Source organism: Clytia hemisphaerica, unplaced genomic scaffold (genome assembly GCF_902728285.1).
Source record: "Clytia hemisphaerica strain Z4C2 unplaced genomic scaffold, Clytia hemisphaerica genome assembly, whole genome shotgun sequence".
Taxonomy (NCBI): domain Eukaryota; kingdom Metazoa; phylum Cnidaria; class Hydrozoa; order Leptothecata; family Clytiidae; genus Clytia; species Clytia hemisphaerica.
Window position 1 is genome coordinate 220622 of NW_027103835.1, and position 72089 is coordinate 292710.

Here is a 72089-nt window from a genome sequence, read left to right on the forward strand (position 1 = left end):
TGTTACCAAAAGTGTAAACCCGCAGTTTTCGAGTAAATCGAGTTTTAAAATAACGTAATCGGGTCAATCGAGTACTATCGATTTTTTTTTCATTTCTGACGTAAAGAAGTAATTAAACTCGAATTTTTTTTCTCGTACACCGTCTAGATGCATTATACATTTTCTTTTTCTATGTAATAATATATTTTCTAACAAATATGGCTTAAAAATATCAGAAATTCGATCAAAAATCGATTGAATCGGTTTTTTTCATTATTGAGAATGTAATTTTTCATAAAATGAACTACAGAACAATCAGAACAATGTAAAATATATAGAACCAAAACTAAATTGAAGAGAGAGAGCCATTTTAAAGCTTATGTTTCATTGATTTTGGGAATGCAAAGTTCAGAGGTTACTCGATAAAAGTAAGAAAAACGGATAAAAAGTTAAAACAATTGATGAGTACGGTTATTTTGAAATCTGTAGTATAATAGGTCTCTTAAAATATAATGCAGTCATTTATCAAAAAAAAACGTGAAGGGTTATAATGAAAAATATAAACTAACCTACATGCATAAGATTCTACACAGTCGAATTGCTTGTTTATCTTCTCTTGTATGTCGTGCTCGTACCGCTAACGTAAAAATGATACCAATAAATGCACGAATCCAGTCGTATGAATACAGCTATGTCCCCTCAACAATTAGGTTGTGGAATGCCTTACCAACCCATATCGTCAATGAAGAGGACCCTGATAAATTTAGCCGTAGCATTTCAAACTACGAATTCTAACTTGTGGAATTTTTTATTTCTATTTGATTTTTACTTTTTTCTATCCTGAGCTAGTCCTTTTTGTCTCTTCCGTTTTTACTCTTCGTGTCTTGTGTCCCATGCTTTGTCTTCTGTTTGAACAAATTTTGTGCCGTGTTTTCTTTTTTACTTAGCACCGCTGACCTCGTCACCCTCGTGGAATCATCGACATGGATAATTTTAATATTTCAACTTAATATTTTTATCTTACATTTTGATATGAAAATATTTATTTTAAAAGTTTTTAATTTCCAAATTAAAAATATTTTTCCTATAATTCCTACAATTTTCTACTTATCTTGGCATGTCATCGTCTCGTCCCAGCTCACTCTTACACTTTGATATTTGAGACTACACCTACTCTTGTGCTTTCCACATTTATCAGCGTCTTAGAACATCTTGCGCTAATGTTTTTAACTCTTTACTTTATTTTATCCTTTATGTTTAAAATCACGAAAATGTACGTAATGTATTATGTGATAATTCAATAGAACTAGAACTAGACCATTGCAACCAAATTCAAATCAACGAGAATTGACTTCATTGGAGATCGCTATCCGTATATTAGTATCAAGGGGGCTGAGAGAGAAAAGAGAGCTGTTGGTGATGGCCAAGTCTTTGCATCGTTACAGAAAACCAGAAAGTTCCTTGCGACTGGAAGAAATTTCTTTCAGTTGGCATAAACAAGGAAAATCTGTTGTCAATTCTGTCAAAACAATGGAGAATTATGAAGCCTGATGACTTCCCTGATGACATTAAGTTTTTCGTCTCGGAATCGTCCACCTGTTTCTCAGTCATGAAAATCCACGAAAATCCAATCGAAAACATCGAAACTCTTAGCTGTGACCATGAAGAAGCCGATACACGTCTTTTGTTACATGCGAAACATGCCGCCGATGAGGGGTACACAAATGCCCTTATCAGAACAACGGATACTGACGTCGTCGTCATGTTGGTTGGCCTGGAGAACCAAATTGCACATCACTTGTCCGTCGAGACAGGAAATGGGAATCGGCGGAGGATTGTTGATATCAACGAAGTAGCATCATCGTTACCACCCGGTGCCTCCCAAGCTCTTATTGGTTTCCAATACTTAGAAGTGCTAGGTGAACAATCCAATTCATTTTTTTTTCATTATTTAAAACCAAGTTTGTTCTAAGATTATGATAGACATTTTTCAATGCCTTGTTTTCAATTTATAGTTTACGTAAAAATAATATTGATAATGTATTATTGCCTCTACAGGATGCGACACCACAAGCTTATTCTTTGGGAAGGGTGAATCGAAGTGTTGGAATCTAATGGTGAATAACGTTCAGTTCGTCAACGCGATATCAAAGCTCGGAGATTCGTGGGATATCCCAGATAATGTCGCGCATGTAATTGAGCATTACGTGTGCAAGCTGTTTGGTTCAACTGCAACAAACGTCGCCGATGCACGCGTGGAATTGTTCAAGCTCGGAAAATTCTCAGAAGAATTTCTGCCGCTTACACCAGAGGCACTTCGACATCATCTCCTTCGAGCAAACTACCAATCGATGATTTGGAAGAGTGCTCTAAAATCAACCATCAATGCCCCCTGATGGCCATGGTTGGAGATTGGACGGTGGTAAATGGAGCATCGACTGGAACGTCATATCGATTTCTGATTTGACGTCTATCACTTCTTGCGGTTGTAAAAGTGGCTGCAAAACAAATATCTGCAAATGTAAGAAAAACGGTTTGCAGTGCACCAACACCTGCAAGTGCATAAGTTGTAAGAATGCACTAGAAGAGGCAGTCGATGAGGCAGAAGAAGAATCAGATGACGAAAGTTATGATGACGCGTTGAACGACGTAGACTGGGATGACGAAAGTGACATCGACTTTACGTTGAATTTATAATGCTTTTTCTTTGTACCAGTAATATTTCAGTTTAGTTTCAAGCCGTCTTTGCTGGAGGGTCTTAAGGTTAAGATTACGAATCATGGTGGTTGGACTACTGGAATATCTCCAATCATTACATATAAATCTGGATGCTTTGCGTTGGACCATTTCTAATTGGTTGATGTTTGCTGAAGTATGAGGATCCCAGACAACTGATGCGTATTCAAGAATCGGCCTCACATAGGTACGATAAGCTGGGAGCTTGATTACTTGGTTACATGTACGCAGGTTACGCTGGAGGAAGCATCTGATTTGGTTGGCTTTTTTCGAGGTGTACTTTCATCACTGACGTCAAACATCAAACATAGCTTTTTCACTCTCACCGATCACCCATGTAAAGAAATTAAAGAGTCTATGCGGTAAGGTGTCTTTTATTTTTCCTGGAACAAAATGTTGTTGTGTTGGTGGCCATGTATATTTGGTTTTGTGACTTTTGACAATGTCTCTCAGATAAAATGCTGCTATGTAAATTCTCGGTCTTTGAGATAGTCGTGCTGGTCATATCCTACATAAATGAAAACAAAACAAAAATTCTACACATTGCAGTTTCTGTACAATTATTTAAGTTTAAAAAGCAAGGCGCCAGTGCTTTGAAGGAAAATTCATTCAAAACAAAGTGAAACCATGAGAAGTAATTTTAGAAAAGAATATTAATATCAATCTCCTAATTAAAAAAAAACAGTAAGTCACAAAATTTGAAACTGGAAGAAATGGTACCTTCAAATTCATCTTCAGTGAGCTCAGTCTCTGTCAATTCAGTTTCTGTCAATTCGGATTCTGTTTCGTTTTCCACATCCATCGCATTAGCAGGTTGAAACAAACATCTTGTGTAAAGTTTATAGCATGGTATATGACATTTTGCCTCCAAGCAAACCATATCCTTGGTTCCAATTTTGTTAAGCATGTCACTAGGGGGTAAAACATTGATATTTGAATTGATAAATACAATATGATTGTTTTAATGTTATGGAAATGAATGACACAATTCCTTTCAGAACGTGGCATTCTATAACCTACTCAATCTACAAACTTGTACCATTAAAAAGCTCATATTTTCAATCTAAATGAAATGAATATAATTATGGTTTCTACTAAATTAAACATTTAGTTTGATTAATTAATTAATTTAATTAAAAACTTATCATGAATTAGCAATAACACACCAAGCAGAACTCAATTTCACAACATGTTTCAAGCCATATTTACAAAACTTTCCTCTCTAAAACTTCCCCGCCATTTTCTCAAAAAATTTCATAACCACTATCGTTTTCTAGACCAAAACAAAGGACTCTATTTTACCGAACGCTATAACAGTTCAAACGTCGGACGCTATCTTTTGTCCTGCAAAATATATCATGTTGAAATTGTTTACAATCCCGTCCGAAACGCTTATCAGCATGGCGGAGTAAGCTGTGAGAGACGAGTGATTTTTCCTTTAAAAATCACTCAAAAACTGCGGGTTTTCAAGCTTGGTAACATTGAAAATCGGAATCAGCACCCTTAAATTGACCAAGAAAGATTATTCACCGACATTTTGAAAAAAAGTGAAACGTTTTGAGGTACCTGGCCATGGTCTATATCGAGTTGTCGGCCTTCTTTTCCGGCTTTAAATTTTGTTCCGTAGTGTGGATTTGCAGATCTATTAACACGTTTACCGGTGCATATTATTTTAAGGGAGGTTATTACTTTTGCCTTTTTCAGTTCAATGAGGAGGCGACAGAAATTTGCTGGCACTCTCCCAATTGTGCACCCGTTGATCATTCTTTTGACCAAGATTGCCCACTTATCAAAAAGATTTTCGGGCTCTCTTTTAATCTTTAACTTCTCGCCTTTATTTAGCCTGTTAGACGAAAACCGCTTTTTTATCGCGATTTAACGTCTGTTACTTTTTGCCGCGGAATCGAATGTTTTTGGACGGGAAAGTCCGTCCAAGATTTTCTCTTCGGCGCGGCGTATTTTGCCGTGACTTTGGACAAAATGCACTCCATCGCATGTGCCTTTTTCTGATTTTTAAGAAGTCATTGCATTGCTTCGAGCGGTAAAGTTCAAATAGATTTTCGAACTTTCGAATTTTGTGATTCGAATGTTGAAAATTGTTATTGAGCGATTTTGTTTGTTTTGAAAAGTGAATGGCTCTTTCTTGAAAAGAAACGAAAAAGCAGCAGTATGGGTATGAGCTGAATCTGCGGAAGGAGGAGAAAGAAGATGGAAATTTTATTATTGCATCAAGAACAGCAGAGTTGTTGGGTTATTTCCATAACAGGATTGTAGAAGCCGAGAGATTAAACTGTTAACATGGTGAATGAAAATTATCAAATCATTTCTTTTGCTTTGGGTTGGATCCTAGCCATAACAGTGCTGATGATGATATACGAACTTGGTTTGGGCTTTTAGTATGCTTTGGGATGGCAACGAACATCTTTTGGATATGACTTGAAACCTAGAAGAATTTATCCCTCGCTTATTCCAGTGGAAAGAAGAACTGTTTGTTTGTTATTGTTTTTATTGGCTGTTCGACGTGGTTTGTGATCGCTTATTTGAAAATGTGACATAAATTGAATTGTAGAATGTAAATTGACATTATGATTGAAAGTAAACTGAAACTTGATTGTATTCGATTCGAAAGAATTTAATGAATATTGCTGGGTGTGGAAATGATTTTCTTCAGTTCTTAGCACCAGTGACCATTCATTGGCAAATCTTGACATATCAAAACTTGACACTATTTTTTTGATTTTGATTTAAACTTATGCGCTGAAATTGATACAATGACAGATTTTTTATATTTTTATGTGAAAAGTTGTGTTCTGTATAATTAGAGTTTAAAGGTTTACTACCAATTAATTTTGAGTGAAGATTAAAAACTTTCAAATTTCTAAACTTTGGAAACTAGATAGCCAGTAAAATTTGGAGGTTTTGCTTCGAACTGTGGGAGGAATCTACCTAAATTTTATTATTTTTGTCTGACTTTCCTTTTAAGATTTTACAGTCATGGTCATAATTTTATGGCTAGTGTTGAGAGTTTTCTTTGATTTTGGTTGTTTCTCTGCAAGGAAGAAAACCTTTTGAAGCAGGGGCTGGCAGGGGGTTTCCTTTTTTATTAAATTAAGAGCCTGTTGACAATACCATTAATTGGAGCTGCTTGGAGACTTTTTTGCTTCTATAGTTCTTTCGTTATAAAGGGGTGTATCAAAATATTCTCGTTTTGAAAAACAAGCATTTTTAGCTCACGAAAACTTTACCCCCGATCCCGAGGATTCTTATGTTTTGATTTTATGCACAGAGCTCTAAAATTAAGACTAGATTTGACATCGACGCACGACCTCTCCACCAAGTAATGCTATTCGGTCGTCCATTCCAGTCTTGCTTTCGAGTTCCGTGTTTTTCCCGCCTTTATGCGACGTCACCCTCCACCACAGTGCGATAACTTTCGACAAACGCTTCAAAGTGTAACTGACCATAAAACAAAGAAAAAATTTGGTTTGTGGGAAGGTACTGGCTAGCCTTTATTCGGCATGACGCAGAACTTATGGTAGGCCGTAACAACCCAATCAACGGTGATAAGTTTCTCCATTTTAATTTACCTGTTTGATGGTGGTGCAGCGAGAAGGGCAAGTGAAACGAAAACGCCAATCTGAAATGTAGGAAAAATGAAGGTCTTTGAATATACTTGAATTTTTAAGGCTTGAAAACACTACGTAAGTACCTTACGTTGAATTCCCGTGGAAAAAGATTGCGGACCTTTTTAACGTGGCCTTAATTGAGGCCCCCCAGCGGTTGGCGTGATGGCGTGATGGAGGATTTTTCATGGCGTGATGGCGTGAAATTTTGAAAAAAACGGCGTGATGGCGTGAAAATGAAGTGCCGGCGTGATCGTGAAATCGAGGTTTTTTAGGCGTGATGGTGTGAAATTTGCAGTTCAGCGTGATCGTGAAAGTTTATTATTTGAATCGTAATTCTATGTCCATTTTAGCCAATTTAGAGGGTTTAAATTTCAAAATTTTCTTGGTCGGCCCCAGCTATGGTGGGGCCTCCTATAGCTCTCATTTTAAAACATAAAAGAAACGGTGCAAACAGTTTTAAACATCTGCCATTTATCCTTGTAACATCCCATTGTCTTTAGCAGTTGCTAGCTAGTCTTCAAAATAAAAAAGTCGAATGCTATGAGAGGCTCAAAATTTAAAAGTTGTCCCGTTAGCGCAAACCATGGTTGCGTTTCCTCCGTAACTAACATTTTCCTCGCTTTCTTAGATGCTTATTCTTAGAAGCATCAAAGACATCGGGTCCTTTATTTCAGGAAAATATATATTTAAAGCAAAGGCTTAAACAGAAAGAAGCAACAGGTTTATTATGAGGTGTAATTTTGAGCAGATTGGCAGTGATCAAAGGAATCCTTTGATGTTTAAACCATATTTTGGAAAAAAGAGAGTTAACGATGGCGATTGTAGCCATACTAAATTGAAAATTTCTCCCGTCGGCACAAACCATGGTTGCGCCTCCTCGTTCCCAATTTGAAAACTATTCACGCTAATTCACAATTAATGCCCATGGGTCCCGTCAACAGGGGGCCAGAGGGGGCATGGCCCCTCATGTTTTACCAAAAAACTTTGTACTTTTAAAAGATTTCCATTATTTTTACATGAATTATTTTTCAAATTAAATTGAAATGGGTCCTAAAATAGTACTAAAATTTTCTGTTGCCCAACCATGGTGGGCTTTGTCAATTTGCTCAAATATACCTCAGCCCTAAAAACCAGGGCCCTTTGATGTGACCCGCCAGTTGTCAAACTACTTTTCATATGCATAAGTCAAGATTACGCCATTTTTCCTATCGGAAACACCCGAAAAAAACTTGAATTTGACCCCTGTGATATATTCTTGACTTACGCGAATGAGAATGTTAAAAAACTGATTGACAATCAAACACATACCTATTTATAGGCAAAAATTAAGTTTTTATAGCGGCATTTTATCCATACCAATGGGTCTAAACGTGGTCTAAAAAAAACTGAATCAATCCAGAGAATATGAGCGTGAAAACTAAATTTTCTAGGTGTAATGGCGTGAAATCGAAAAAAAATTGGCGTGATCGTGAAAATCAAATTTTTCAGGCGTGATGGTGTGAATTTGAAAAAAAATTGGCGTGATGGCGTGAATTTGGGGTCCGCTGGGGGGGGGGGGGCCTCTTAATTTGAAAGTAAACTTTAACGCTGGTCCTTTATCACGTCAGCGATGAAAAAAACGCAAATAAGATAAAGGGCCTAATGTAATCAATGTCTCACCTATTATCAAACTATTGCCAATTGACACTAAAATGCGATTCACGTGCAAGTTAGTCCAGGTCGACGCCCGTCCTAGAAAGAAGGAAAATAGTGTAGCGTTTTAGAGTTAATGCTGCAAGCAAAATTGTAGACGATGTTATAGTCCGTTACAGTGATATTAAATACGGGAGAGTTTCGAAGAAACAACTCTACCGACTAAACTAAATTTTCTTCGACTTTGGGCTTTTTTCTTAGATAGTGATTCTTCTTAGACTATAACATAGTCTAGCAAAAGTGCCACTGATATGAAACAAAGCGAAACAAAGAGTCAGGATTGGAAAAAACTCCAAAAATTACCCTGACTTCCGAGTGGGTGGCTTCGACACGGCTCCGGCTCGAACGACGGTGATGATAACGTGTAAGTAACGCACGGTGAGTAGAAAAGAGTATGAAACAGAACAATAAAAAATATGTAAAAAATGTAAAAAACTTTGATTTTCTTCGGCAGTAATTTGGCAATTCCGGAGGCAATTCTTTTCTCGATCGAAATGTTTTTGGAATGAGTCACCACTTTTTGTTTGCACACCTCCTATGGATATGTTCTAAAATTAACTTTTGAAGTTATTCAATACGAATGTTTTGATTCATTCGAATGTTTTGACTCAAATTCGAATGTTTCGAAATTTCCCGCGTTTGGAATGTTTTGATCGCAATGTAGAGTTCTCTTTTTCATTTTTTGTGTTTGTTTCGGTCGCAGACTGGACGTCAAATTTCGAAGCTGACTGCATCAACTTTTTTATCAATATTTCACACGAAGGAAACTGTATCGAGCTGATTTTTACAGAACTGCTTCCTGACATACGCGTTGTTTCTTACGAAGCTTTTTTGTCCACAGGTAGCCATTTTTTTTTTTTTTGAAAAAACCGGGCTTTTCGTGTGCTTCCGTGCAAAGTTGGATCTTTCGGATTCTACTCGTTCTTTTCTAGAACTTTTTTTACACATTACGGGCAATAGGTCAAGGCAGATAACTACCAAAAGAAATTCTCCAGAGGTTTGTTTTTGTATGACTTTTCAGGGTTCAAAGATGTTCGGTCGCCAATTAGACCGGTCACCAACTGGGCTCTTATACCAAAGGAATAGGAACCATTAAATTCCATCCAAATCCAAAAATTTTCCAAGGCTGCAACAAAATTTTATACACGTGGACAGGCTAAATAAATATATGGATATTTTTTGTAGTTGAAAATTAATTCAAGAAATTTTTGAAAAAAAGCATAAAACACAATTTCAAGTAATTTTGTTCTAACATTAAGGAGATTCATGGTAAGTTGGTACAGTGATTGTATTGATGAGTCGATTCGAAATCGCAAAGTCAACGCTTGCTTGCTTTATGTCTCTACCACTCCAGTAAATCACGTGGTGCTTCTCGACTACGTTTCCTGTTCGTTCACGCCTCACTTCAATCAGGGCGCAGATGTGGATGTGTACTGATTCAAGTTCTCTTGAAATGATTGCGGTAGCTCTTTCAGGTCGACACGAATTTGGGTTATCATTAACCTCCAAGCAGCTCTTCGTGCTCCACGCATTCCACGCATGCGTTTCAATGGGAATGGTTCTGCAAGAAGACCTGCGAAGGTTCTCGGGTTTTCTTTGATGACCGACACTCTGAAATGTCATAGTACTTTTCACGATTCAATCGCGGCATTCGCATAAAATTTATCGATTTGCTCGGGCGTCTTTGGATGCGTGGGCTAAAAAAACCGATTCTACTGCGACCGTGGCTTTCTTGCTCCGAACCAAATCCAAGATGGTACCTGAAATTCACGTCTTGGCTCTTGGTCAATGTTTTGATTTTTATGGATTTTGAGACTTATGAAGGAAAATTCAATGTTTCAAGTGTTGTTTATTCATTTTTGTGTAGCTCTGACATACACCCACAGAAGTGGCTGCTCATACTTATTGACCTAAAAGTTCTCTTATGTAATGATTACTTCTCTCTTGCTATCTGCTTGATTATTAGGAGGAATGAAGCATTTTATCAGATTAATAACTTAACGTGTGCGAAATGTTTCTCAGGCATTCAACCGACAAAAAAATGATTCAAACACCAAGAGGTTGACTAGTTTAGGCTCTATTTGTATTGTTGGATATTTGGATACTCTATTTGGATAAGATATTGGTGAAATTTTATGTTTGTTGAGCTTTTTTAAACGGTTTCGGTGATCAGTTTTTGGGTTGCATACTTTTTGCAATCAGACTTCAAAAACCTTTCACGAGAACTGTTTAATAGATTTGGAAGATAAACAAATACCAACTCTAAGTTCTGAAAAGTATTTTTGGCTTGAAAAGGTCAAAGGTTTTAAAACTCCAAATTAAATCATACTATTTATGATTTTGTAGCCATGATATGTTTAGGTGCACAAAAGGCATTCCAGCAGCAAAACAGATAGTATTTTTGACAGGTGAAGATTCAGATTGTTCTATGTATGATTGCCTGTTATCATCTGAAAAAATTCTTGGGAAATATTCAATATTTCAAAAGATACAGAGGTTTTTGCTACTAAGTTCTTACAAAAAGTTGTTTCCTATAAAATGATAAATAAATCTTGAAAACTGCGGGCCAATCGGATACCGGTATCTGCTCACGTGTCATAGTTTTTCCCAGACCCCGCCGAACGCGGTTTTGTAAAATTCCGCTGAATAAACTTTTCAGATCATCATATGCCTTAGCAATGGTGATCGGTTATGAGATTAGGTTATCATTGGGGGTTCGAACGTTCCAAGCGACGGTTTCCACCACCACTGCACGATTTATCAACATTATCATTACTCAATATCATCATCATTCGCTAGTAAGGCTGCCCCTCGGAAGACGACACTGCTTGGGGTAAGAGCCAAGTCCCTTTACAGGAAACACTCACGACAAGCGGCAAAGCAGAGATGAGAAGGCTGAGAGGGAAACCTGTTGCGAGGTGGCAGAGTTGAAATCGTGTTGATTAACAAAACTGCCGGTTGCCAGAAGCAATGTCGGATTGACATACACAACTGCCAGGTCCCAAAGATGACGCCGAGTTGACGGACGAACATATTTGCCGATGTCGTACCCTGACAAGGGGGGTTACAGGTGGAATAACACAGGCCCAGCTGTGAACACATAGGCTAGTGGAGGGAAGGAGTCACCTTACTTCTCCATTCGCCCTAGCCACTGTCCCTACACGTATACAACATATGTAACATACATATAACATTAAAAGGATGACTAATAATACATGTGTGATGTAGGTGTAATAAATAATACAAGTATTATAGGTCCGTGTTAACAGATTATCAGGATTAACAGAACGTGAATTCAAAGTTAGAATTAGTGAACACAAAACAACATTTGGTAACAAAAAGTATATTATCGTCTTACGTTTGGGAATTGAAAGAAAAGAACTTGAACCCCACTTTGAAATGGTCGATAGTAAAACAAATTAGCAGCTACAATAACTTTTCAAAATCATGCCAGCTTTGCCTTTACGAAAAGTATGTGATTTTAAATCACCCGTCCCAAGACGAACTTTCGAACAAACGTTCCGAATTAGTGTCGAAGTGCCGAACATGAATAAATCTTTACTAGCCAATTATAAATCTAAAGATTAATTTAATTGTCATTATTCCCTTAGGTATCAAATCACATTTCTAATTCAAATTTTCATAAATCAATCTTATTGCCCCCGCAGGAGCGTAGCGACGAGGAGGCACTCATAGTTTCACGCATAGATATTGGACTGGAATCTCGAAATTTTGTTGTTTTTTTGTGTTTTGTCGCCCAAGCATCCCCGTAGTTAATCTCTTCCGTAAATGCTCGGTTTTCATATTACGTTATATGGTATTATCATTATTACATATCACAATTTTAGTTTTGATTTAGGTTTGAAAAGCTGAAGCGAGTGTTATAAATGCAAATCAAAACAGTGTATGATAGAACACGAATTACAATATTACTTGTGCAAATCAAAACAAACAAAATGGCAGACTGGTTATGATGATGATGAGCTGATTCATTGACTAGAAAAAGTGTTTTGTATGTCAAATTTAGTTTCTTGTCTTTAAAACTGAATACTAACTACTGTAATTTAGTCAGAAGTTCACTTCAGCAATGATTTAAATTATTTTTCCAGAATCTTTAAAGAAATTTGCTTAAGTTTTCAAATGTACATTTGATATTTTTGTTCAAACTCTAATTTATTTTTGTCTGTCATTTTATTGATAACTTCCTTTATTGTTTATAGGGCTTCTTGAGCTTTAAATACCATCATATGGTCGTAACTCGAGAAAGTCCTTCTTAACTTAGTAAAACAACCGGCAAAGTACAAAAAAGATGAATGTACGCATATGTAAAGTTGAATCCAAACGTGGTTGATTTTTTCTTTTGGTCTTCAAAATAATTTACCTCACTTAGAGTGTTTTTACGTCTTTTCAGTGTGGTAAATCTTTTTCAAAAACCTGAAAAAAGTTTGTTTACTCGTTAAACTTTACATGCACACGTTAAGGCATTTAACGGTGGTTAGACTAGGTACACAGACAGTCATACAGAAACACCATAAAGGGAAAGTATATCGCTAGCTATAAACTCAAAAAGTCTAGCTTCCTGAAGGCGCGTCTCTTCATTGTCTGCGCTGCGATCAGCTTGGAGAAAAGATTGCATCATGAAAAAGGACTATGCCCTTGAAAAGAAATTTAGGCGCATTTTAACTTTTCTCGACTGTACGTCTGAATGAACCACAATGGCATTCCTTTACTTTTCTTTTGACCAACAACATAGAAGATTTTGCTTGAGAAGTGCAGTCACAGCGTACGCTAGTGGACCCCGGGCCTTAACTAGGATAAGTGAGTTTCTACTTCACCCAACTTAAGATGGCGCAGAACTTTTTGATAAATTTTATACGCAGTATCCTCTTGACTATTGTTTATTAGGCAAAGTAGCAACAGAGAAATGTTGAAATATAGCAGCCCATGAAAAAAAAACAAGCTATTTCTGATTGGTTACCTTGTGGATTTATTCACTGCGTATGTCCATATATTTTGCCTACAATCTAAGATGTCTGCGACATTATTAGAAAAGGTCTATTTAGTGAATAGTAATCATGACATATATCGTTATAAGAAAGAAACTAGGAGAAAAAACAAACAAACAGGAGATGTAAAAATCAGTAAGATAATGGTACCATAAACTTTTTAAATATATTTTTGAGAGGCTTTTCCAGCTTTTCCTTAAATTTTATTAAGTTATCAAGCTGCATGAATTTTTCAAGTATGTATTTTTTTATAATGGAATATATTTTTTTTTCAAGCAAACGCCTCAATCAATCAATAAATAAATCAATCAATCAATCAATCAATCAATAATTAAATCAATCAATTATTCCTGATTATTTTTTAATGTTTAATCTTTTAAAGCATTAAAGCTTTATAAGTACATGACATGATCTTTATGTGGGGGCATTTAGTGAAAGCTATGACTAGTAAGTAAGAAGTACATGATGTCCCGAAAGAAAGTATCGAGTCGTACCACTTCTATAGAAAGAAAATTCTTGCGTGTGTTTCACTAAATTTGCAATGTTTTTCCAAGTTTCTCTCTATGTCATATTAATTGTCATGGGACATCTTTTATGAATAACTTTTATTTTGTTGGTATATATTTTCTTACATTTTGTTAAACACACGCAACCGCCTTCTACTCAGTATCATGTTCGAACTCAAAACTTTTTTTCGGGACACCCTGTATGTAGTTTTTCAACAAATTAGTTCAACAAATTCGTAAAAGATGAAACTGACAGTACTAAATTGATTCTTGTTTACTTTTTTCTTAAAATTAAGTCGATTTACATTTTTTTGGTCATTCTAAAATAAACATTTGCTTAGCCTGGATATAATATCCAGGCTGTAAACTATTTCACAGTTTAGTTTTTTATATTTTTATGTTCTGGTTTACAGCCTGGTCTCCCTAGAGCGATTTGCATTCTCTTTAAGAGAATGCAGTCCGCTTGCTTGCGCTCACTTCGCTAAAACCGTAAGGGCCAATCTACACAGCGCGGAGCAATTATAAAGCAAAAATAGGATAGTCCTCCAGTTGCTAGTGAAGATAGGGCTTTCTGTTACATGAAAACATGAAAAAGAAGAAAACAGAGGCAAGTTCATTTTCCAAGAAAACATGGTTGGTCATGATAATGCATGCAAACTTTTTTATGGACTTTGGTGTAATCTTTGGATGTTTTAAATAGTTTTAGATCTTGTAAGACTGCTTTTTATTAATTTCTGTTTTGCTGCCCTGGGTTGACTAGGAAACATGGGTTTGCACTTTCTTTCTCTAGGGAGACCAAGCTCTATAATTTTAGAACTTTGTATGTTGAGGTAATTTTTGTTTTTTCTAAAATTTTGAGCTTGGATATCCAGGCTAACATTTGCTTTGAAAGCTTTGGAATAAACATTTGTCAGGTTGAAGAAATTATCTAGTTACTTATCATTAATAAAGTCAATAGTTTCTCTACCCTACTTAGGGAAAGAATTTCGGGTAATTAAACGAATTGCCACACAAATTTTGCATTAATTTGAATTTTTAGTCATTTGCCAAAATTAATTCTCACTAAATTTAACAAAATACCTTTGCATGCTTTCCCCAAATTATATTCTCTAATAATTTATATTATTCGATCTCGTCTCTTTGCAGTGCAGTTTGGAGAATATAAAATGAGAGCCATCAGTAAATCGAGCTCCAATTTTTATTGAATAACCGTCCTCAACACGGTTAGCTTCAAATGAAATAATCAGAAACTCTAACAAAATTACTCACTTTCACTATTAAACTCTACATCACATTACAGTCTGATTCTCTTGTTTTTAATGAGCGTCAATACTCAATAGGGAATCTCATAAACTTAAGTACTATTTTTAGTTCAGTATAGTTTTTCCATAGAATTCAAATTATTCAGGGCATTCTTTTTAACAGAAACCATTTCTTAGTCAATTTTTCCCTTGGGTAGAGGGTCACACTGTTTCTTAACCAGTGGAGCTTAATTCTCACAGACGCCTCCTAAACGCCCATGAGCTTGAGATGGAACAGAGATGGGTGAAAATTGCACATCTACTGCAACTATGATTGCGGACTCCTTGATCTTGGGTGGTGCACCCGGCTTGATCTCGGGCTTTGCATCTTTGACATCTGTACCGCCATTGGGAGGATAATTCTCAGCTTGAGGTTTACGTCGGTACTCGTTCCCAGCCCCAACATGTTTCATACGTTTCGCATTGAAGTACTCTCTTGTGTTCTGCCGTGGCCGTAACAACATAACGTAACATTTTCTGCTGTACATCAAAAATAGGGTGACATAACAATTGATGGTTATGATAATGGCTCCTAAGAATTCCTTATCGCTATGTAGACGACGGAAATAGGAAATCGGGAAACTAACGCTGAAGGAAACCGACGTGATCAAGATAGTGTAGAACAACGACATTGCTTCATTCATGATGTCAGGTAGTTTACGGCAACGGTACGCTTGGACGGAGCACGTCAGCTGGAAGACGGTTAAGAGTAGAATCTGGATATACTGATGAATCAGAGTATTGCAATGGTTGAATCTGACCATAGATAGATCATCAGTGTACGAAACCATGTTTGGTGAAATTCGTAAGGAATTTATAGCTAGACTGCCATTGGTCAATATTAATAGTACAAAGACCGTAAAGATTTGGAGTATAATTGTTCGTTTAATTTCTGTTGCTTTCAGTTTGATTTTAGAAGCAAAAGCTTTGACAAGTTTCTGCGATTTAGTATAGAGACAGGAGACGTGTAGAGTGTAAAGGATGCTTAGAATCAAAATTCGTCCTATACATAATTCAATGTCGAGATGTGGTATTATATAAAGACATCCTGTGAAAAAGAAAATTGAAAAGATACTTCCAAGATGTAAGAACGATAGGAATTTGTCTGATGAACGCACTATCGGTGTATTGCGTTTCATCACAAACAAAATTAACATAAATATGGCTAGTACACAACCTAATCCTGACGTAGTACATAAAATCACGCGTTGTTCATCGTCAAACAGAAGTGGTTTGTTTGTATAAGGGTCAACGCAAGCTGTTCGTTTGCCGTTATCTATACTGAGGACACCAGTGCAAGGCGTGCAAGATCCATCACCCGTACCAAGTTTGATTGTATTTTCCGGACAAAGCTCACATCTTGTGCGATGCTCTTCGTCGAGTAATGTATTGGGGCTATTCACAAGACCGTACTTCGGCTGGAATCCAGGCAAACAATTTGTAGACGGACACTTGAGCTCAGCGAAGGAAGCATTCTTCCAGTACTGATGGGCTTTATCATTAGTATTGACTGAAACCTCTTCGAAAGTATATTCGAGAAGCGGTAAAGTATATTGGCGTTTTAAGATATTTGTACTTTCGCTGTAAACTTGCGGTAATAGACTATAAATCCTGTCTTCAGGATTGTGATTTAGTGCATCCCAACTTAAGATTCGTAAAAGACGGCGTACATAATCTAACATCATAACGCGTTGCTCATCTTGGGATTGCAATTCGTGGAGATGTTGTCGCCGTCTGTAGAACATCTCGAGTACGTTATAATTGTCACCATGTGGCGCATGCATATCAATGTCTTGAAAAATAACGGTTCTATTTTCAAGGGGTTTAATTTCGTTTTTGTATCTGAACAAAGAAGCAAGTCCATACAGGGTTGAATCTGTGTAAGAATCCCCAAAGAAAATAGCAACGGAATTATCGACTCCAGGTGACGTTAGAAGAGGCATGATTTTGTTGCTTAAGAAAATTGCAGGGAAATCCAAAAAATTTTCATCAATAAAATTTTTGCCATATTCAAGAAGTAAGTTAATGGTTTTCTTTTTAAGACAATATTTCTTCGTGTTCTTTAAGTGATCATACGTTCTCTGAAAATATTCTTCATACCGTGTTATGGGTTCATTGTTTTCGCTCGATGTTTGAACATTAACAAAAGTGACGTCATATAAACCGAATCGGCTTAAAAAATCCGTCACTTGTAGAGTGTAATCCGTTATCATGAAGGTCGGGTAACGTTCGTCACAGCTCTGCGGGATACACAATCGAGCAATGAGTGGATAAAGACTGCTGACAATGTCTTGTATGATTTTTATCATTTCTTCAGTCACGTGAGCGACTATAACTAAGATGTTTTGTTCGCGATAAATTGGAGATTGTGTTCTATTCAACAGGGACCCACTTTTCGACTCCTCGTCCTGAGTAGTATCACCTGTTTCATTACCCGTGACTGGTGGAAAGAAATATTTGTGATCCAGGAACATTTCTGTTAAAAGTTTGATCAAAGTTTCCGTGTTATTACAGACGCTATAAGGAATGAAAGTGTTAGATTTCATGTTACTCAGCTCTTCACGAATTTCACTGATCATACGTCGAGACTTCAAATTAAACTCGGCGTCGGTGTCAGAATTCGACTGACGTCCGTCTTCCGTTGAATTATCATGGCTGTCGTCGGGACATGCGGAAAAAAAGCCGATGATCAGAAATTGCTTTAAAATATGACCTTGTGTACTTTCTTGTACATACGATCTGCTCGTAACAAACATCAGCGATTGGGAAAATATAAGAATGAAAAACATCATTACCGCATACTGAACCATTGTCACCACCATTCAACAGTTCACGTTGATATTTGCGTTTACGTTAAAGTTACACGTAAGTTGACTTCACTCCTCTGATATCAAATCTTGGTGAGCGTTTTAGGGCCGTAGATAATGAATTGTTAGTTTCCTGGATAGAAGCTTAAAAGTTATCATGTGTACCAATTAGCAATCTTTAACAATTTTCAATGATAGCCATAGATTTGATTTCCAATCACAAACTGTCCGATGAAGGTCACATTATTCAAGAATTTTCTATTGCTAGAGTTCTGTAAAAATACAAAAGTGACGAAGGTAGAATGCTTTTATACCTCTGATGTCAGTCACTGAAACAAGCTTATGTGCTGTTTTCTTAGAAAGATTAAGGTATTGTTAGCATCACTATAAATATAACTATGTTATGAGTTATGGCTTCCGTATGGAATTATATGAAATAGACATTGATCTATATCCTTGCAGATTTCCAATTACTGTAAATATATAAACATTCTAAATCTCATTTCAAGCTAGTGCTCAAAGATTCTTACCAAAAAGATATTGAAAGATGTAGGATAAAGATTTTTAAATAAATCTTCTTTATAACATATTGGATCACATCTATTTTTTTCATCAGTGTGCGGAAATTTTGTGAAACTGTCAATCGCTGCAACTCGAGAGGTTCAACTTTCTCGTGATTGCCTTGGTATTTTTTATGATTTTTATGCACAATGATGTAAAATAGTAATGTTTGAAATCTGAGGGAGCCCAATATTCGGAAAAAAAATTCTTTTCTAGTTTTTCCTAAAGTATGTTTTACACAGTGATGCGAAATTGTAATCCTTAAAATTTCAAAATTGGTACTTTTCCCTCTTTCTTTAAATCCCAAACATGTTTAGATAGTTCCGTGGATTTTTCTTTAGATAGAAAAATAGAAAGATATTTTTTAAAAGAAAAAGTTTTAGACAAAATTGGCCCAAATTTTGGATTTGTGGAGTTTGTTACCCTGAGTATCAGAGGTTGAGTTTTCAAAGAATATATCAACCTCTGAAGACCAATAATAGAAATTTTATCGCGCATGTGTCAATCTAATCACTGTAGAAAGAATCAAAGATGAAGAACAAATATTACCATGTTAATGTCTAGCAGACTGTATCAGTGTGCAGTTTACTATTTACGAATTCCCTCAAAGTGTAATTGAAATGAGTTTCTTCCGAAAGAAATCTTTTACATGATCCCCAAATGTGTAACAGTAATTACGAAACTAAGGATTGTTTTTGCTTGTTTTTAAAACTTAGTATGGCTCCTTATCTCTAAAATATCGTGAAGCTAGTGTAAAACAAGCTTCGTCATGTTTTTCAAGCTTACGCATCTCTATGATGCTATGTTGTTATCTTTTCTTTTTCGTTCGAACATTTTCATCTCCATATCTATTTCAGGTAGGTCCATTCATCATGTTGCTTGTTTGTGTCAAAATAAGATTAAAAGTCTTGTTGCAAGGTTAAGAGACGAAAAAAACCTTCCTTTTATCTTTTTAAGTCATCAAAACTAGTAAGAAAAATATCAGCTTTGTATGAAGTGTGTAGTGCGTTAATCCTCTTTTGTTATCTTCGTTACTTCATATAATTTTAATGTTGTCTAAAGATCATCAGAGCTTTGAAATTCTAATACACTGAATGTCCTTAGGTGATAAACTAGATAAGCTATAATGCTTCAGGCGCTGTACTAATTAACTTCCACAATGAAATTTTTTCCTACCTTCTAAAGCAAAAATGCTTTGTATCTCATCAAAAAATTATTTCTTTAAGCTTTTTCTGAAAAAACATTTGTGTCTCTATGTCACTCAGTCTGTCTTTCACAAAGTTTTTAGGGCAGTCTGCAGACGAATTTCAAATTTTTGCTGAAATTGGGCCTTATTCCAATAGTCGAAAAATACTGAAGTTAGGCCCAGGGCGTTGCACACGTTAAAAATAGAAAAATTTGCTTACAAATTTACCTTTATGGTAAATTTTTTTAAATGTTGAAATGCTGGAATTTAAAAAGCAAAAAAAAAAAAATCGTCAATTTCGCATAAGGATTTCGCAATTTCCAATCATACAAATATAATTTTTATCCTTTAAGTGCATTTGTTTATTTTAGGTTCAACTCTCTGAGACAGTCCATGATCTTCCAAACAAATGGGAAACTGAAGTTGCAGAGTCAGGCTCAAACTTCAGTGTGGGTGAAAGACAATTACTGTGCTTAGCCCGTGCTCTGCTGAAACGAAACAAAATCTTGGTTATTGATGAGGCCAATGTCGACTTCGAGTAAGAGATCTATATATTCTGATTTGAGTAGAAGAAAACGAATTTTACGGATTTTTGGAAATTCCTGAAAATTTTCTTAGGATACAAACATCCTTCAAGGCTATTCCAAAAAAAAGTTTTTACAACCTATGTTGAAGAGGTCTTTTTTTGGAAAGGTGACCCCTGGCATTTTTGGATTTTCAACCTTATTTTATTAACCTAGATTTTTAAAGTCTCCCCCTGGTCTTGTTATTTTCAGACCCTTCCTGGAAATCACACATCCTCAACTGGGGTCCAGGCTATTTCTAGAATAATCGACTAATAATAATTTTATTTAACAATATTTTCCTCGCAATGTTCTGTTTTTAAAACCAATTCGTTGATTCAGGAAAGGATTCGTATGAAATTTCAAGATTGCACAGTATTAACCATCGCTCATCGATTAAACACGATTATTGATTCCGACTGGGTCATGGTAAGTAAAAAATGTGCTATGATGTTAAAACCAGAGTCAAAAAGAAAAGCGACTTAGAATACGTTTATCAGTGTAAATTCACCATCGGGAACACCTTGACACCTGGTGTTCCAGTGAATCGAAACCTCCGTCTTTGTTCCCTTCCCTCTGGACTCCAAGGGTCGTCCACGTGATCTGCTGGATGCTTTACATTATTAGCTCCTCTGCTACGACCTCTGCCATGACCTGCCTCTACCACGACCTCCTTCATCAAGCGCTCTTCCCACATGACCTTCTCCCTCAGGATCCTCCACTGGCTTTTGCAATCTTTCATTCTGATTTTCAGGTTCATCTTCACCAGAAAGGTTGGGGATTTCACCTTGATTCTGATAAACATTGTGTGCATCATCATCATCATCATCAACACCACGACCACGACCACGACCACGACCACGACCACGACCACGACCACGACCACGACCACGACCACGACCACGTCTGCCGCCACGTCCACCATCAACACCACGTCAAATACAAAGGTTACATCTTCCACCGCGTCCAGGAGATCGTCGACCTCTCGAACGCCCAAGGCCTACACGGTGGTATTCTGTTCTGATTGGAGTTGATTCATTGTTCATACTTGTTGGACTTGATGATGAATATCATTTTCAAAAAGTTCATTGTATTCTGCAAGCCCCACCAGGCGAAGATGGAGGGTTCAAGGCCGAGATTGAAAGGTTCCAAGTTGTGCTGAAAGTTTCATCAGGAAAATCAAAGTGCTCTGGGGGCTCTATAAAGGAAAGGGGAACCTCTTTTCAAAATTAGTTGGCTGTTTTTGTGTCAACCTTGAAAATGTATGTACGTCGCACGAGGGGAGTTGGTTTTAAACAGAAACTGCAGTATAAAATACTAAAAAAATCTTCTGATTCATCCTCGCTGAAAACTGAAAGAGTCCTCGAAATCAGGTGCTAAATCGTCTATAAAGTCATTAATTTCCTCAGCAGTTCGATACCGTCTTTCACGATACGCCATACCCTGAGTATCAGAGGTTGAGTTTTCAAAAAAATATCAACCTCTGAGGACCAAGTAAAGAAATTTTATCCCGGGGGGGTACTACCCTTGTCGACCGACGGGGGTGCTCCGCCGAGGTTCGAAAAATGGACCCTACGTGGGACTCGAAATTTGCGAAAAAAGTGACCCTGAATGGGACTGAAATTCCAAAATTTTCTACTTTTTCCCCAAATTTTCCAAAAATAGGCACCCTACGAGGGACGGACTTTTCTATTTTGGTGTTTTTGCGACCCTACCAGGGACTCGTGGAGGTTAAAAAAGGTGCCCTGACCAGCGGAGCATCCCTGTAACCCATTTTGCCCTAGTACCCACCGGGAATTTTATCGCCCATGTGTCAATCTAATCACTGTAGAAAGAATCAAAGATGATGAGCAAATATTACCATATTAATGTCTAGCAGACTTATATCAGTATACAGGTTTACAAAATTTATTTATATTCATTATCTTTTGATAAAACAAAGACAATAATTATAGTGTCGTAAAAACCGCTCTCATCCATAAATTTTGCAGGGTATCTTCCTACGCCTATTATGGTTGAAACGCCAGAAAATCATTTGCTTGGCCGATCACACGGTTGCTGGTTGGGATGCTGTCCAAGAATATTTGCTAGGTGATTTATTCGAGGTTGGAGAGGACGATGATAAGCGGAGGAAAGCTGAAGGAAGAGCCACCTCGAATTTGAAACGAAAGCACCAGCAGGATTTTTCCAACAAAAGAGAAAATACTCCAAAATTTCCGTGCTCACTTCGCTACATAATTTTTACAAAGATATTTACGTTTCATAGGGGGGGGGGCAAAATCAAAATGTTTTAAAATTGCCTCCTCAGTTTGCCGAATTTTAGTCGACCCACCACGCTACTGGCTAAGAGTTTATGAAATTGTGATATCGCTAACCTTACGCAACTTAAACCTTCCTTCTTCCCTCCCTATTGAATTCTAAGTACCAGTTTTCCCCCTAGGTAACTGTTATTCCCTAAAAACAATGATAACTTGAATAATTCACAACGTTTCCCAACCTCATAAAATATTAATACCAAAATGATAGAAATGAGGAAATGGTATTTTTTATAAGAACAATGCGGATCAAAAACAATAAAAACAATAAAATAGCAATGCTTCTGAATTGTTTTAACTTGCGGCAAGTTAAGGGTCAAAGTAGTACAAAACGGGAACTATGCACCTTAGTTTTTGCCTATATGTAAGGGCAGGATTATGGCGTTCTAAATCTAAGGATAGATTTAGAACGCCATGGGCAGGATGAAAACACACTTTTTAGGCTGAAAGGTGCAAAATAAATAAGAACAGCCAAACGTCTTGTGCTTTTTCTTATATTTAAGAAAATGTGTAGGTGAATAAGCAGAAACCAAGGAGAAAACCATGTGAAACACGAGATGTAAAATTTTCTTATTATTCTTTTTTGAAATTGGAAAATGTTTTACTATATTTCAAGATTTTCTTAGAAAGAACTAAATTGAAAGAGAAAGAGTTAAGCATGTCATTGAAGTTAAGTTGATTTTGGTTATAATAGTTTGGCTATAATATAAGACGTTATTTTGAGTTGGTCTGTACTTTGTAAGTTCTGTGTATTGGTAATACATAATACCTCCTTCTCACAGACCCGGTAGGATTTTTCAATCAGTGGGGGTGAAAATCACGAACATATTTTTTATGGTTGGGGATTTGGATTCTTTTGTTTTCAAGTCAGAAAATTCAGTGGGGATGGGAAAAAAGCATCATGTTTTTGTAGTGGGGATTGGTTTATTTGATTATTTTCAATGGGGACAAAAATTGGAGGATAATTTTCCGCCGGGGACGATATTTTGGACAAATTTCCCAGTGGGAAGGGTCGGGTCTGTGAGAAGGGTGCGTTACATACTGTATCGGTGACTCGGATCCTTTAGCCTAGACTGGTTAATTTATTTCGGGCATCAGCAAAGTCAACCCCTTTTTGACCAGGTGCGTTTTAATGGCTAATTGTGCTTCACAAAAGGGCAAGAAATTGGATAAAAGGTCTAAAAAACTTAATTTTGCTCTAAAATGTACACAGGATAAGGAAAATGAAAATAAGAGTCTCAATCCAGATTTCCGGTTCTTCTACCAACGTACTTTGTAATACGTACGAAACTATGTCCTACACCGTGACACACTTTGTAATACCTGAAACACTTTTTAATACATGGCATATGCACTGTGTAATACCTGACGCACTGTGTAATACATGGCATGCACTTTGTAATACCTGACACACTGTGTAATACATGGCATGCACTTTGTAATACCTGACGCACTTTGTAATACCTGACACACTGTGTAATACATGGCATGCACTTTGTAATACCTGACACACTGTGTAATTCATGGCATGCACTTTGTAATACCTGACGCACTTTGTAATACATGACACACTTTGTAATACATGACGCACTTTGTAATATTAGCTGACGCGCTTTATAATACTTAACTCACTATTTAATGAAAACTGATACACTTTGTAATACTTGTCCGTTCGCATTATGTAATAAAAATCAATATCAAGGAAATAAAGGAAAACTTTCCTTCCGAAATCTAACTCAGAATCTTTTTGAAGATTTCAAAACCGTTTAAACAATAAAAGCAAAGGTTTCATTAATAAATTGATGGATGTACTTTAAATTTTGCAACTCACACTTTAAATTTGCAATTCGCACTTTTAATTTGTAATTCGCGCTTTTCATGTATTATCCAACAATTTTCAACTCGCGATTTTATTTTCTTAAAAGTGCTACTCGTAAAAAGTAATTCGCAACTCGCATATCTGATATCAAATCGTTACTCACATAATGCAAATTCACAGTTAGGACACCCCCTTCTCAAAGACCCACTGACATTTTTCCAGCCAATGCGTACCGTGAAAAGCACAGGTCGAAATATATATCGACGCTGTGCTGATCAATCCAGATTCTGTTCCAATCAACAAAGAGAAAAGTAACCATGACGACCATCCAAGATCTTGGATGAAGTTCAAAGTTGATATTTTTATTCCCGTCGTTGAAAAAACAACTGTCATCAATGCTTTTTAAAAAGAGTCAGTGATAGAGAGTAATAACATAAAGTCTGTCTATTATTTCGATTCAATTAAAGTGACATTTCCATAATTAAAAAGTTTAGTAATATAACGCAAATGGCACTAGAGGGCTAATAATCAAACTGCAAGGGCAGAATTAATGACAATAACGAACGAAAACTTAACGCTATTACTATTATTGTTCATATCGGACATTCAAACAACGTTTTTTTCTAGCGTCAACCAAGTCTTTTCGCTTCAATGTAATCTCTTCAACAAATTTTTAGCACCTTGCGAGCGGGCCGCAAATGACAAAAAAGTGTTTTTTTCTGACGTTATTTTAGTCTCTTCGCTTCAATGCAACGACTTCAATCTAATTCCGAGCGGGCCGCGAATGACGTTATTCATGATATGCAACACTAGAGAGTCTTCTGAGAATTTCCGAAAAGTTCAACCCAATACGTCACTTAAACAATAGAAAAAGTGACGTATTGGGTTGAACTTTTTGAAAATTCTTGGAAGACTCTCCAGTGGTGCATATCATGAATTAGCGAGTCTATGTATTCATGATATGCACCATTGCAATCAGGGTCGGATACAGGAGGTAGGCTATCTTATTCATGGAGAGTAATTAGTTTCCATATAAGGTAATACGATATAATAAAGTGCACTCTCCTCCATTGGTTATAGCCTCCCTCTGTATCCGAGCCTGGTAATGTCTTCTGACATTACATCACGGACCCGATAGCTGATTGGTTGTAAGTGACGTAAAATCAGTCAATACGTCACTTTCAACCAATAAGCTGTTGGGTCCGTAGAAGACATTGCAATGGTGTATATCATGAATTTGTGCTTTTGAGGACGGTAAAGTGACTATAGCGATTTTGAATAACCCGCAGTTCTGCCCCGCAAAATCGAGGACGGTAAAAGTGTTGATTTACCGTCATCCTCAGTTGGTTAGGATCTACAAAATTAGAACCTTACCGTCTCCGTCGCAGAAAACACACATATATAAATTCGGTAGTGCCCTATACCGGGGCGGTAAATGATATTTCAGCCCTCTGAAGCCTGGTGCTTTAGTCATTGAGTTTAAAGTCCGAAGGGCTAGTGTTCAATCTCTAACCTTTCTCAGGCAAGAAAAAGTGAAGCTTTAAAAAGTGTGCCTTGTTTTTGACGACAGATTTAATCTAGCAATTCTTTTGTTTACAATTGATATTTTTTTCGAAATTTAGCGGTAAATTTTAGTTTCAATCTCTCATTTGTGTAAAAACCAGGCGAGCCGCTCAAGGCCGCACAACTTTGGTAGGATTTGTCAAATCCTACCAAGGAGATTGACTTCTAGCCCTTCGGGCTTATACTTCATTGGCTTTAGTTTCCTCAGTGCGGGTATGACAATTTGAGTCACAAAACCTTTCAATGCCGCCCGCCGATTGAACGTTTAGTAGCTTACTTAATGACCGCTATATGGATAATAATTACTGTTATAGATTTGGAGATCATGTAAAAAGTTTATTTTGAAAGAAACTCATTTCAATTAAAATTGGAGGTTTCTGGGGAATTCGTAAATAGTAAACTGCATACTAGTAAACTGTCTGCTGGACATTAATATGGTAATTCTTGCTCTTCATCTTTGATTTTTTCTACAGTGATTAGATTGACACATGCGCGATAAAATTTCTATTATTGGTCTTCAGAGGTTAATATTTTCGTTGAAAACTTAACCTCTGATACTCAGGGTAGCCAATGGGGGTTTAAAATAATGGAATGAAATTCGATGAAGATCGATATTCCCATGTTTCTTATAGTGGGAGATTTGAATTCCATTGTTTTCAAGTCCAATAATTTAACGGGGGTAGAAAAAAATAACATGCTATTTTTTACAGCAAGGATTCGTTTATTTCATTATTTCCAGCGGGCATTAATGATTTTTTCAATTAATAGAGATTTTCCTTTGTTTGTATCAGGTTGATTACAAAAAAATAGGGCTATTACAGCTCCATACTATATGTAGATATCGTCGTTCAGATGACTAAAGGTTCAATCTCAAAATAATTATCTTGGAAAATTGGAACTCTCGCAATTCTGTTCTGCCTTTGAGATTGGCCTTTTCGTCACATGACAACATTGACTAATTCCTCTACATGAAAGTGCAATTTCAATCTCAAAGATGACCACCACAGTAAATTTTAAAATTTTGTAAAGTACTAATTTTGAGATTTAATCTTTAGTCATGGAACGAAAATATAATTGACGGTAGTGTTGTGGATCGTGGGTTCAACCCCGGCTGACTCATACCCAAAGATTTCGTACATAGCACAAATAAATACTTGATGTTCAGCGATTAAGAGAAGGAACGAGGGTAAGTGAAGAAGCAATCCAGGTAGAAAGAGTGGCGCCATCCCCTAACTTCGGCTATCAAAAGAGGAACCTTCGGGTAGCCTCCTACTGTGATCATAGACTTGCTTACGTAATCAGCCTCTGTTTTGAATTCATAGTGAGTGACGAAATTTTTCAAAGCTATTTCTGGTATTAACTTCCTATTTCATTACAAAGTGCGTCCGCTCAAAACTTAGAGAAGACTTTTCTCTAAGTCTTTGGTCAGCTTTTTGTATTACAAAGTGTGGTAACAATTCTGTCTCAGTGACCCGTTCGCAATTTAAAACCCACCGGGGTGACTATGAAAGTTTCACCGGGTCTGATTTCGAGGTTAAAATCTCACTTGGGTGAGAATTTTCAACTGAATTTTCATCAGGCCAAGGACAATGGACAAAAGACTATGCTAAGCTTAGCAGATAAAATTTTTTGATCACTGTTAAATGGATTATATGTTGAGAATGGAAGAATAAAAAAGAAAAAAGACATTTACTTTACTAGGCTTATCTCCCAACAAAAAATCTGCAATTTTTGAAGAGCTAACCTACGTAGTGTAATTAATGACCGGGACATGAACGTAAATTTCCAAGATCTGCCTGGGGTGGAAAATTTCGATTGATTTAGACGAGGTTTGCTCATTATCCTACTAGGAATACAATTTTTGGCAATTCTATATCCACTGGGGCGCATCTGACATGGTCACTGAAACAGGGTTGTGAGTGGTGGCTCAATAGACCTTTTTATAAATTACGTCATGAACATCACTTGCCTCGTATTCAAACAATTTTCATGGTGATCATGGCCCTTGAGACATTGAATGATTTTTTTATGAATAGGAAGTAGTCGTAATAAAATCCGCTGGGAGTTGATCACTATGGCAATAATTTCAAAACGAGGCAAGTGATGTTCGTGACGTAATTTATGAAAAGGTCTATTATCACTAGGTATTTCAGTTTTATGAAAAAGTGATAATAAAGTGTGGTGCTTATTACAAAGTGCATAGTGCATATAGTTCGTTTTAGTTTTTTACTATCTTTTGACTAATTTCTTTCTTTTTTAGCTTGGTATTAAAAAATTCTCAAATATACACTTATGGTCATTACATTTTAATGGATATTTCTAAAATGCTAGTTAGATATAATTCATAGAAATGTTCTAAAATATGCAATATTTCCATGGAAGATATAGAGGTTTTTATTTCTTAATTTTTATGATACAGTTTTCCTACAAAAATCATTAAAACTACGGACCAATCAGACTCACTAATTTCTAGTGCGTAGTGCCTCATTCTCGTATGGGTTTGTAAGTAATAAGCTGGATAAACTTTTCAGATCATAATATGCCTTAGCAACATGCTGATCGGTTTTGAGATTATTTTTCATGATGAACTCAAATTTTATCGCTTCCTTTTTCCGTCTTCTACCCTTTTAAAACTTTCTATAGGAATCGAGAACAATTATTCCCAACCTGTTTCTATTTGTACTTTAGAACACCCCTGTCTCACAACCCCGCAGGGACTTTTTTGGGATAAAGATTCCCATTGAAATCCCAATGGGGATAGAAATTTTATTGTTCCAAGATTTAAAAATCCAGTGGGGATGGCTTCAGAGTGCAACTTTTTAAACTATAAATTTCGAGAAGGGATGAAATTAAAGTGAATTTCCCAGTGGGGGGAAATGCCAGGGTATTTTCCCACCGGGGACGAAATTTTTGACAAATTTTCCAGTGGTGCTGGGTTCCCAACGGGTTTGTGACACAGGGGTGTTTTAAACCTTGAACCCTTTCTCAGTAATTCGATTCCTAACCAAAAAATCAGCTATTCCAGAATCAGGGCTGTTCATAAATTATTCTTACTTTTTGGTGATTTTGGTCTTCATTGGGGTCATTCGAAAACCTGGCCTACCTCTCTGGCTCGACCATATGGCCTACCCTATGGCCTACCCTTATGGCCCACCTTAAAACTCTAAAAAATGAGTCGATTGTTATCATTCTGAAAATGTGAAAACAAATTCTAAGGCTGAAATAAAATAAACAAACAAAATAAATAAGTTTTGAGCCTTTATACACCTGGACCTGACATAGATTTCGCGCACTTTTGATTGCAAGTAATTTGATTTACACAAGGCAAAAAGCAGCATACTATGGTGAAAGCACCTAACTTCGTCAGTTTATGGATGTTAAGCATCGTCTGGCCCGAGAGCGCTTGGATGGGGGACCACGTGGGTATTTCCGGTTTCGTCAATTTTTCTCTGTCAAGAACCACTGGAACCTCTGTTGGGGCATGCGCACGTTTTTGGCCCGAAGGTGGGCCATAAGGTAGGCCATAGGGTAGGCCATATGACCGGGCTGCATAGATAGGCCAGGTTTTTGACTGACCTGTCTCATTGTTCTAAATGCTCACATTTTTCTAATTGTTGTTTTATAAAAAAGAGCTTTATTTTAAAAGGTACACTCATTTTAGACAGGATTTACAAGAATTTTTATGTTTTATTTTCATGTCTAGAGGATAAACAGTAACTTAACACGTTCACTACCAAGCCCTTTTCTAAAATTGAAAGTTTGACCTTTTGAAATTTAAACGGGTCCTGTGGCCTGAGCTTTGCTTTGAAGTGCCTTCAAACTGTATTCCTATCGACACAGAATTTCACGTTGATTATAAAAATGCAATGGAAAAGAGAACGAGAGTTTCTTTATTGAAATTTATGATCCTTTGAAGTAATACAGACGTATTTTGACCCCTCTCCCAACTGGCAAACAACGTTGTTTCAACGTTATATGGACGTTGTGAACGTTAAATAAACGTTGAAACAACGTTGCCTGCCAGCTGGGCTACTACGAGTTTACTCGTAGCCGGCAGCGAGCGTGTTAACTATTTTTCTTCTTCCCTTCTTTCGAAACTGGAGAAGATTAAGTATTTGGGAATCTTTCCAGGAAAGACAGTATCAATTTGATAAATCAAAGTATATTTTGACAATATTGCTTTCTTATGTTAGGGAGTGGTTCGGATCGTATTTTCTTGATGTTTTTTAGGTATGAATATGAGTATGAAGTTGTTCTATTATACGTGTTCTTTCTTAAAGAGATAATCAGATGGTTTGAGATATTTAGATTACAGAAACTTTCTGTGGTCCTTAGCAAAACCTCAAAGTATTTTTGTGTAACAATTTCCCAAAATCGAGATATCAAAATTTGAAATTTTACGTTGATACTCTATTGTTTTCATCCTAGAAGCCAAAAACGTGTAACTTAAATCTCTCGACTCTGGAAAATCGTTAGGCAAAATTATTTTGAGATTTTGCTCAGGATATTAGAAGGATCCCACAACCTGCCAAATATTACAAACCATTTGATTATCCTTTTAAAGTTATTCAGGGACATCTAACTCCTAAAGTTTGAGGCTCAGATCAATCCCAGCTGGCACACAACGTTGTTTCAACGTTCATTTAACGTTGTGTGCCAGCTGGGATTTTAAAAAACTTTGAAAAGAGGAGGTCGTTTGTATTATTCTGACATCAGATTATTGCTATACATGTTGTACAACAATCTATTGTGTTCAAGTAAGCTCTCTTTTTCTTTGTATATAAGCACTAATAAATCTTTGTCAAGGCTTGACTGTTCTTGTTTTTCGGACTTAATAAGACCCTTAATTCATATTTAATTCAATCTTACTTAATTGTTCTTACATTTCAGCCATTCGTGGCTCAGGATTGGTCTTATTTCGTGATTTTGAGCCTCTTGAAAAGAGGAGGTCGTTTGTATTATTCTGACATCAGATTATTGCTATACATGTTGTACAACAATCTATTGTGTAAATACAAATGTTATCTTGGTAAAAAACACGAGGGAGCCAAGGTTCTCTATTGATGAGGGTTATGATAGTGATGTTACTTTGATGATGGGAAATACAAAAGATTTTTGGGACTCAGATCGTAGACGCAAGACAAAGCAGAGAATTGAAGTTTGTAAAAACAATCTTCAGAAGGTTTTTAAAGGAATATATTTAAATATATCTAACGAATAACGATGATTCAATTAATTAAAAAGATGAAATCCTTTTACGGATTTAAACCCCAAGGATACTCTTTCAAAAGGAAAGCTGTATGATCTATCTTGACTGTTAGTCTAGGAGGTCAATGTTCTACCCCTACTTAGTACTGTGGTTTAGCTGGTATGTGAATGTATTTTCGCCTTCGTCAAATCATGCTATGTATAATTTTTTAAGACTCGGCTGTTCTTATCTATTTGCACGTTGAGCCTCAATTTAATATCACCCTGTTCTTATATAGATTAGTATCGAATTATTAAAGGCTGTGTACCGCCTTTTTTACTATTCGGCCCTCAATTTACCTCAATCTCATTTCATTTCAATTTTAGGCTCAGCATTGTTTCTAAATTGATTTTAATTTCGGCTTCTTTGAGCTTGGTTGTTCTTATGAAGTTGTTCTTATATATAAAAAAAGAGTGTATTGGGATCACCCTGACACTGTTGCGACGTAGCGAATACTCGTCATGTTTGACCATGCATTCTGTCATTTCCTTCTCATGTTGTTCAAGTATAGTTAATACCAAGTGGTCCAAAAAAAGTTTCCTTAAATTTCAAATGTAAACGTAGGACGCTCTCATCGTGATCAAATTTTGCATAGTGATTTTTTAACATACTCTAATTTGAATTTTCAAAATAATGTGTCAAAATCCACAAAAATTGGCGTGTGAGAAGATTCACGAAATCATCAACGATATCAGCTTATCTAGCGCGCGTTAACTTATTGATTGAATTCTTAATAACGTCAGTTTTTGACCTCTCTTTTTTAGAACACCTCATAGCTTTACAAAATATTAGTTTCTGAATTAAGTTAAAGTTTAGCCATTAGACATTAATATGGTAATATTTGCTCTTAAAGGGACCCCTCGCTTAAAAATGATAACAAGACACTCACTTCATAATCATATGAAAAGCAACTTCCCAAAGTATTAGCATGTAAAACTCTTTCTTCGCTCCATAATTACAAATTATAAATTTTGATGTTCACTCAACTTTCAGAAATTTCAACTGGCTTCTGAAGGCCTTCAAATTTTCTCGCGCTCTTGTCGCACCAAGTTGTTGACACAAATGCACCGGAAAGTTACAGTACGAGTGTAGAGGCCAGCTCTGGTTCGAACAGTCTAGAATCCGCGCTCTTCTCCTAAGAAAAACCCTTTGCTTGGAGTCGAGTTGCAGGTTTATGGAGAATCGATATCGGCTTCAGAACTCCCAATGAGCCCCGGTTGTGTTGGTTTCAGTCAGACGGAGACGCCATACTGTTTCCAGAGGAATTTTTCGATATCTCTACAGGAACTAGTAGTAAGTTTTATGTTCTTTGAATATGTTGTTAGGGGTTTTTGGACCAATATAGTTTCATTTCCTAAAGATCACAAACAAGCGAGGGGTCCCTTTAATCTTTGATTTTTTCTACAGTGATTAGATTGACACATGCACAATAAAATTTTTATTATTGGTCTTCAGAGGTTGAAATATTCTCACTCAACCTCTGATACTCAGGGTACTAAAGGGATATGTGAAAACATAACAATCTCAGGTCAGATGTATAATTTTCACGCACCTTCAGAGGTTTGCCGTGCGCGTAAGAAAATTACGAACAGCTGTTTTCAGGTTATTTTATCTCCGCTGCAGATTATATCATAGTCAGTATAAAAAACTTTGGTCTGGAAGCTTATAGTTTAAATTTTTTATTTGATTTTTCAAAAGATAAAAATTTGCTCTGTTTTTGATCACGTTACTAAGTATTCCTCTTGGGATTGGTTTAATCCCATGATCAAAAAGCGATCAAAACAAACTAATTTCTCACACGCAAGTTCAAGCAAGTAATAAACAATGGAAAGAAACAAAAAGGCTTCCGGACTGGGTTTTTTTATCCGGACTATGATTATATCGAGACAATCCTTAGTTAATAATTTGTTAAAGTTTTCGTAACAAGAGACAACCCCTTCTCACAGACCCAGTAGAATTTTTTTAAGCCAATGCGGGTAAAAATGAAAGTCTAAACAGGAAGCAGATTAATATTACCGTATTATTTATGGTCAGGGATTTGAATGCAGATTACAACAAGACACATCTTAGTTAATCATTTAGACAACTTTTCTTAAAGAGGGTTAAAATTTTCATGATGCTAGACGATGATAAGCATTGGGAAATCTGTTTTCATAGGTGTATAAAATAGGAAATTGTCGAATAAAGTTTAAATACAACCAACATGTTATTTATCATTCCAATATGCTTTAGTCATACTGAAATAGAATTTTGTTGTCAATGCAATTTTTTTGTACAAAAAACGGCATTGACATAAAGAATTATAATTGATTGACCCAACAAAAGAGTTAGTGTAGGAATTTTAAAAATCCGCTTTCGATGCATACCCTACTTACCTATTGTATGTAAACAGGCCCTTATCTACAGCTAATTTCAAAATTCAATGCCGTAGGGTCTGTTTTCATTTGAGATTTTTTTAAACCGATCACTGCGATGGAGTGTTGGTGAAAGAGGGGAGACGATGAGAGAAGTGTTGCTATTTATAAATCACACTTCATCGCAGATGTCTCCGTACGGGAATTTTTTTATCAAGCTATAAATGTATTTACGAAACAATAAACGTGTACACTCTGGTACAGAGTAACTTACCAATCCAAAATATTCCTCATAAAAAAATCACTGAATTCAATTCAAACAAAATTATGATGTAATTGAGCTAAAACCAATCATTGCTCAGAAAAAGAGTTTGATTTTTGAAGGAGCTTTTGGATTGTTATAGGCTAGTACGATATGAGAGAGAAACCACTTTTAATAGAGGTATGCTAGTTTATGTAATCATAATTGATGTCCCATTAAAAGATGCTTCAAGAAAAAATGTCTATTCAAGCACGAAAAGGGAATTTTGTGATTTGAACGTTCGTTGTTTTGTTGAATTTTTGCTAGATTTTTTCAAATCTAAGTTACTAATGATGGGTTGCTCCTAAATTTCAATTCGGTAATATAATATATATTGTTGATCTGAGATAGCTTAATTGGAATGCGGCCCTACCAAAAGTTGAATGTTGGCTATACATTGCATTATAATAATATAATAATGATGTAGCTTAAGTTTACTGGTATAATGGCGAGTGCGAACGGAAAATATGTATCCTATTTTCATATACTAGCCTTTTACATTTCCCGTTTGCGTACTAACACAGATTTCTATAAAGCCCGAAGGGCTAGATGTCGTACTTTAAGCTCTTCCAAGCAAAAAAAGTTAATATCGCAAAAAATATTGCTGCTATTATTTCCTTCTTATTGGTCAAGTGCTGAAATTCTATTCAATGTCACGTGACCTAGGTAGGATTTCCTACCTAACTTTGGCACTCTTTTCAGTCCAAGCACGACATCTACGCCCTTCTATGATGATAATCTATGATTCTAATAGCGAATAACTCAAGCTTACTTTTTATCAGAAAATGAATAATGTAAGAAAAACACAAGAAAAATGGTTGGCTATTTATTTGCTGGCTATATCATCCCTATATCTACCTGTATCTACAGTGAAGGCGTTATATCAATGTAGCAGGTACTACGATAAGTCCTGTAAAGTATATGATCGAACAATGGCGACAAAAGCAAGAATATATTCAATGGGATACCACACAACGGAATATTATAACATCGAAATAGCATCGTCTTTCCATAATATGGACAGAATGTTACGATTAAAATGGGAATCGTTTCGGCTGTCAGGAGATATGCCGGATTGTTCCAAAGATAAAGTGGTTGTTTTTACAGGGTGATTATTTGATATTTTCATGTATTAGGCGAGACTAATTTAATTTGTTGATCTACGGGCCCGACCGATCCTATTTTTGCTAAAATCAAAAAAAAAATAATATCGAATTTCCACTACAATATATTTTACACACTAGTTATTTATAAGAATTAAACTTGAATAAAGCTGAAAATAATTCAAGAAATTGAAAAATCATAAAATGCATTCCATACACAATCTTATTATAATCTTCATCGAAGATAAAAAACAAAGTAAATTTTTGGTCCAGATACTTTTGGAAAATTTTCTTGGTTGGTAAGGCCCTAATAAATCAAAAATTTCTTCTTATTTTGCCGACCGACCGACCCATATTTTTCTAACGATCTGTCCGTAGAACAACAAATTAAATTGGTCTCGCCTTAAATATTCATAGACTTTGCCACACTACACGTGTTTTAATAAGAGCAAACTGTATAAGAACATAAGGTTTCGGTGGCCAAAATATTTGGAAAAAGTTAAGAACATTTTAATTCTTTGCGCCCTCGATTTCTTAGGAAAATGAACAAAATCACTCGCAAGATTATTTCCAAAATTTTGAATGTTCTTATAATGAAAAAACACGTGCGTTACTTCAATCTTTTGAATGCTCTTCTAAGAGAAACTAATGCTTCTTAACCCTTTACGGAGGAGTAAGCCATTGATAGAGATCTCACTTCAAATTTTCATAGCTAGATTAGATAATTAAGATTTTGCGAGACAACAGTTCTTTCAGTTTCCTCATACCATATTAAGAGAACTTATTTTGGCGAAACTAATTTTGACGAGTGGCAAAAATCCTGAAAATTAATTTTGGCGAAAACTTATTTTTTGCGATTGATGAATTTTTTGAATTTTTCAATGAGCACCATCAAATGAGGGAGCGTATCGAATAGTAGAGTGTCGTTTATGACAGTTTCCTAGTGACAGTTTTTTTTCAATATCAGTGCCGTAGCCACAAATTATATTTTAGAGGGGACCTATAAGTTTAGTATCTAAGGAGGCCCCACCCTGGACGGGTCAGAAAAATTTTTGCACTTCATACCCTCCAGATTGGCTAAAACAACCTCTCCGAAAGTCAATTCTTAGCAAAAGGCAAGTAGAAATCGCGTGCATATTAGTATATTTTCAAATCATAAGACTATCATCTTAAATAGTTAGTGCATTACATTTTCAAAAAGTAAATATACAGACAACGATGACGAAATTTACACCTTTTTCAAAAAAATACCATAATCTGAAAATCTTTTGCCCCCCCCCCCCCCCCGGTGGCTACGGCACTGAATATTATCGAAAAAGGGAGTTATCGAATAGTATACCTCGAGTTAGAGAGTGTCAACCGTATTTTGATTTCTTTATTGCATATCTCTCATTGGTAAAAAAAAAAAATGGTAAAAAGTTAATTGGAGCAAAAAGAAGCATTAAAAATTCAGAATTTATAAAAGTTTTACAAACCCTTGTCTCACAGCCCAGGTGGAACTTCTTCAGTGGGGATAAAAATCCTATTGAAATCTCGATGGGGATAGAAATTTTATCATTCCAAAGTTAAAAAATCCAGTGCGGATGGTTTTGGAATGCAATTTTTAGACATTGATTTTAGAGTGGGGATGAAATCAAAGTGGGGCTGAAATTTCAGGGTAATTTCTCACCGGGGGCCAATTTTTTTGCCAAATTTTCCAATGGGGTCTCAGAGTCCCAGTGGGTCTTTCACACAAGCGGTTTTTACTCGTCTGTTATTGTGTTATTCAACGATATTATTTCCACTGATTTGCCATTAAGTGTCAACACGTATATATGTACCCATTGACCTCAGTTTGATAGCAAACTTCTGAGGACTGAAATGAGATTCGAACTCACAACGTTACGTGTAGTAATAATCATGGTCGTAATATTTGAGAAAAAAGGGAAATTCACCTGGAAGTTTTGAAACCACAATTCATTTGTTAGTGCTTTAAAGTATATTGAGACTCAAGAATTCAAAAATGGTCCAATAAGGCTCATAATATAGCCTGGAAGTCTATAAACCCGAGCCAAATTGAAATATCCGATTAAATTTAACAGAATTAAAAATTGCTCGCCCGAACTCCAAATTTCGAAACGCGAGATTCTCAATAGATTTCGACCATGATTGTACTAGTGCAATCACTCAACCGACTGAACTACCCAGTCTTCACTGGTAGCACATTCGAGAAAGACTTTTGGACTCGATCAGTCCAGTAACCACGTGTAAAATGAGATGAAGAGCGTCGTAACTGTTATAGTGTTATCGTTTTATGCACCATTAATTTACAATGTCTTTTAACATTACACCACGGACCCAACAGCCAATTGGTTGTAAGTGACGTAAAAAACGTCAATATGTCACTTGCAACCAATCCAGCTGTTTGGGCCGTGATTCAATATCAGAAGACATTGTAAAGTCTGTCTCAATATAATTTGCATAGATAGAACTCGAATTAGATAGCAGTTTTGTTCTTGTTCAAAAGACAAACAGGAGTGAAATATTATCATAAAGAAAAAACTCAAAAAGATTGGAAAACGAAGATTGAAAATGAATAAGAAGAAAATCAAAGTGGTCCAAAGTTTATCACTGATTGACTTCCAAAACCATCAAAAAACAAGAGTTCTTTTTTTAGACAACCAGGGCACAGTTTTAAGCTGTATTTTATGACTGAATATTTTTTGAATTCTTTTTCCGCATTTATACGATTGAAGAACTAATATAAAAATGAAGATCATAGCACAAGAAGTTGATTTTCTTCTGCTTCTTTTTTTATTTTGGTATTTCCATTTTTTCTTTTTTTTCTTTTTTTATAATATTCCAGTCTGGAATATCTTTTCAACAAGCACAAAACTGCTGTTTCCGCTGCAAATTATATTGAGACAGACTTTAGTGATTAGTGCTATCGTGCTAATTGAATTAAATTTACCATTTTAGGTGTTACGATCAGGAAGTTGTTGGGACTTTTTGTGGAAATGAGAACAAGCCACATGATATTTACACTCATTCTAAATGTGTTACCTTAAAATTTGTCAATGGAGATAACTATAGGAGTCGATTTCAAGTCATAGCTGAATATATAGATCTAGCGTCTATCCCTCACTCTGGTTGCACTTGGTATGATAGGTAAAGCCCTATTACATGCATGTACCTCCTTCGAGGAACGCGTCCTTCGATCGAGATACGTTTGGTGCATTCCAGCATTCGATCGGAGGGAGATTTTTCACCAATTTCCCAAAAATATTTTTGATCCTCAACATAAATCCTTGTCCACCTGCAAACAACAGAAAAAAAACTGTCGCTCATGTCAGGCGAAAGTGGAGACCGGCCTTAAGGGGACCAATGTTTTAGCTCGAATTATAGAAAGATTCCGATTAAAGAGAATCGAAATAGAGGTGAAGCCTAATGTAGCAAATTGCTATAGCAAAATTGACGTTTCTAGCTTCAATGGATAGAAGTTCAATTTTCTCGTTCATTTTTCGTCTTCACTATCTGAAATATTTTGACTTATTTTTTTTCAAAAATCATAGTGCCCTGAATTACCTTTAATATCTAATTTAACATCAAGACCTTTTAGGGTTTTCTTGTGGTTGATTTATCGATTTTTTTAAGAGCGAATAATGAAAATAAGTTTGACATTTTTAGGATAATATCTATAAACCAATAAAATCGTTACTTACATTATTTAGGGTGTTAACGGAGCCAAGCGGTGTGATTTTTTCACCAGGGTGGCCACACGGTACCGGCAAAAACAGAGTTGAATGTAATTGGAGAATTAGAACACAAAGTGACAAAATCATTACTCTAAACATAATGGATGACGATTTTAAATCGCACACTTATTCTTGTCAGTCATATTTAAAACTGGATGGTAAGTTTCGCCTCCTATCAACAGATTTCTGTAAAACCCGAAGGTTTTTAGATGTCGTGCTTTAGGCTCTTCCAAGCATAAAAAAGTGAACATCGCAGAAAAATATTGCTGCTATTGTTTTCGACAGCCCGCGAAGCTTCTTATTGGTCAAGCACTGAAATTATATTGTAATGTCACGTGCCCTAGGTAGGATTTCCTTTCTAACCTCGGCACACTTTTCAGCCAAAGTACGACATTTAGCCCTTCGGCCTTTATAAATCTATGGTCCTATTAAAGTCTATTTCATAGGATTAGTACATCTGTTACATGCTATTTTCTATTCAATATAAAAGGGAAAATGACACACATTTGTGCAGATTTCCCTTCGAGAAAGACGTTGAAAGAATTGACTTGGGAATTCATTGTTTAGGCTCTCAATTCGCAAAAGAGTTGTCAACAATAAAGAAATGATTACTGCAATGATGTGACGAACAATATCATGTACTAAAAACACAAATTCTATGAAATAGGCTAATGACATAACCCCACTTTATCATTCATAATATTCCGTACTTACCTTATAATCCAAAAGCCCCCTAACAATCCAAAAGCGCCAAAATCACAAAAATTCGGAAATAGCTGCGGTAAAGCCCGGGGGTACTAGGGTTCCGAGCTGGCGGGGGAGGGGGGTGTCGCCCGACTTTCGACCCTTGGACCCTTACCGGGACTAAAAACGATAAAACAAAGGAAATTTTGTGAATTTTACGACCCTTATTAGGACAAATTTGACCAATTTTGACCAAATTTCGATCTTTCCAGGGGTAAAAAGTTAAAATTTTCCTATTTCCCTGACCCTTAGTGAGACTGAAATTTGATTTTCTGATTTTTCCGACCCTTAGCGGGACTTTTGAAATCCAAAAAAGGTACCCTTAAAGGCGACACATACCGTACCCTCCATTTTCCTAAGTACCCTATAATAGTAAGCGGTTTTGGTGGTTTTGGATTGGGGTTGGAATTGTTATAGGTAAGTACGGTTCATGAAGTAATATTTTATAAAATTTGCCAGTACCGGGCTGTTTCCGTAGTATGATAGCTAGTGACATCGAAGAAGAATTTTTTTTTAATTTTTTCCTTTATTTTAGAAACAAAAGTATCGAAACTTATTTTTGAAATTATTTAAAAAAGAAATGTTTCCAGAGATTTCTACTAAAAATTGACGCTATCATAAAATTCCACAAAAAAGGCTTAAAACTTTTCGCTTCCATTGTAGATTTTCTTTTGTGTTTCTAGGACCCAAAAGGAAATGTCAAACATTTTTTTTCGCTTCCATGGCGGATTTTCTTTTGTGTTTCTAGGACCCAAAAGGAAATGTCAAACATTTTCATGTATATTCTACACTGATTTTCTTCACTTTTTATTCAGGCAAGCTTTCAAACCCATATTACCTGTTCTACAAGAAGATATGTGACAATAGATATTATAACGGAGATCGCCCTAGCAACACATATAATACGTATAACTCTGATGTCAAAGTTGAATATGTATTCAAGAAGGTCTTTAACAACAAAAACTACAGAGGTTTAGTACTGGGATGGACCACTTATGATAACCCGAAACAACACACTCGTCAAAGTAAGTATCTTGACTAATAATACACCTTTTTGATCGAAGCCGCTAATTGCCACGTGGGCATTTATTTGTCCGTTTTACCACCCTAAAACCATCTCTTTTTCGCACCTAAAGACAAAAGTGTAAAAATAGGATTGGATCATCACACTCAAGTAAGATATTTTATTATTACAGTGAAGTCCCTGGGAGGGTAGAGGGTAGCAAGCGTCTGTCTTTCTTTGGACACAGGAACGCAGGAATAGTGCTTATAATAAAGAGTTCTTATAAAAAATAGAAATTGCCGCGGGAGAGTGGATTGGAAAGACAGACTAGTTCCAAACGGTGCAATACGGGATTTTGCTTCAATCTAATCTCGGGCAACGTTCCCTCGAAAAAGAGGTAAGATAAAAAAATGAATGGACACGGCTTATTTTTTCTTCTATTCTCATCGCAATATTTGAGTTTCTCGGAGTTATGGATGAGAAAAAAATTCAAACACAAACAGAAAAAGTTGGCGAGGACTTCTCTATCCCAGAGAGTGTAACTCTCCGAAATGGCTACAGAAATCCTTAAAAATTAAGATGGAAAGTATGGTATTTATATAACATTTTTGGTGGTGCAATGTGGTGTGGTCATGATTAAAAGTGAAAGTGGTAATTTGGAATTTAAAAATTTAATGCTTTTATACGGAAACAATATTCTGACAAGCTGACCACTGAGACACATCTTGGTTCTATTTGTCAATGAAAATAGCAACATTTTGCATTGACATGACTGGTTTTCAAGGTTTTCGGATGCTGGATTTCACTAACTTGACACTAAATGTTAGATGTACGAAGATGTTTTGGGTTTTCACTACTGGCAGATTTTCAGGGGGCGGGGCACTTAGGCAAAATTAAATACGGGGACATGTCGCTGATCAGGGTCCCTTTTCAGACTCTAGATGTATATCTGATATCTGATAGGGTCCAAAATTTACTAATTTTCAAGATGTAGACTTAACTGGGTCGATTTTTCGTCATTTTAGACAATTTATAGGGTGGAAATTAGAAAATATTTGATTTTCTCGTCTACTTTAAGTCATTTTTGCCACTTTACAGGGTTAAAATTTTTCAATTTTTTTTCGATCGAATCATTCTTCGTTCTGAAAGGTCCTAAATTTACCAAACATTCATATATGAAAGGGTCCACTTTCCAAACTCCAGCAGCACGTCCCTGCGTCGGTCGTAAAGGTCAGTACCACCCCCCGGAGTAGAGTCTCTTTAACCCAAACCTCTATAGCTCAAATGTCTCCTCAACTCAAACAAGTTTTCTTGTTTCTTCAGCTAACAATGCCTTATAAACCTTACGTTATAACTCGAAATTTACAAGCTCGAACAAGTTTGTGTTTCCCGTTCGTGCTCGAGTTACGTATTATCCATACGGTGTTTTCAAATAACAAACATAGACGTAAAAAGTCAGCGGGAAGAATTATTTGACAAACCATTTCCAAATCAAAACTCTCTGATCTTTTCAAGCAGAATGAATACACGTTTTTTGTAAGAAATTGAAATTTTTAAAGCTTTCGGATGCTCTTAAACTTTTAAGTTCTAAACATGTTCTTATTTTCACCATTTTGTGAGTATTTTTGTCTATTTTCCTAAGGGTTTTTTTTTTTAAGTTTGCAAAGCTGTAAAATATTCTTAACTTATTCTTAATATTTGGCCATCGAAGCCTTATGTTTTTATATAGTTTGTTCTTATTAAAAAAACGTGTAGTAGGTTAGCTCAGAGTAGCACAGCCAGTAGAGCACTCACCTTGCAGTAGTCCAAATTGTTTTTTTTTTTTTTTTTTTTTTTTTTTTTTTTTTCATCATTAATTTCTTGATCTCCAAAAGTATATTGGTTCTTCTTACAAGAAGTTGAAATATTTTATGTATATGTTATGTATATAAATGTTTATAAAACTCTACGATTCAAACTGATACGAAGTGGACAGCTAAATCATTAAATGGAAGCTTAGTGGGCTGGTCGGCTACATAGTATAGAAATAGTAAATCAATGGGCAACCTAATATAGAAGACGCTGAAAAATAGGTTCGTCGGATAAGATGATATAGATAAAAAATCACATAGGTAGAATTGTGTAGGTTGTCAAAGTCCTAGTTATGCAATGAAATAGTAAATATTAAATATTAGGGAGAAAAACTACTTATATGATAATATTTTAATATATTCATAGGAGATCAAACTGAGAAGAAAATTCGAATGTGGAATAGACTAGACGTAATAGCGCAACATCGAATTAACATCAAAACTAAAATCATTCGGTTAAATTTGTAGATATTGTGATGGCAAAATTGTGGAATGGCTGCGGTAAAATAGAATATAGGTTCGGTCTCAATTAGGAATATAAAATGCTAGAACAATGTTTTAGATAAAATAAAATAAATATTAACATAAAATAAATATATCAAAAGGGGAACGCTAGAATCGCTGGTGGGCTAGAAAACACAAGAAGAGTGAGTCCAAATATATAGCAAGTGATTGAAAATAAATGACCTTAGAAAATAGACTAGGCTGCAAATGCTAAAGACTACACATAAGTATCAGATACTAGATCGACTGTGTTGATTAAGTTTGTGACTCAAGGTTGAATTGAATTAGCTTAGAGATTTGGCTAGCGCCCTATCAAAATAAAAATTCCAGCATTTATCAGCAAAGCTTTCCTTTTTGTCAATTCGTTTGATATCAACAGGCAAGTTGTTGAAGCATTTTGCGGCCTCATGTGCAAAGGTGCCAGTTAGACGAGATGTGTCCTCAATGTCATGTGCGACCAAATTACCATTTCGGAGCTCTCTGTCTGGATCCGGTTGTCTATTGAGTTTGAGGTATGACGGCCAGCTGGGGTTGTGGAGAGCGCTATGGGCAATCTTGGCGATTGTTAGATCAACCATCTCAGAAACTGGTAACCATTCGAGATCGATTACGTCGCTGGTTCTGGCATAACGTTTGAGCACGAAGCCAGCGGCGGCGTTCTGGACTTTCTGAAGACGCTCAATCTGGGCTTTTGTAGCATCGGATAGTAAAGCGATGCCATATGTCAGTTTACTGAGAACCAGTGACTCCATAAGCATCTTGCGCTGCTGCCATGATGCGGTGTTCTTGAATCGTTTTAAGCTGCGTAACGTGGCAAAACAAGATCTCATGGTATGGTTGACATGTTCAGTCCAGTCTAGATGCTCATTAAATCTAACACCGAGAATTTTGAAATTTTTGACCTGTTCAATATCCTGTCCAGCGCTTTTGATAACCGTGACGAGTTCCGCGAGGGAATGGCGTTGTGCAAGTTGTCTGGTCGAAAAGATTGTCATTTTTGTCTTTTTTGTGTTAAGACAAAGATTGTTTTGCTCAGACCAAAGGTTGATGTTGTCTATTTCATTTTGGACCGATTCGATGGCGCTCTGCAGTTCTTGGATCTTTGTGTGTCGGAGTAGCGTAGTATCATCGGCATATAGCAGGTATGTGCTCGGACCGTTGGTGTTTATAGTGGTCACATACAAGTTGAACAAGATCGGGCCAAGTATACTCCCCTGTGGAACGCCAAACTGTACGTCTAATTTGCTCGATGATTTATCGTCGATTTGGGCGTATTGTTTGCGTTCTGATAGATAATCTCTAATCAAATAAAGTACTTTTCGAGAGAAGCCAAGGTTACTAAGTTGTTTTATTAAAGTTCGATAGTCAACGGTGTCAAAAGCCTTTGAGAAATCGGCAAATACAGATAGCGTTACTTCGCTTCTGCTCATTGCAACTTTAATATCGTTTTTCAGCTTGAGTAGGACGGTTATAGTTGAATGCGATTTTCTGAAACCAGATTGACTCTCGAGGTAAATCGATTTTTCTTCGATGTGCTCGGTTAATTGTTGGAGGATAATTCTTTCAAAGACTTTTGACAAGATTGGCAAGATGCTGATTGGTCTGTAGTCTGTCAAGGATTGGGGGTCGGTGACTTTGGGAACTGGGCAAATTCGACTAGTTTTCCATTCTTCTGGGAAGGTCGATGATTGGATACAGTTATTGATGATATCGGTTAGAGGTGATGTGAGATATTGGGATACTGGCTTGATGAATTTTGAAGGGATGTTGTCGGGTCCGGTGGAACAATCTGATCTAAGTTTCTGGATAGCTCTCGAAACTTCATCGTACGTAGCAGGACGGAGATGGAAGCTGTCTGGATGTTCGGGTAGTTCTTCAATGAACGATTTTGAGAGGTCTCCTGCATTTCTTCCTGTTGTCCTCATGGCAGTTGAGTTGAAAAACTTGTTAATTTCGTCCTGGATCAACGTCCATGCGTTTTTGTCTGGGATGTAGTAATTTGTTGATGACTTTCCATGTTTCGGCTGAGGATTTGTTAGCTAGGAGGTTCTTAAGAAATTTCTTTTTCGCTCCTCGGATGGTCGATTTGAGGTTGTTCCTCACGTTTCTTAGTTGGTCAAGTTGTTCATTGTTGCGGTTATTTTTCAAATTTAGCCGTAGTTCATTTTTCTGCCGTTGTAAATCTCGGACATCAAGATCTTTCATCCATGGGGACGAAGGACGGGTGAGTTTGATCTTACGTACAGGTGCGTGACGATCGATGCACTCCGTGATAAGTTTACTAAGTGCATTGACTTTGTCTGAGGTGTTATCGAAAGCATACACAATGTTTAATGGTAGTTGTTGAAAATCATTGATATAGTCTGCGAGTACTAAAGTTCGTTCGTCTCTAATGTATTTGTGCCGCGGTTCATATCGAGGTTTGTTGATTTTGAGGATACAAAAAGGTGAATCGGTGGTCTGAGAGTTCGTCACATAAAACAACATCGCTCGCTATAAGTTGGTGTCAATGTTTGTGATAACATGGTCGATTAGAGTTTTGGAATTTCGTGTTGGTTGGGCTATAAGTTGTTTGAGATTGAGCGTTCCCAGTATGTTCTGGTAAGCTTCGTTTGCTGGTGACGGTACAAGTAAATCGATGTTAAAGTCACCTGTAATTATTATTGGACCATGATGAACAATTGCGGCTTGGGAAACAAGTGATTCGAATTTGGTTGAGCCACTCAAGTTTTTCATTTTGTTTACTGCTTGGCTGATACACACAATGCCAATCAAGACATTCGAGAGACGGTTCTTGCCAGTCAATTCAATCCACTGGTGTTCGATAGTTGTGTCAAAGGATTCAATATCTTTACGGGCTTTGTGTTTGATGTCTGTTTTGATGTAGTATCCGACACCACCGCCACGTTTAGCATCTCGGTTTCGAAAGTCTTTTTCGTAGCCATCTATTTCAAGGTGCGATAAAAGGTTCTTGTTGTCTTTCAACCAGGTCTCGGACATTGTGATGATGTCGAATTGGTGCTCTGAGACGTATGATTCGAATTCGGTAAAGGTAAGATGCCATAGATTGGGTGTTGAGATGGCTACGGATAGATGTTTACGGTGCTGGTTCAGCAGAGCAACTGATGGACTGACAAAGTCGTTAGGAATATGTCGGCAGAGGCGTCCAGATCTTCAAAGTTTCGAATGTTGAAGAACGGTTGGATGACCAATGTGCACGTATGACAGGTCCATTGATACGGTATGCGGGAGTTTTCTATACGTATGTGCGCGCTTGCGCATTTTGGGTGGAGCTGTTCTGCATGTTATACATTCGAGTCGCTTGGAGTTGATTCTTACTGTCTTGTTGCATGAAGTGCAAAGGACGGGTCCTGGGTTAATTTCGACATCTCCGCACAGAGCAGTCTATAGAACAGCAATGGTTTTGAATAATACGTAATTGGAGCTGAGTAGAAAGTTCTTTTTGATGTAAGTTGTACGTACTTTCGTTGTTGTGTGAGCAGTACACGAGTCAGTCAATGTAAACAAAAGAATCAGGAGTGAAATGTTCATTTTTTCCATTTCCTGTTGACGTTTAGGATGGAAAATACACCAGAAGATGCAGAATCTGTTCGAGAGTCTTCTTGATGTAAAACTGCGATGATTATCTTCTTTTTCGCGACTTAAACAGCAAAAAACTAATAATTTTTCGATCACTTTCTTTTGACGTTAAAAAAAGCGTCCGTTGCGCGAAGCTGTTGCTGTTGCATTGCATCCCTTTTTTTTTTGGTATGATCCCTGGTCACTGCTAACTCAGAGAAAAGGTAGCTTAGATTAGTTAGTTTGTATGCAACGATAAGTAAACTTGGAGTTACTTGTACGTACGTGACCTTAGCATTTGATCTTTCAAGGTGTAGCGCATATAAAAAGGGTATAGACTCATCACTGCTGGCCCTGCCGACAGCTACCAGATGAAAAAAAACTTAGTTAACTATGTTTCAGGTTTGATTTAGAAGAATTTAATTAAGTAACCATTCTCTTGACATTTTGTAAAGTAATAAATTCATTTTATTCTGATAATCTTCCCTTCTAAACAAAATAAATGAAGAGATGCATCTGCATTGAAAATTGAAACAAATACACCTCTGTCTCAGTGACCCGGTGAACTTTTGAAATCCAAAGGAAAATTTCACCAGGTTTGAATTTGAAAAAGCTCACCGGGGTAGGGTTAGCGAGTCTGGTTTTTATAAAAATGTTTTTTCTTCTGCTTTGAATGGGGCTGCTCATTATTTTACCGGGGTTTGAAATTGGCTTACTCTTTGGCAATTTTTTTCACCGAGTTTTTCAACTAGGTGGATCTGACCGGGTCTCTGAAACAGGGGTGTGCAAGTAAATAAGAAAGCATCGCAAATTTTTAAACCCTGTTTTTTTACAGCCGTCGCACCAACTGTCACAAACAATCACAAAAACTCAGCAAACAACCGCAAACCGCAATTCACGACCACCGGAGTTGTGACGTCATCCATTTTTGCGATCGTTGTCCTCAGCGTCATGATCATGTGTGCGCGCGCACGACATAGACGCGCTACTCTTCTTGCACGCCAACACGCAAATCAAAGTGTAGTGGCTAATCAGCTGAACAGAGAGCGAACTCTGGCCGCGAGTTCGTCTACGAACGGAGTTGCAAGAGCAAGCAACCAAGAATCAGGAAACGGAAATTTGAGCGATATTGAGAAGATCAACACTACACCTTACTGTGAGTTCACTTAATTAATCACGATATTCGTGACCTTCTCTTAGAGACTGTTCATCTAACGTTTCCAGACCATCTAAGAAGAACGAAAAATAACTATCAAAAAGCGACAAAAAGAACGACATACCCTAACCCTAACCTAACAAAGAACGACATATTTCGCCGTCCCAAACTGCGACCTTGGTCACTGACTACCACCCCTACATATTCATTACTTTTTGTACTTTACGCTATTTAACAACTAGCGGTTTAAAGAACAATAAATTACGCACGCGTATAAGTCTCTATTTGGGTGAGCTGGAAACATTAGATTAAACTATCTCTTTATGAGATAATAGAGTTTAGGATCTTTATTACAATCAAGGTTTGAGTTTTGATAATGTCGCAATGAAAAGCAGCATAGCAACAAACCAGTAAATTCATAGCATTGCCATTAAGTACCTGAATTAGAAATGTAACAATAATAAAAACATCAAGTTAAAAAACCTGAAACAATCTTGTATTCTCTTAACAGATCTCCCACCGCCAAGATACACAGCAACAGACAGCACAGGTCCTCCTCCATCATACAATGATATCTTCAGTAGCATGCCCTCATCAGAACAGCAGGCCCCTAACCAATATCCAGCCCAACCTTATACTAACCAGATGCCACCACAACAAGGACCCAACCGATCCACCTATAACCTACCACCGGTTTACAATGGCATGCAACCTATAACCATCCCTCTACAAACTACATCGGCTGCCCCCCAACAGCATCCTGACACACATAGTGGAACAGCAGGTTCAGTCCGGGTAGTAGCCCCCTACCCACAAGCTGTGCCTCCGCAACAGGCAAGCATTGACAACCCTCCAGCTTGATCTGGCTAATTTTAAGAAACTGGTTTCGAAAATTCCTCCAAGTAACGTTAATTAAATGTTTTATGGACCCTGAATGGACGTCAAAAGAATGTTCGATGGCAGGGAGCTGATTGAAGAGATTCTTGTTAGTATGAATGTTCTGAAATGGATAAAATGAACATCCCGACCTGAATAAAGCTTGTTAAAATTACGAAAAAATTCTCAATTTTATTTCAACAAAAAACGCTTATAAAATTGTTGCTCTTGGTTATTCAAAACTTGCTAGGCTAGAAGGGATGGAGATCTTTTTAATGGCGGAGAGGGATGGAAGGGACAAAATTTTTGACCATCCTGCACATACACATTTTTTTATAAGAACATCCAAAATCTTAACTTTTTGAGTTTTAATCCTATTAATCCTAAAATGTTATTAACATATTCTTATTTTCATCATTTTGTAAGAAGTATTCTTTGCCCATTTCCCTAGAAATCGGGTGTGTTTTTTTTCACATATGTAAATATTGTTTTTAAAAGTTTTTTATAACAATTTTCTTTGTTTGCATTGAACATAATACTGTTTTAATACCCACTTTTCTCCGTTGAGATCCTGAGGGGAGTTTCTAAGCATCGACCAGAAATGGCGACCACGACCAGCGAGCACGACCGGCGACCAGATAAATTTGGGTTATCGAGTTTATCTGCTCTCTCCAGCGTAGAGAATGTTTAAATCGAGTCCTCAGAATACTAAAAAGTGACCTTTGAAGTAACATTTTCTTGACAAAGTGACCCTATTTGACAAAATTATTGACGGGGTTTGTAAGCTTTGTTACACCAAATATTTTAATTATGCTGAATGAGATGCCTTTAGTATGAATAGATAGAACTTGCCAGTAGGAAAAAATTGGGAAGGCCAGTTTTAGAGATATGAATCTAATCAATCATTGGTCGCCGGTCGTGGTCGTCATTCCTGAGAGCAATATTTGGCTGAAGTATAATTATGGCGCCAAATCGTTACGTCTTATCCAAAAACTACGTCATATTTAAACATAGGACCCCAGTTATTCCCGCTTTCGTTTTCTGGTAAAAAGCAAGGCCCTATCTGAAAGAATCTACTGAGCTATATTTCTTACCATTGTTTTCACTGCCTTGCTCTAAGGCCATGTTGTTCATGTTACGGTTCCGTTACGCTCCGGTGTGATTTTCATTACGGATCGAGATAGTGTTCATTGCCCCCGCAGGAGCGTAGCGACGAGGAGGCACTCATAGCTTCACGCATAGATATTGGACTGGAATCTCGAAATTTTGTTGTTTGTGTTGTCGCGCAAGCATCCCCGTAGTTAGTCTCTTCCGTAAATGTTCTTTTTTTCTTTCGGGACGGCAGTATTCATATTTTCATATTACGTTTTATGCTATTACCATTATTACGTATTACATTTTATTAGTTTTGATTTAGCATTGAAAAGCTGAAGCGAGTGTTATAATAAATGCAAATTATAGAAAAAGTATAGTGGTTACATCATAACACGAATTACAATATTACTTGTGCAAATCAAAACAAACAAAATGGCAGACTGGTTATGATGATGAGCTGTTTCATTGACTGGAAAAAGTGTTTTGTATGTCAAATTTTGTTTCTTGCCTTTGAAACTGAATACTAAATACTGTAATTTAGTCAGAAGTTCACTTCACTTCAGCAATGATTTCAATTCTTTTTCCGGAATCTTTAAAGAAATTTGCTCAAGTTTTCAAATGTACATTTGATATTTTTGTTCAAACTGTAATTTATCTTTGTCTGTTATTTTATTAATAACTACCTTTATTGTTTATAGAGCTTCTTGAGCTTTAAGCTTTCTTAACTTGGTAAAACAAGATACCAGCAAAGTACAAAAAAGTAGAATGTACGCATATGAATCCAAAATTGAATGTCAATCAATGTAAGCAAACTTCTTTTTTTGGTCTTCAAAATAGATTTACCTCACTTAGAGTGTTTGTTTACGTTGGTTTAACTTTATAGGCGCACATTCAACTTTGACTTTTTCATACAGTTGTGATAGCCTACGTAATAACTTACGCTCCAGAGGTTTGGTGAAATAGCTCCAATTCTGGCTTTCCTAGTTAGGAGGGACCTTCCTGAAGAAAGAAACTAGGAGTAAAAAAAAAAAGGAGATATGAAATTCAGTAAGATAATGATACCATAATATTTGAATTATGTTTTTGAAAAGCTTTTCCAGCTTTTCCTTAAATTTAATCAAATTATCAAGCTGCATGAATTATTCAAGAATTTTGTGAATGGAATATGATTATTTCTTTATTGCCTCAATCAATCAATCAATCAATCAATCAATCAATCAATCAATCAATCAATCAATCAATCAATCAATCAATCAATCAATCAATCAATCAATCAATCAATCAATCAATCAATCAATCAATCAATCAATCAATCAATCAATCAATCAATCAATCAATCAATCAATCAATCAATCAATCAGCAATCAATCAATCAATTCAATCAATCAATCAATCAATCAATCAATCAATCAATCAATCATCAATCAATCAATCATCAATCAATCAATCATCAATCAATCAATCAATCAATCAATCATCAATCAATCAATCAATCAATCATCAATCAATAATCAATCATTCAATCAATCAATCAATCAATCAATCAATCAATCAATCAATCAATCAATCAATCAATCAATCAATCAATCAATCAATCAATCAATCAATCAATCAATCAATCAATCAATCAATCAATCAATCAATCAATCAATCAATCAATCAATCAATCAATCAATCAATCAATCAATAATTAAATCAATTAATTATCCCTGATTATTTTTATGCTTCAATCTTTAAAGCATTAAAAGCTTTATGAGTGCATGATATGACCTTTCAGTGGGGGCATTTAGTGAAAGCTATGACTAGTAAACGTTTCGGAGCAAGAAAATGGAGCAGTAGTTTTGTTCCGATGAAAATAGTGGAGTGAAACCGTTTCGATATATGTTTTGCTGTGTAACGTCTTCTTTTTTGACGGTTCGAATTTTGACGTTCACACTTGTTTTCGGAACCGTTTCATTTTGGAGCGAAACGGAACCGTAACGTCTGAACATGGTCTAAAGTGTTATGCCGGTATAATATATGATCCGTCTACTATGAGGTTGTTTAGTCACGAAATAAGTCAAGTGCTATGAATATTGGACAAACGTTACACCATTGTGAATTTGTAAGGCATGCCTTTAAAACATTTCGTTTATTAAATTCATATATATGGTTCAATTTCCGTCTGGCATTCTTAAATCTTAGATTTTTTCTGCTGACAGTATAAATTATAAGGAAGAGCCGAAAAGATGTGAATATAAATTTCCTACTATTTCTTTTCTGTCGTAGGATGATATTGAGATATTGAGAAGTGGGTTGATCAATATCATTGCATTGCTCTCGCTTGAAGATTAAGATTTTTTTTTTCTTTTTTTTTTTTCTACTTGGTTCTTTTTTTCTAATTAGCGAACTCGGATTATATTTCATATATACTTACAATAGGGGCAATAAATTAGAGTACATTTGGTTTTATAAATAAATAAAATAAATAATTGAAAACAATAACCGCTAGTGGCACTAGACTGTAGCTAGCAGCAAGTGACAATGAGTCTAACCTAGGGTCTAACGAAAATGACCGATTGAAAAAGAATGTAATAGTACAACTAAGTAGTTGCGCCGGGCTGTAAAGAAACAGAAACTTGAAAATTTCATAAAAACTCAATAAAATTTATAAAAAAAAAAATTAATTAAGAAACATTAATTATTGCTAACTCTTGAACGAGAGTTAGTCAGTTCAATATCATTTGTATTCAGTTCTCTACTCCAAATGGAATGGGATCCACGAATACATAACAAAGACGATCTCAACAAGCTGAATGATATTTTTGATCGAATAAACGAAGGTTAAGATTGCGTTTCAGTAATAAGGCATAATAAGTTACTAGAGTTCATTAGACTTCACAAGGTTTGGACCAATTTTATTGAAGATTCAAATGTCGCTATTTACGCGCGTCGGGTAATAATTTGCCATCTTTGCATCGTATTTCCGAGTACTGATTGGCCGATTTTTACACCTTTCCCGAGTTTATCGATATTATTCAACGTCTCCAATTTGAAAGGATAACTTGATTCTTTTGAAGCTTTTGTGATACAAAGTCATTTCTGAAAATTTGCAATCCTACCGCATGGCCCCCGTCACCGGGGGGGGGGGGGGCAGGGGCCATGCCCCCCCCCCCAATATTTTGCAAAGTATTTTTTTTTTACTTTGAAAAATCTTATATATACCGTTTAGAGGGGTGAAATAAGGGCAAAAAGTCGAAAACTTTCTTCGTCGCCCAACCATGGTGGGCGACATATTTTTTTGGCCCCCTCAATTCGATGCGCACGCCGGGGGCCATGTACCGGGCCTCGCTTTTATTCCGTTTCTATGGAATACTTTTGTTAAAGAAATAACTTATATTATAAATTGAAATATCCCAAGAACCGGAAGAGCTTTCAACATATTTATTTTTGTTGATTTTGTATTTTGAAGTAAAATCTTTCTAAAATAAATGCAAGTACAGCAAGGTTTCAAATAGTGTTTTTCAAAAAGTCGAAATAAACTCGGGAAAGGTGGCTGGTTTAAGTTACTCTTAGCCTCCAAATAAACGCCCCCCCCTGCTTGTTAATTTTTCGAAAGTTTTCCACACCCCCGGACCTTATTAGGACCCCCCCGTTAATTAATGTCTAAGAATATTTTCAGCTGTCAAAGAGAAGGCCCCTTATTTTACTCTAAATAGCCTGATTTTAGCCTATTTTTACCTTATTTTTGGGTTTCAGAAGTACAATTTCCAACCCACCCCCCGGCAATTGGTCCCCCCCCCCCGTTTATTAAATCTAGAAAAATTTTCCAACCCCCCGTTTATTCGAACCCCCCCCCGTTTATTTGGAACCTAAGAGTAAGGTTTAAATTGTTTTTTCTAAATATTTCTGAGAATGTTGAGTCCGCAAAAATATGCAAAAAACCTATGCAAAAGAGGATAAACACAATTTTCCCTCGAATTTTCTAATTTTCCATATTGATAATATTAGATTTGATATTGTTATAAAGTGTGTTATACAAGGGCGGACCGACCCTTAGGATCCGTCTCGGGTGAATGAAACAAGGCATGTTCCAAATATATTTTGCGTGACGCGCACCGCTTCCCATTATTCCTTAACCCTCGTATATAGCTAAAAACAATCGTATCAACGAGAGAATTTCGAAAAGTGCTGGGTGAAAATTTTACATTAAGTCAATCTGAAGATATCGGTCAAAAACTGATTTTGACGTTATAAAATACATCGAAAAAACACGTCATGAGTAAGATTCAAATGACGTCATTATTAAATTAACGATCCTGAAATATTTGTTAAAAAAATTTCAGAATATTTAAATGACGTCATTTGTTGTCGGGAAAAATTAAAACAAGCCTTGTTTCACACCCGAGGTAGCATCTCAAAAGAAGATAGGATTTTGAGAATATTTTGCGAGAGGTAAAGCCTTCTGGAATAACATTTTTGATAAAAAAATGACGCTCCACCACAAGTCCACAGAAGAGAAGAATGAAATTACGGTGGCAATATAATAAGGGTGCCGGGCGGCTCGGGCCGCCAATAATATCAGATGGCGCGTTTTGTGTTTTAAAATTCAGAAATGGTAGACAAAGTTGCGGCGCAAAATTTTGGGAAAATTTTCTGAGAGTGCAGACCAGACTCAACAAAAACAACATTTTTGTAAGTGAGTGTTTTACTATGTTCTCAATAACCATCTACCAAACAAATGGAAATCCAGACTTTGCCACCTCAATTAGGGACCCTGTCGATCTGTCGATGCACCGGACAGTCAGAGGTGTGTTTTTCTGGTGCCAAAAAATATCCCTGTTCTGTATCCCTCCTCAGCTCAGTCACATACATTGGAAACCTTTTGTCCGGTGTTAGTTCCAGTGTTAATTTTTCGAACTTCTGCGGACACCGGACAAAGTTTGTTTAAAGAATAATGCACACTGGACACCGGAGATTGTCCGGTGTTAAAAAAGTATCCTCATCCAACCTTAGGGTGGACAGGCCAAAATTTTCCCCTCAATTTTTAGAAACCAAACTAATTTTATTTGAAAGTCCTTACCTTTGTGAGAAAAATGAGGGGTCATTTGTTAAAATTGGTTAAGTAGTTCCAAAGTTATTCCATTTCAACCACAAAAAAACCACCTTTTCAAAGAATCGCCTCCTTACACCACGCCAGCAAGAAATAATTTTCGGAAGCACCAAAATCGCGCCAAAAATGGCGGATGAAATCTAGTCTTCCGCGTGGCGGGGCGTGAGAAGTTTTGCTGGCGCGGTCTGAAAATCGGCCCGATGACTGTTAAACTTTAGCTTATCGCTAATGAGCTGGAAATGATAGCTAAAAACAAATTTCACCACTAGAAAGCTGAAATCCTCAGCTTTCAGATGGTGTAAGCTGCTTAAATGAAAAAATCCGCAATCTTGTTAAAAAATCGCAATTTCTTCTTATTTTTTTCGAAATTCCAGACGGCCTGTAGATTTTCAAATAAAGCAGGTTGTGATAGATTGTAGCCTAATCTTAACCCTGGGTTTAAAAAAACCGCGATTGAAAAGATGCACCAGCTCAATATCGACAGCCATTTGTTTCAATGTGGGGTCGAGAATTTTTCCGGTGCCGTGGTCAGCGCTAAATTGCGTTTTCAACTTGACGTCGAAAAACATGAATATCTTTGGAAAGAAAATAGATACCTTGATGCAGTTTTTTTTACTTGTTTCCCTGATAATTCCTGATTGATTTGAAAAAAAGAATGAACACATTTGGATGATTTAAAGCAGTTACATCAAAATGCCTCGAAAATGTCAATATGAAAATTGCGTAATCAGAGAACGTATGTCTCGCTCATTATAAAAAGGCCGAGACAAACTTTCAATAATTGGATTGTAACATCGAGTTAAGTCTCTTTTGTTAAGTCACCAGGGGGTAAATAAAACAGACCTTGATACATTTATCGTTTGTTTCAACTTGACCATTCGTTTAAAACTCAGCCTCCTAAATATTTGGGGTAGGTAAAATATGTACAAAGAAATTCATACTTTTCCAACCCGGCCAATCTTTAAAAAAGAAGCAAACAATAAAATGTAATTACCCTTTCCAAATAAACCTCTTCGGTGGCGAGCGTAGTCTACTCTGACGTAATTGTAAAATTTATGTGATGGGAGTTTGAAATAGTAATGTAATGTTGTTTGGGGAATTATGAAGTTCTCTGGGATTTCGATTGCATTTATTCAGGTTGATTTTTTATGACTTCTAATGGTACTTTTTCTAACGAGTTTGATTACTCTGTTCTCACACTTATGTCTTTTTTTTTCGCGTCCTTTTCAGTGATTACTTTTATTTATATTTTTAAAGACAGGTAAGAAGGCATATTGATGTAACTGTAAAGGTAAGTACTAATGCCTTGAAGTTCATTTTTGTAAATTCTTCCTCGTTCCGCGCAAAAAATCCCGACGAGTGCGCACCCTACCAACCTGGCCGACACCGCCAACGGTAGCAACTCCAGAAGATTTTTCAAGTTTTAATTTTTTTTTCAAAATCTATCCTATCTTGTAGAGCTTTGAAAAAGAAATAAAATGAGGGATCATAGGCCTCCAGGGGATTAGTGGTTGTAAAGATATTCAAATTTTAGTGTCAAAAATTTGACTAAAAATATCAAAAAAAAGGTTAGGAAAATAGCTTGGAAAAATTCGAAAAATGTGTCAAAAAAGAAAAAAAAGAAATTTTCCAGTCATGCTTCTTAAATTTTTCATATCTCTTTTTCTAGTGTAGCTAGAGACCTCAAACTTGGAGGGATAAATCTTTGATGGTGTTAAATATTATATAAAAAATTTTGTAAAATATTTAGTAACTTATCAAAATAACGAAAGATATATCTTTTTTTGAAAAAGAAAGACATTGCATTGTTTTATTTTTGTTTTTGAAGAAAAAAGCTTGAAAAGGTGGAAATGAGTCAAAAAAAGGTGGACCCATTTTCAAGGGGCCTCTGGAAATGGAGGAACAAAAACTTATGAGTAAGAATAAGTTTTTCTGAAAGGAGAAAACCCCCAAAATGAAAAGAAAATCCATTTCGGCAAAAATAAAAACTTTTTTTTTGGGACATTCCCATGTTAAAGAAGCAAAAAAGTTAAAAAAACTACATGAAAATGAAAGAACTAGAATTAGCGATTGTGATTTTTGAATTCCTCACCCTTTTTCTGATAAACATGCAAAGTTTCAGCCTCCAAATACATTTTCCTCCGTTTCCAGACACATTTGTTCTTCGATAGTTGCTAATTTTTTTTCTCCCGTCGGCAAGCAATTTTCAAAATGTTGCAAAACGTTCGGCATTTTACCAATTTGCCGTCTAGCCCGTGTCCACAGTGTTATATACCGCTGGAAAGCTAAGATCACGGGCTTTCATTTAGTAAAAACCGGAACGCTTTAGCATACATAGAAAAGAAGTTCCAAGGGTTCAAAGTTCACGGAAAAATGAAACATTTGGTTTGACGTCAACGAAAGTTGCATGACTTCTGGAGTCGCTACCAACGGCGGACTTTGTGTGTGATGTTTGTAAAGTCCAGTGCGTCGGCAGGGTCGTCCTCAATTCGCAAGTTGCTAGCAAAATTTAAGAGACACTTTGATAAAACCCAAAATAGACATGGTCGTATAAAACACAAATTTTATATAACCAGACGATCTCAATCGAATAGAATCGACGATCGAACCAGTCGAACCAAATCGAACGCAATCAACCAATTGAAATTCGATTGTTGAACGCAATCGAATCTCAATTGAATATTACCACAATTTTCAGATTGATTGATATTCGATTGCGTTCGATTGATGTTCGATTGCGTTCGATAGTTGATTCATTGACCCCCAGATTGTTCATCGCATAATTTCTACGGGAAATCGAAAGTAATTTCATTCGGCTTGTGATGTTTGAGAGCTTGGATGTTGGGAAGCTGCTAGAATAAAGCCAGACGATCTCAATCGAACGGAATCAAGGCAATGGGAATTTGATGTTCTGTTTACCGTCGCGTTACAAAAAATATTTGATGCGGCAAAATTTCATTATTCATTATTCCTACCTGGTGCTTCCAATCTCCAACGAAGTTGAATTCCACTGTGAAATCGAGCTGCTTTCACTTTCGGAATCGAAATGACATGCGCGAAAATTCAAACGCGTTCGAGACGCGTCTAAAACGTGAATATTTCTAAAATGCCCTTGATGCCACCCACTGCTTAAAAAAATGCCTGCCCCATTCGCGGACGTGATTAGAACCATGTTTTTTACTCGAGGCGCACATTTTAAGATGTTATGATTCACTTTGAGTGTTTTGGATAGCTTGGCACAGGAAAAGAAGAAAATAATGAGTTTTTAAGAAATAATGAACTTTTTTGAGCGGCGGCTCAAGAGCATGCGGGCGGTCGACGGTAAACTGAACATTGCCCATTGTCCCATCGCCCAACGATCGAACCAATCAAACAACAATCGAACCAATCAAATATTACCCAGAATTTTGACGTTCGATTGAGATTCGATTGCGTTCGACAATCGAATTTCAATCGGTCGATTGCGTTCGATTTGGTTCGACTGGTTTGATAGTCGATTCCGTTCGATTGAGATCTTCTGGATTTTTTAAAGCCCGAAAAGCTAGATGTCTTGCTTTAAGGCTTCAAGCCCTCACATTGTGAGTCACACAGTCTAAAAGCTTAAACTCTTACACCAGGATTAGAAATTACCTTCTTGGTGTGAAAGAGAAATCGTGTGATTTTTAATATGCCGCTCATTAACTCAAATTAAATGACTTTGGAGGTTCGGTGAAATGGTGGCTGAATTGTTGTCCCATGTTTTGTCAGATAGTCCCAAGTTGGAGCAGTTGACAATAGGCTAGTCTTACCTCTTCTATTTTTCCCTTATACCAGGCGTGGTTAATTGATATAATCGATAATCTTGAGTAATCGATAAATAATCGATGAGTATCAATGGATTAGATATCGATTAACCGATAGAATCGATAGGTAATCGATACTCAAAATTTTTTTCAAAGCTTGATTATTTATCGATCAATTTTGTCATCGATTGTTTATCGATTATAGATCGATTATACTTCAATTAAATTTTTAAAGTATCGATTAAAAATCGATCGGCTATCGATCACAGCTTTTGATCGCTTACATATCGATCAAAAATGGATTAATCATCGATCAAATAGTTAATCGATCAACTATCGTTTCGTGATCGATTATTTATCAGATTTTAGGTAGTGGTACGTTAATTGGATTAACTTACGCCTTCGCAAGATTAGATTTCTCGATTTCTCGAATTTTTGCAATTTTCGCGAAATTAAAAGCAACATTTTTTGCTAATCTCGATTGGGATGTACTTTTGAATTGAATCCAATCCCCTGGTAGCATAGGGCCCAGAAAAGCTACTACACTCTCTTTTTTATAAGCATACAGTAAATTTCGGCTGAAACATTCTCAAACCCTCTGAAAGGCTGAGCAAAAAAAAAGTTAAAAATAACAACAAAGTTACCGTTTTATTTAGAGAAGGGGCGTTATTGAATGGTTTACCTTTTTGGAGGAGCATTATTAATTCGAAAGCAGGGGTTTATTCAAAGTAACACGATCGGTATGAGATTTGTCGAATTCCAGAAATTTTCTTTACTTCATTAAATACCTTATCTTGGCCCTTTTTACGCCGGACCTTGTTAGCATTATTTTTGGGCTCGTTGGTGGAATAAGGGCTGGCGTAAAAAGGGCAGGTAATGTAGTCAATAGTCGGTCACGATCGATATATAATCGATAACAATACGTGATCGAAGATAAGTGAATAATTGATAAGTAATCAATGCATGAACGATAAGTAATCGATGATTGTTAACAATTGATACATGATTGATAAGTAAGCGATAGGTTGTATGTAGTCGATATGTGATCGATAAGTAATCGATAGCTTGGAAATAATCGATCGCTGATCAATACTCAAGATTTTTTGAAGGTCTGATTACCTATCGATTATATCAGTTAATCAATATCTAATCCATCGATTACTTATCGATTATTTATCGATTACTCAAGATTATTGATTATATGGATTAACTGCGCCTGGCTTTTACAACAATACAATGCCATGATGAAAATGTTTAGTTTTTTGCACAAACCCCTGTAACTATGGGCGAGCGCCAGTGTTGCTAAGATGTTGGCTGGAATTGAAAATTAAACCACTCAAAACGAAAGTATAATCAGCCCGTACAGTACTCGAAATCCCGTAATCTTGATATGCGAGTTAAAGTCTATAAGTGTAAAGGCGTCGGGTTTGGAAACCAAGGACGCAAGGTTGCTTGCATTTGGTGGTTCAAACCGAGGTGTGGGAGTATATTTCAGTATCAGCAAAAAAGCTTCAAATAGTCAAAATCAAAGAAAGCCAAGTCCAGAAATCAGAACAATCAGAGTCAGAGATAGGAAATAGAGAAAAAGGTGATTGAAACTAGATCTTTTGTTTCCAATGTGCTGTAAAATTACAAAATTTAACTGTTTTGTATGTTGGCACACAAAAAGTGAAGTTTAATTGCTAATAAGATACAAACTACGTACAGAAGTTGCTCAAATCGAGATTAAGCAATAACCTCATCTTTCTAACGACAAACTTGTCTGTTTGTACATGTTTGTACCGCTGCTAGAGAGTTTGTCGATTTGTGTTCAGTAATGTCTGGTGGTCGACAGTCATTTTTTGAGGACAGTACAAAGTTACGTACCCACTAAAAAGTTATATACTGGTGAAAAAAACATTAGAAAATACCTGTTATTGCTTGAATCCAAAATTTGCTTATGATTATTGAGTGTCAAAACTATAAAATCCGTTTTTGCATTCCGGCGTCAGCAGAAGTTTTCATGCTAAATTTTTGTTCAGTTAGGGCGAACAGAATTCTTTCTGCACATCAAAGGGCAACTACTCGTAAACGCTATAAGGATAAAGACATGAAAACGGCTAGAAGCGAGTGTTAAGCGGTCGTAAACAAATGTTAACTGACTGTTAACCGGGTACAATCAAGTGTGAAGTGACTGTAACTGAATGCAAACCGAATGCTAACCAGGTCTTATATGACAGGAGAACCGTCCTGTATTTTTATAATCTGATGCATACAGGACGGGTATGACCTGTGAGGCACAAATCTGCCTCAAAAAATTTACAGTGGGAAATTCGAATTTAGCGCTGTCCTCACTTACTAAAACAAAAACCAAATTTCGGAGAAAGTAAGAAAGTGTGACCAGTAAAAGAATAACAAAATTTGATTGGCTATGTTTTCAACTGTTATTAGGATCAGGGAAATTCAAACGCTCAGCCAATACCATGCTATATATTTCGCCATCAGCATATAGAATAAGAAATCATAACATGGATCTCTAGGCTAGGTCTTATAAGATTATAAGAAGAGTACGGCAATTAAAATATGGTTTAGCTAGAATTTTCATGGTTTTGGCTACCCTCGGACAATATATCCTCCACCTGGGGTGTGTACGATCATTTTCTAGAAGAGCCCCAATCATCAGCTATATCAAAAACTTCTAAATACCATAACTTATGGTGATGAAAGAATATTGATAAATAGTAGGGTTTGGTACAGGCTAAGGCTGTTTCAGCTTTAATGTTCTCAAGATATGCCCCTGAATTTTCTATAATTTCTATTATATATTTCTATTATAATAATATATTCTATTATTATTTCTATATTATTTCTATTATCACAAAGTGATTTATAGCTTGGATAGTGCCGCGGATCATCAGTGGATAGTATTCAATTATCATAATCCTTTTTTCATTTCTGGAACTTTTACAAAAAAAAGGAAAAATAGAAAAGTATTTTTTTACTCCATACTGAATTTGAAAAGTCTTCTATGTAGTGTTTTTTTTGCAAACTTCAAAAAAACTGATTTTTGTCCTGCCTCTGTGGGACAAGCTTAAAAAGTGCTTGCGTGCAGCATTGGGTACAAAGTCCAAATATGCGTTTCCCTTAAATTTTGTATGGAGAGTTCGCTAGGACTATACTACTCTTTCTAGGCACTAAAAGGCTGCACCCACATATGACTCCCAATTTTTCATTTCTTCCGTCAAGATGGTAGGGCTGATGTTGTGGACAATAGACCAAGTTACAGTATATACCTTGTTGCAAAGATAAATTTGAGTGGTGCTATGTAAGATATTCGTAGAATTTTGTAAAAATTTGAAAATGAAAATCCAACATGAGAAAGAAAAAAATGGAGCTTTTTTCTACTGGACCAAAAACTCTTGTAAACTTTAAAACACACTGATTTTATACGATGTATTCAGATTTGTACTATTTTTTTGGCTCAAAAGTTTTAGCAGCTTTCAATAGGCCCATTTCAACCATTTTTTAGCAACTTATTCATTTTGATATTTTTCGAAATGTAAAATTAATCAATTTGAGGCACTCTGCGCAATTTTTAAGGTCAGAACTCCAAAATTGGTAGAACCTCTCCCCCCTTCAAGTACTGATCCACACTAAAATTTGGACATGGACCTTACACATTTTTTTATAAGCAACTCCAATTTCTTCTGATTGCTTAACATTCTAGCTCATTTTTTGAAATATTTGCTTTGACCTGATATTATACCATATGTGCTTATTGGATCAAGGGTTATCGTTTGCCCTGTTTAGATTAAAATATAAAAAGCTTTTATTTTACGACATAGTGAAAAAAGTATGGGCTCAAGCCTTAGCAACTTGGTTGCTTATAAAAAAAACTTTTACTTTTAGTAAATTACCGTCCACCTGAAATTTCCTTATTGACAGGAATAAGGAAATTTCAGGTGGACGGTAATTTGTTTAGCTTTGAGAGAATTTGAATTGGGTGAGTCTTAAAAATGACCCTTCGATTGGCTAAACACCTATTTTAATTTAGAAACGTTCCTCTTCTTTTTTAGAAGTGGTATTATAAAGTATCCAGTTGGTTTCAAAAGATCTTTTTTTATGCCTATTGTCAGTCAGTGCTTCTTCAACTAAATATTTTCAGGCCATGCTAAGGCTATCTACTGACTAAACACTAGAAAGTATCAATATTGACTGTACATAAAAATTTCAGTTTGAAGAGATGGGAAGGTAGAATAAATGATACATTCGTTAACTTCACCATAAGCCAAGGCTCTATAAAATACGAAAAAACAAATCTTTTAAAACAGTTCTCATAAATATAGTTTGATAAGTATGAAGAAGTAAAGAATGTCATTAAAATGATTAGAAATTCCGAAAGAAGCAGAAAGAAGCCTATAGTCGTCGAATTTTAATCAGACAAAATTAAAAAGAGTGCTTTAAATTGACCGGTAGAGACCGGTGTCACAGGAAAAAAGTACTCTTAGGTGCCAAATAAACGCCCCCCCCCCCGCTTGTTAATTTTTTCGAAAATTTTCCAACCCCCCCCCCCCCGGACCTTATTAGGACCCCCCCCCGTTTATTAATTTTTAAGAATATTTTCAGTTGGCTAAAAGAAGTCCCCTTATTTTGCTCCAAAAAGCCTGATTTTAGCCTATATTTACCTTATTTTTGGGTTTTCAGAAGTACAATTTCCAACCCCCACGGCAATTAGGTCCCCCTGCTTATTGAAATTTCGAAAATTTTCCAACACCCTCCCCCCCGTTTATTTGGCACCTAAGAGTACTCCTGGAAAAAAGTACTCCCCAGTACTTATTTCCCGGATATAAGTACTCCCCGGAACTTTTTTCCCAGGAAAAAGATACTCCTGGAGTACTTATATCCTGGGAAAAAAGCACCCCCTCAGGAAAAAAGTACTCCCTTCAATTAAAGTTTTTAGCAGGATATTTGATCTATTTTTATCTTAGACTTATCTCAAAATAAAAGGTGCAAGCCATTGCAATATGTTATTTCTCGAAACCTATTATCCGGCTTCTCTAGTATATGGTAATTCCGATTTTTAGATGGGATATCTACAAAGGATTCTTCCTTTTACCCGACGAGGGGTTATATTTCAATTTGAGAGGATAAAATGAATGATAGAAAGTCGATATTTGACGTGGATATCCCAAAAATGGAAACGATTTTCAGTAGCCCGAAAAAAAGATTCGAGGAAAGGAGAAAGAATTGTGTACCAGCGATGTACTTTTACTTTGTCCGATAATTAGCAAGGTAGTTCGGATTAGTCCAATGTACTTTAGCTTAGACAAACTTTTACGAGCAGAAACTTTCGCGACTTTTCGCGAAAGAAAATGTCTTGAAAAATTCTTGGAAAGGCCATTCGCGAAAGTTTATGCTCGCGAAGAATTCTTGACAAAATAAAAACCTGTAAAACTTCAAACTTATAAAAATCAACATTAATTTTATGGCACTTTATAGCCTAATACCTTGTGAAGGAAATTTTTTGCGTTTTTTTGACAAATCTGCGAAATGAAATTTCACGAAACACAAATGTTCTCAGGATTTTGAAAATCACCCCTCTTGAAACTGCTTGAGAACGTTCGAGATTTGTTTTTAAAAATGACATTGTAGTGTCTTCTTTTTTAAGATAGACACTTTTTTCCTAGGAAATAAGTACTCCCCCACTCCCATTAATCAAAATTGTAGGGAGTGCAAATTTCCCGGAGGGAGTATCTTTTTCCTGGGAAAAAAGTACTGGGGAGTACTTATTTCCCAGGAAATAAATACTCCGGGAGTACTTATTTTCTGTTACACCGGTAATTACTGGTAATTGTCCGTTATTTGTAGCACTTAGTTCATTTAATAAAAAGTTACTTTTAGAAATCGTCTTTCAAATTTGAAATATTTGAAAATACCACACTGCTTCCTTGCTTCTGTACTTTAAATTTAAGATTGGTATTTACCTCAGGTATTTTCTAAACTCTGAACACTTAGATTTATAGAAAAATTTTAGAGCTATTTCAAATTTAGTGTAGTTCTCAGAGGACAAAATTTGAAAACGTAACGGCTTTCGAAGGCTTGTCAGCTCTCAACATTATGCCCATCCTTCAATTTTGTTGAACCAGATGGAATACTTTTTGTGCAGAGCTGTTAAGCTATTCTATTGTTATTTTTCTTAATAGGTAGCCAATCAGAGAAGAAAAGAAGCACGCTGAAATTATCTAGTAGATTTAAAAAAACGAAGGAAGAAATGAACTCATTGATGAAAATTGCCCCCATTTTATTATATATATAGAAATGACTGCGTTAAAATCGTTTTAATTTTTTTTCTTTATATTTCAGTATCATTAAAACTTAAAGAAACAAAAAATAAATAAACAATTCAAGATGTGGACACCAGAGTTAGAAGTCAACTTATTCCATGCACTAAAAGGTCACAAACCAACTGGTATCAACCGTTATTTCCATATGGCTTGCATCCATAACAAAATGCAAAATGCCACTTGTGATTCAAAAGATTTACAACCAAAAGATATTTGGACACATTTAACAAACATGTATAATATTGAAACATTGAATGAACTTGATGAACTTCCTTTCCCTAATAATACAACTGATTTTAATTTGCCTGAAGAAATGACAAATCCAGAATTTATGTCAAACCCATCATCCCCAGCTACCTCAATAGCTTCAAACGAAGATGCTCCTTTATCAAGACCCAGTAATTTGACCTTATCGAACCTGAAAACAAGCTCTTTGGCTTCTTCGACACCTGAAAGCTTAGCTTCTCCTAAACGTAAACGCACTGCTAGAACCGCTCAACTGTCATCAAGCAGCTCTCAACCTAACTCACCAGCAACACCTGGCAGTGCTACAAAAAGAAGAAGATAGTTTAATGATGGTTAATTACGGATGATGGATGATGAATGATTGATACAAAATTTGGTAGCTCAAATTATATACAGGGTGTTCCGATAAAAAGTTCTGTGTCAAACCAGGTCAAACCACTTCTATAAGAAGAAAAGTTTTGTGTCTTTAATGACAAAGCTTCTTTTGTCATGCAACGTTAATTAAAACTTTTTAATTATAATTACAAATCACAATACAGTAATGCAGCCAGATGCAGCAATAAAAACACAATGCAAAAACCTCATGCAACAGGGAAATAATCCAAAAATATTGCTTTAAAGATCGTCTTGCACGTTTTTTTTATAAGAACATCCAACATTTTTGAAGCATTTGAACATCTCTTAACTTTTTGAGTTGTAAGCCTAAAAATCTTCTTAACATGTTCTTATTTTGACCATTTTGTGAATATTTTTGACCATTTTCCTCAGACAAGGGAAGTTTTTGAGTCCTCAAAGGCTCAAATTGTTCTTAACTTGTTCTTATATAGTTTGTTCTTATAAGAAAACGTGTATATCAAGTAGTTAAAAAGAGTACTATTTAGATTATTTTGAAATTACACAATACTTTTAGAACTGGTCTGACACAGGACTTTTTTCGGCACTTGTCTGAAAATCCTGTGTGAATTAAATGCAACCAGAAATGAAGTAACGAAAGGATATTCCTTTTTATAAACAAAATAGTAGTTGTTTTTTTTAGGTACAAAATAATATCACGTTTAACGTAAACTTTTAACAAAAATGAATAAGAAGTTTATGCTATAAGTATTTTGGATGAATATGTGTATGTGAGCTTTTTAAGTAATGCGTGAACTCTTGAAAATTGAAAGAAATCCATGAAATGTCAAATTTGTGTGAACTGTGGGAATGCTCAATAATCTAAAAGAATTCCTAAATAAAGGCCTTAATAAGCCTTTCAGCTGTAAAAACACCTTGAACTTGTTAGTGGAGCATTTTAAATGCACTTTAAGTGGATTATATTTTCTCCAAATTCAATTTATCGAGCAAAAAGATAACAAAATATTCTGCATGCATTTTCACAAATCATCATTTTACAATAACTTAACACTTTCTGGACGGTACTCTCGACAACTTGTTATGTCAAAAGCATTCAGATCTCGGATACATTTAATCTCTGTATCTCTGGCTTTAACAATGCCAATTTAATTTAAATCGGACCTACTGTATGCAGAATAGTTATTTTTGAGGATTAATAAAAAATCGACTAGAGAAACGAAGGAACTCGGAGAGATTTCTTTTTCGAGTTTGAAATAGTCACTGAAAATTGCTCTGAAAGAAAGTATAACTTGTAAATTTGTTGATAAGATCTGGTTTGATTTTTAGAAATTTAGTAAATAGGGCTATCATTATACAATTTCTTCATTGGGCCCCTTTATTATTTACTTTTTAGAGATGAATATAAATGTTTTTGTGGCGTTTTTTTTTAATTTTTGTCAGACTGTTTATCAGTGTAAGGAATATTTTAATCGGATTAACATTCGCGAGATTAAACTCGCAAAAGCGCGTGACATTCCTGACTCGTGAAATTAAATCCACCACAAAATTTTAAAAATCGCATTCTCGGCGGAGAAACCATTTTACAGTCTCCATTTGTGGCAAAAATGGCTCTTTTTCAGCTGTTTTCGAACTTATTCGCAAAATCAAATCCATGCGAAATTTTTCAAAACTCTGATTCGCGAAATTAAATCCAGAAAATTTTGCGATTTTTTTCGTTTGCGAAATTTAATCCGATTAAAGAAGTTTTGATAACATTTGAAGGTCTTAGTCACTTCTTTTGAGAAACAAGTCTAATGATTTTATCTGTAAATCGTCAGTTCAATCGAATTGAAAATAGTGACTGGTGACTGATTAAAGTTTTTTATGGTAACTTGCTCTTCTTGTTATCCAAACCATAATTTTAAACAAAAAGAAACCAAAAGAGAATGCTTATCAAACTCCTAGAAAACTCTGAGAAAACAAATTTCTGAATTACGGGAATTTTTTTTTTCAAATGTATTTAAATTGTATGTATTTCAACAAGTAGAGAAACTAAAGAGTTTTATTAGAAAAAAAATGAAAGTATTGAAAACAAAAAGCATTTTCTTTCCATATTTCCACGGTGTTCCATAAAGAAGTATACTAGAACTAAAATCAAATTTTGATAAATTCGAAAAGTTTTTAAACTTAGATAATGTAATATACTTTCTCAATTCCTTGCCTAGCAACCCGACATTTTAGGTTTACTATTTCGGTACACTTTTTGTGAAGCACACTATGTTGTCAAATTATACTCTTTTTATTATGAGAATCATGAAAGATTAACACTGTTCTTAATTTCAGAATAATGAATTTTTTGTCGTCCTTTTGCTATGATCCATTATTGTGCTTTCAGTTACATAACAAGTACCCATAGCTATTTAAATCTGTTCGTATAATCAGTTCATAGTCCAATACCCTCCTGCAAAATAATTTTGATTTTAAAGTTTCTCATTTTGCCCTAATCTTTTAGAATAAATCCCATTTTTAGAGATTTTTTCATCAATGATTAACTGCTTTTATAGAGTTTTGAGATTGGCCCACCCCTCCCCGGCCTATTCTTATTGTCCCATCTATAAATTCATGAGAAATTCACTATCATGGCCAGCTTTTAACTAATGCTTATGGTAGGTAACCTAGGTTGTTTTAATACACTCGTCAACTCTAACGCTACAAGGAGACGGGACTACAACGAGTTTACCGTGACGTCAACTGACTGCATCTGTAATGTTATCATTCAACCCGATCCAAATTGATATCACTTAGGTTTATACGTACGTTCTTTTTATAAGAACAGAAACATCCAAAATTTTTGAAGCCTTTAAAATGTTCTTGACTTTTCGAGTTTTAAGCCTCTAAAAAATTCTATTTAACATGTTCTTATTTTCACCATTTTTTGAGCAAGTTTTGTTCATTTTGCTAACAAATTGGGTGTTTTTAGAGTCCCCAAAGCCTTAAAATGTTCTTAACATTTTGGCCATCGAAGCCTTTTGTTCTTATATAGTTTTGTTCTTAAAAGAAACGTGTAGAGTGAGAAATTGATGCTTTATTTTGTTATTTTTCTCTGTATTTCAGGAAAAATAATATTTATGAAATATAAAGTTGGTGGTTTTTGGTGGTTAATGACTTCTCCTTGACTGGAGATTTGCTGAATGGGAAATGACGCGAATGGATGGGAATACCAGAAAGATTTAGAAGTTTATCCAAACACATAAAGGTTTGACACTCTTTCGTCTTTATTTTGATCGACATTTCTTTTGGAACTAAACATGAGAGCATTGTGTCCCAATAATTCGAACATGTGAGGGGGGGACAAAAATTTGTTTTTCTTAAGGAAATCTCGAGTTATGGAGTGACATTTATAAGGCATTGTTAACTGAAGGAAGGGACGAGAAAACTTGTTCGATTTAAACAGACATTGTTACAGAAGCTCGAGTTAAAGAGACTCTACTATAGACTTAAATTCGGGGTGTTCTATTTTCTCGGTGATATTAAATCTACCCAGAACATGTTTTTAATTGCGAATATCAGCGGCGTAATTCAGCTGTATAACAAATAATGGTTCACTCTCGAGATTCTATACTAGTGCAGTCTTCATAATATTTTGAACCTTCCTCGACGTTTTGTATTGTCGTCATTATACTCTTTTTGCTTTATAAACATTAGGGAAATTCAGACTGAGGCTCATTTATGACTTAAGTTTTAGGTCATCATGTTTTCTCGGTGACATTACATTATTCCCGATTGTCAGCATCTTTCCCTGATGCACTGGCAAATGCTCGCCCCATAGCTATATGATTCTATCTGTGCTCGTGCACTGTCAAAGTCTTGATAATATTTTGAATTTTCCTCGACGTTTTGCATTTTTGTCGATGTACTCTTTTTGCTTTATAAGCATTAAGGAAATTCGGACTGAGGCTCATTTAGGGGCTAAACACGAAAAAAATTAAAATAAATTTGAGGCTATCTTTACATTCTTCCTGAATAATCACGATTGTCAGCATCGTTCACTGATGCACTGGCCAATAGCTATATATGATTCTTTCTGTGTTCATGCATTGTTAAAGTTTTCATTATATTTTGAGCCTTCCTCGACGCTTTGTTGTCGTTATAACTGTCGAATATCGATTAAAATCTGCAGGTTTCTAATATCTCTACATCGGTTTGTTTACATGCATACATACCCTATCTTGTCATCCTCATCCGGCTTTTATACTAAATACCTCATTAAAAAAGGTTGCCGATAATTAAAACCTTTCTATAATTAGTCAATTATTAATTAAATAGGTATGATATGTTTTATTGAAATGAAAGCCGATATATAAAGGGATTTGAATAATCCCTGCCACGTGTCATGTTGAGTGATTCATTGCTCCCTGGATATGCGGCCCAATTAAATTCCCAGGCAGTTTCATTTTTCTCTAAGCTCTATCTATAGTTTGACGATCGAACTTTCTACTATGCTTTCCCTTATTTTTGGTGAGAGTCGACAGAAAGCCAACTGTCTGAAATCAATATTATGCCTTGTCTTTTTCACAGTCTTTGCAACTCCCTATTTTCCGTCGATCTTCTACCGTTTTTTACATCGAAAGAAAGAAGGCAAGAAGGAGAAAAGGTCCAAGTCAGACTCAGTTCTATAAACGATCGATTTATTTTCCAATTGCTGAGTTGGATATCGATTGACTCCGATATTTAATCAGCATCGATTTCTTCTTTTTCGATAGATAGGATATGGGTTTATAAGTAAGTCATTGGAGGGTTTTGATTTTCAAATCGATAGGCAATTGGGAACACGGAAAATTGATTAATATCAATCATCTACAATCAGTGCCAAAATACTTGGCACAAAAGGGAAATTCCCACGAAATTTTGTAACCACAAACAATTTGGAAGCGCTTTAAATTAGGTTGGAAGGGTAGAGTTTTAACTCGGAGTTTTAACGCTAGACTTATGACTTAGGATCTAAAGATCCAAAAGTTCAAAAATGGTTCGGTAGGGCTTGAAATATAGCCTAGAAACCAATAAATCCCTCCCAGATCAAAATATTCGATGAAAATAAGTTGAAGGCCCGAATTTGACATTCTCGCTCGAACTTCAATTTTCGAAAAATGGTAAAATAGTCAAAATTGCCAATATGTTATGGCACTGATTGTAGATAACCGAAGTGAAAGAGAGTTTTCAAAGGTTTTCAAGGTTTCAAAATGGCTCAGGAATTTTATGAAATTTATAGCATGTACTTCCTTTTCAAATTCTTCAGTAATACTTAATAGTTTTTTTGCTGGTCCATTTTCTGAAAACGGAATCAGGCTCCTTTCGTTTCTTATTGACCAAAATGAAAACCTACGGTGTAATTTCTAGACAAATCTCTGAAGTGAAAATGACGTGATTTTTTCCCTCTATGCACGTCAAATAAGGTTTTACTTTTATTTATCACGAATAGTTTCATATCAGATCACGATAAAGTCCTTGCGATTTGAAATATTACAGCGATTTTTACGTACAGCAAAGTCGTACAAAGAAATATTTTCGAATCTTTTTAGAATCAATTTGATTAAATATAGAAATTATTGCTCTCTTTTGTAGCTACTCCTCTTATATTTATATCGTGAGAGGCAGGCAGGAAGAAAGCGAAATTCCGACTTTTAGAATTAATCTGTGAATGGGGAGGGGCGGATTGTCCTTTAGGAAGCTGATTGAACTGTTAAGGTTTTTTTAAAGTTCAATAATCTCCCCGGTAGACATTTAATATGAAAATAACATCAAATTCATAAGCAACTTAAATTAAATTTCTTTATAAGAGTTTTTCGAATTTTCAATACGATTTTCTTTGAGTTTGAATGTTAATAATATAAAATCTACCCTGCATTTTTAAGCGCTTTTAGTGAGTCCATCAGTAAATGAGGCGTTAGTGTTTTAAAGATTCTCTTGTTCCGAGCTAACCTCTTAATACCAGGCATCTGCAAGAGATTCTCAGGTTTTTGAAAGTTCTTATGGTAAGACACATAGAGATGATAGATAGGAAGCTAGGTAAAAATGAGAATTATTTTTGTTTCGTCAAAAAAAGAGCAAAAAAAAAAAAGCAACCGGTTTTTTTGATGCGATTAATTAAAAAAGCCTTATAAGTATTATAAAGATACTGTGCTGTCATGGTTTTTACTGTCTGAGATTGATTATTGACATACGTTATAAAAAACCAACTTCCTATCACAGACTATTTCAAATTATTATATATACTCTGTCGATCAAGACTTCTGAAGGGTAAAAAGGTTACTGTAGAATCATACATATACTCTTGAACAAAATTTTAAGATTTTGATTGTATTAAAAAATCTTATTTATTTAACTTGTTGTTGTGTAATTGATTTTAGGTTTTGCACCTTGAAATATTTTTTCGAATATTGTTTCATTGTAATCGACGTTGGAAAGATTTTGTCTTTAATTTCAAGTGCTGAAGAAAGAAATACATTTTAGTGAAGATAAACTAAATAACTGACATACTTTGAGATTTAAACATTCTGAACAAAATGCGTATCTGGTATCCCTTTCTACAGTTATTGATTGGTATAAGTGGTGGTGTTTTACCAGGGCTGATCAAAACAACAAAAGGACAATTATTCAATAAACTAAAAGAACTCAGTAACACTCCAGGGAACATTGATAATCTTAAAAGCCTCATCAAAACATTTAATCATCCAGTACCAAAAGCAAAAGACTTGAATCCAAGTGATTTACATCCTAAACTTGGGACGATCGATTATACATACCAGTCCATTGAAAGACCACGAAACCTTGGTGAAATCACCAAAGAAGCCTATTCACCACAATCGCGAATGAAGGTCACTGTACCGAGATCTATTGACTCTAATTTTGCCAAATATATGCAAAGATATTTGGAGAAACTCTCATTTTGTCCACTTGGTGAGAAATGGATCGACCTTGGGGATTATCTGTGGCCAAGATACTTCAAATTTACACACTGTATACAAAAGAATTGCTCATATCCTGAAGGTTTAGTATGTCAAGAAAAGACTAGCTCTAATCCTGTTAAAATAGCCTTGCTTTATTGG

At 35.9% G+C, this 72089-nt stretch overlaps 4 protein-coding genes across 4 annotated transcripts in view; 3 read left to right on the top strand and 1 right to left on the bottom strand.

Annotated features, from left to right (window-relative positions):
- Window positions 1-14539: 14539 nt before the first annotated feature.
- LOC136807026 (uncharacterized) lies at window positions 14540-17964 on the bottom strand. Its single transcript, XM_067063596.1, has one exon. The coding sequence runs from the start codon at window positions 17666-17668 to the stop codon at window positions 15035-15037; it is 2634 nt and encodes an 877-aa protein (XP_066919697.1). The 5' UTR covers window positions 17669-17964; the 3' UTR covers window positions 14540-15034.
- Window positions 17965-34311: 16347 nt separating this feature from the next.
- LOC136807028 (uncharacterized) lies at window positions 34312-48661 on the top strand. The gene is made up of 6 exons (XM_067063597.1): window positions 34312-34671; window positions 37625-37813; window positions 38377-38558; window positions 39960-40169; window positions 46916-47236; window positions 47748-48661. The coding sequence occupies exons 1-6, from the start codon at window positions 34349-34351 to the stop codon at window positions 48095-48097; spliced, it is 1575 nt and encodes a 524-aa protein (XP_066919698.1). The 5' UTR covers window positions 34312-34348; the 3' UTR covers window positions 48098-48661.
- A 15739-nt stretch (window positions 48662-64400) lies between these two features.
- LOC136807044 (MRG/MORF4L-binding protein-like) lies at window positions 64401-65132 on the top strand. The gene has a single exon (XM_067063613.1). It carries the CDS (start codon window positions 64469-64471, stop codon window positions 64970-64972), a length of 504 nt encoding a protein of 167 aa, XP_066919714.1. The 5' UTR covers window positions 64401-64468; the 3' UTR covers window positions 64973-65132.
- Window positions 65133-71546: 6414 nt separating this feature from the next.
- LOC136807053 (noggin-like) overlaps window positions 71547-72089 on the top strand; it is a 630-nt gene continuing 87 nt past the window's right edge. The window contains exon 1 of the mRNA XM_067063621.1: window positions 71547-72089. This exon is cut by the window's right edge and continues 87 nt beyond it. Coding sequence (XP_066919722.1) covers window positions 71547-72089 — 543 coding nt within the window.

Coding starts and splice junctions, on each gene's coding strand:
- LOC136807028 (XM_067063597.1), top strand. CDS start 34,349: ATGAATAATGTAAGAAAAACACAAGAAAAATGGTTGGCTATTTATTTG. Junction 37,814..38,376: donor GGTTGCACTTGGTATGATAG/GTAAAGCCCTAT, acceptor TACATTATTTAG/GGTGTTAACGGAGCCAAGCG. Junction 38,559..39,959: donor GTCATATTTAAAACTGGATG/GTAAGTTTCGCC, acceptor CTTTTTATTCAG/GCAAGCTTTCAAACCCATAT.
- LOC136807026 (XM_067063596.1), bottom strand. CDS start 17,668: ATGGTGGTGACAATGGTTCAGTATGCGGTAATGATGTTTTTCATTCTT.
- LOC136807044 (XM_067063613.1), top strand. CDS start 64,469: ATGTGGACACCAGAGTTAGAAGTCAACTTATTCCATGCACTAAAAGGT.